We start from the raw sequence: 70,883 nt of genomic DNA on the forward strand, positions 1-70,883 counted from the left end.
AACAAACCATGGAAGGAAGGAAGGACAGCAATCCTATTTCTAGATAAGAAATAGGATTGCTAAAAAAATATTTATTTTTTCAATACCGTGTCTAAATATAATATAGTTCTAAAAAGGTATGAATTATTGCAAGAGTTGGGGAGATACAAATAATTTGAGATCTGGGTTAGGACACAAATCCCAATGTCACCAAAGGTAATTTGTTAAATTGTTCAACAAGCTGAAAGATGAGATGAACATGTATTTCTCTTCAAATCTAAACTATTAAAGAATTTACAGTTCAGATACTTATTCAGACACAGACATTTCTTGTAAGACGAGTAAAAGCCATATCTTTTATGGCCAATATATATTTTATATACATTTCTCCACCTCCACTCATCCATAAATATCCTGCTGCTACCTCATTTGTTCAGATGATTCCTCACTAAACCACAGGAAGCACAGTGTGCCATTAATTATGTGTGTCACATGCTCTCTTCTGTTATTTAGTACAGTTTTATGCTGCTTTCATCACCAGTACGATGTCGCCTGCTGTGCAGATCTGTGCAGCCTCCGAACAAAGTGAAAACAAATTCACAACAATTCTCCAGTTCACTTTCTCCATTGAACCCACTGCAATATTTCCATAAAGAGTAATCGACAATAAAAAGAGTTTGTGGTGTCACACTCTAAAGGGTCCTGATGGGAATTTTATTTTTTAGGAGACTTTAAAGATCCAAGTGGCCTTTAAGCACAAGTACAAGTTGTGTGGGTGGTCAGTAAGATAAGCTATAGTAATTATTATCCTTTAAAAACACACATTTACACAAACAACAAACTGTACGCAGCTGTGGTACAGCAGGTGTCACACTTCAAAGTGTCCTAATGGGAATATGACTTTTCAGGGGAGCTAATGGAGAAAAACTGACTTTAAGCTGCAGTTTATATTAGACAGCAGGAGTAGTAGTGGTGGTGGTGTGTGGTCAGCAGGAAAAAGCTGTCATGGGAAATGATTAAAATGTTCTATTCTTAGTGCACTGATATACTACAGAACATTGCTTGTGCATTTACACTACATGTTTTTGCTTTTACTATACCGGGTGTTTGTGTACACCCACAAATTTCACACATGTGCTGTTGGCACGTTAAGATTGTGTGAGAACATGTTTTTGCACGCAGATGTCTGTATTAAAAGTTATTAGTAACGCCTGTGCTTTTCCTTTAAAGGCAAGACAAAAGCAAGCTCTATACGCCCAAAATCGCAACGCATGCACCTACTGCGGCATCATTTTGAAACACTGTAACCAATTCTCTTAATGCGCCAAGTGTTCATCCTCTCAGGAGCTTGAATGTGCTCTTTACATCACTTGGAAATCTGCACACCCTATTCAGTGTGTTCAAATGATCATTTGACCTGTTATTGGAGTAACATGAAGGGTCAAAAAAGACACCAGATCATGAGAAAACATCTGCTTTGGATCATTGATATTCAACTTAATTTTGCGACAACTTCAACAGTAAAATACTAGCATATGAAAGACCCAACAACTTTCACACAGCATATCATTATTATGAATATATAAGACCCTAAGAGCAGCTCCCTAAGTGGATTAGCTTTCAGTATATGCACACATTGCAAGGCACTAAAGCAAAATCCACCAGTCATTTCACTCTGAAATGCACCAAAAAAAACACAAAACAGCAGAGTCACTGCACAGCAAAAGCTCAAATCAGCTGTATCTCGTACTTACATCCCACCATCATCATGGCCACGGAGAAGATCTTCTCCCCGTCTGTGGTGGGGGCGATGTTTCCGAACCCGATGGTGGTCAGGCTGGTCATGGTGAAGTACAGAGAGGTGATGTACAGAGAGTCTTTGCCCGGGCCGCCCTCCCATTGGCCAGAACCGCTGGCGTTGTAGCGGTAAGGCGATCCGATGCTGAGAGCCAGCTGGTACAGCCAGCTGTCCATCTTGATGGTGTTGGTGGCCTCGTCGATGACCTCGTAGTCTCCGATGCTGTACCTGTTGAGGATAGCATCTACATGTTAGTGTGTTCAGGTATGAAAGCAGAGCAAGCATAACTATCCACCTTAAGACCCGTAAGATCTACCGTCTTTCTTGTCTTACATATTTTTCTTGTGGATGTTGTAAATGGATCTGCTGCGATGCACCTATAACTTTACGAGCATAGTATTGTAACAGCCCAGGAGTAAATAAGAATGTCTCCAATGTTTACCCCCGACTGCGTTGCTCTGTTTAGAAATGCATGTGGAGTTAGAATGACCCTAAATGGAGCAGTAATGGCTACAAAATATTGCTGTTGTGTTTAGTGTTATTGATTTGGAGTATTTGCAATTAAGGAATAATTGAGAAGGGATTTTGTGTTTTAGGGAAGCAGAAATGGTTTGCTATAGGGCACAAATGATTAGCAAATCACCTGATACTGTATGGAGGAAATTAAACAAAGCTTGTAGTCAGCAGAACAGCAGCAGATGCTTTGTGATTTCAGTACAGGTGGGGAGGGCTGCAGAAATGTTTAGCATATATATCCAATTAGGAACAATATAGAAGATGGGTACATTCCCAGCAGCTAGCAGGTGTGTTTAACAGCTCTAAACTGTGAGGAAATATCTAAAAATAGTTTACCAGATGCAGGCGAGCCAGTGAGCCACCAGTCCGAACACACACACCAGCAGCACCAGAACAGCAGCTCCGTACTCCAGGTAGTGGTCCAGTTTCCGAGCAACACGGCCCAGACGCAGCAGGCGGACCACCTTCAGAGAGCTGAACAGACTGCTGATGCCCTGAGGAGGAGGAAGAGGAGGAAGAGGAAGAGAAAGGAAGGAGGAGGAGGAGAGGAGGAGGAGGGGAGAGGAGGAGGAGGAGGAGGGGAATGGTTTTATGATAAGGGAAAAAAGAGAGGTGTAGCGAGGAAAGAAAGAGTGAGAAAAGAGGACACAATTAATAAACAGAACGAGAAATTGGAAAAAGTTTGATTTCTAATGTAAAAAGTCAATTGAAAACAATAGTTTTGCAGAGCCCCACCCTTCTAATGTTGCTTTGCTCTCCATTCAAAATCTGTAAAAATATAGTTAAAATAATATATCATTGGCAGATTTTTCATCAAAATTATAGTTTTTGAATGCAATTGCTCATTGATTTCCAACACATGCTGCCTAGCATTATATCAAATAATACCATCTTTATGTCATTTGGAGAATTTATCACTGTATAGCATTTGTTATAAAACACCTCCTACACATGCAATACTATATGGGTTTTAAAAGCTGTAGGAACGGCAGTTTCAGTAGATTAGAGAGTCAAAAGGTTGTATAAGCGAGGAAAGTAAATTATAGTGTAAAGGAATACAACAACAGTGTGATCAGATGTTTACAGTCTGCCCACAAATAAATAATGCTTAAAAATAGCTTCATATTCATGTTTAAAAATACACAAAGGAGTCTTTCTGCAAAAACACCTACACACAGAGTTAGTGAGAAAGGTGTTAAGATGCTCTATAACAAAAGCTTAACTTAAATCCACTTCACTGCCAGGTTTTTCTCATAATACTAATGTATTTGCTGTGGCCTTTTTGCATTCTGAGCCACACTTAAACATCCATCAAAATTACTTCTAAATTACATTTTGTCAATTGTTATGCAGCTCTAGTTCAAGGGGAAACCAGAAAACTGAGAAGACAAACTGTTATTTTCATACTCAATAGTTTTCTTCCAAAACCAGGAAGTTGACCCATTAAAACCATCAGATGAAACCTTAGATACAGATCACAGATTGTGACATTTTGTTGGCCAGTAAAGTGAAACTCAAAGCAGAGAGGAAAAGATACTTGATAAGAGACATCTTTAATTAAAACAACATTGATTGTTGCTATACTTTTCTGTGGCTATTGTTTCCTGACATCTATAATGTCTAAGAAACTGTACTTTACTGATAGCTCCCCAAGTGGTGCCAAGACTAACTCAATTTTACACCAAACTAACAAGCGTTGTGTGAGGAACTACACCACACACACCATGTGAAAACTATCCTTTGTTTACCTTTGGAGATTGTGCTACAGTATTTGTTTCACTAAAGTACAGTGGGGCAAAAAAGTATTTAGTCAGCCACCAATTGTGCAAGTTCTCCCACTTAAAAAGATGAGAGAGGCCTGTAATTTTCATCCTAGGTACACTTCAACTATGAGAGACAGAATGGGGGGAAAGAATCCAGGAAATCACATTGTAGGATTTTTAATGAATTAATTGGTAAATTCCTCGGTAAAATAAGTATTTGGTCACCTACAAACAAACAAGATTTCTGGCTCTCACAGACCTGTAACTTTCTTTAAGAGCCTCCTCTGTCCTCCACTTAACTGTATTAATGGCACCTGTTTGAACTCGTTATCAGTATAAAAGACACCTGTCCACAACCTCAAACAGTCACACTCCAAACTCCACTATGGCCAAGACCAAAGAGCTGTCAAAGGACACCAGAAACAAAATTGTAGACCTGCACCAGGCTGGGAAGACTGAATCTGCAATAGGTAAGCAGCTTGGTGTGAAGAAATCAACTGTGGGAGCAATTATTAGAAAATGGAAGACATACAAGACCACTGATAATCTCCCTCGATCTGGGGCTCCACGCAAGATCTCACCCCGTGGGGTCAAAATGATCACAAGAACCACACGGGGGGACCTAGTCAATGACCTGCAGAGAGCTGGGACCAAAGTAACAAAGGCTACCATCAGTAACACACTACGCCACCAGGGACTCAAATCCTGCAGTGCCAGACGTGTCCCAAAACATCACTGCTCTATGGAGATCTGCATGGAGGAATGGGCCAAAATACCAGCAACAGTGTGTGAAAACCTTGTGAAGACTTACAGAAAACGTTGGACCTCTGTCATTGCCAACAAAGGGTATATAACAAAGTATTGAGATGAACTTTTGTTATTGACCAAATACTTATTTTCCACCATAATTTGCAAATAAATTCTTTAAAAATCAGACAATGTGATTTTCTGGATTTTTTTTCTCATTCTGTCTCTCATAGTTGAGGTATACCTAGATGAAAATTACAGGCCTCTCTCATCTTTTTAAGTGGGAGAACTTGCACAATTGGTGGCTGACTACATACTTTTTTGCCCCACTGTATCTATCCTTTTAATTCTGAGGTTGTATGAGGCCATTGTAAGCTAACTTTTAACGCTTCACTAAAGCTTCCTGTCCATTGTACGCCTCCAATAAAAACACGACTCAAAGTGCAATTTATGGCCTCTAATAAACCCACCCACATGACAGTGCAGTGTACTAGGTTGTATTGTCCTTTATGAGCAGAGTGAAGGTTAGGGTTTTGTTGTATACATTTGGTGAACAAAACCAATAATCATGAGCGCAGAATCATTTAATCTTTTAATATAGCAAAGCATGCTGCTGTCGAATAAAGTAAGATCACATGAAACGAAATTCAGCAACCATAGCTTACACTTTGACTGTTTAGGGTAATGTTTGTTTCTGGAAACAACACTGAGGACAAGTATCTTTAACTGTGAAATAAACTATAGATGTGATGACTTTAATTCTTAACTCATCTTAAATTGTCGTCTTCCATCATGATACATTGTTATAAGTAACAACATCTCCACCCATTCTTCAAAACTTCAAAATGTTGAGGTTTAGTTGAAACATTTAAAACGGAGGGGTTTTATGTTCATATTAAAATAAAACTCAATATACTGTAATGTATACTTATCTGCACAGTTTCTATCATATTCTGTTTCTATTATTCTATATTGATGTATTCTTATGCTTGTGCTATTTTATCTGTTTTATTGTGTTGCACTGTTGGAAGAGCCTGTGACCTAAGATTTTCATTGTCATAACTGTAGCTATGCACACATGACAACAAAAAGCCTTGAACTTAATGTATTAAATCAAGTCAGGTGAAGGACCAATTTATTTACACTTATTTGTACGTTTCATAATTTCTCCAGAGAATGTCAGGCACTTTAATTCTTCTGTAAATGTCTTACTTCGTACATATCTTGGCCACAGTTCTTTAATAAAAAACAAAAATAACCTTCTCAGTAATCCAGTTTTCGCCAGGCTTTCATTTGAATGCATCACACCACAGGGCCTTGCCACACAGTCCTTCACCCCAAGAGTATTGTTGGTTAATTATTTCCTGCCCTAGTGTAGCTGACCCTGGTTCTTTATATCCTGTTCTATAACACACACTTCCCCAAACACAGCAAGCAGAGGAAAAGGCTTAACATAAACAAGAGTGATTGTTTTCAAGCCCAGAGCCCGAGGCGTCGGCACGCTCTGCACAAACCGTTTAAACACCGTCAACAAAGCCGAGCAGCCGGGGCTGTACAACCTGAAGATAAATATCTACAAACATTTAAAAAAAGAATTACTCTCATTTTGGAGCATGGAGAGAAAAATGTACACAAACAAGCCAGCAGGTTATCTAATAATATAGGATATGATGTTGTGTAATTTGTGGCGAGTTGCTCTCTACAGCCTTTTTTAAACTCCTCGCTCTTCACACCCATCCTGATGTTCCCTTTCTTGCCTTAAACTCTTGATCAGAACAGCATATGTCACCTTTTTTCAACTTGTGACCCCAATCTAACCCCACTAGCAGAGCTATGATTCGCTCTTCTGCCACACGAGACATGATTTGACTATAACATCTGAAAGTGTTCAGTTTTCATGATAGAAGGACTTGTATTCATGTACTTCAGTCAAGAGTCTTTTTGGTACTAGTCATCATCCTTGCACTTTTCTTTTAGTTGAGATTACGCTAAAAGCTGAAACACGTTCCCTGGGTTTGTAAAAAATACATTTCCCTGTACTCCAAAGTAAAACTCTAATATCTCTTAAATTCAAAAGGTATTTAGGGAGCATTCAAATAATAAAGCACCCATAAGGCTGTTAAAGCATACAAATAAATGAAACAGTCCTAGTATCAGCATATAAAGAGAACAATGCTGCAGTTTTTAAAACATTTCAGTTTTCCAACCATCTACTACACTTATAACTTGTTTATTTGATATTCAAGAAAAACCTTTTTAGATAAAAAAGGAGCTATCAGAGCAGCATAAACTGTTATTAGGGTGACTGTCGCTACGAGGGAATGTGGTCGTCTTTCAACCAGAAGGTTGTGGGTTCGATCCAGCCCATGCAGTCAACATGTCGATGTATCCTTGGGTAAGATACTTAACCCTGAGTTGCTCCCGATGGCATGGCCAACGGTGTGTGAATATGTGTGAATGTTAGGTCCTAGAGTAAGGTACACTGCTCTGTATGAATCAGTGTGAGAAAAAGTTTTTAGAGAGTACTTGTCCATGGACAAGTGAGTTTGGCATTGTACTTGTTCCGAATACATTTTTCACTTGTCCAGAATGGACAAAAATTGGGGCCACTGGAATTTTCTTCTTCGCCATCGTATTTTACATTTTCCCACGGTTTTTACGACACCGCTAACGTAAGTGAGCGGTAAGATTTTACTGCATCACACATAGGGTTGGGTATCGTTTGGATTTTAACGATTCCGGTTCTGCTTTTCGATTCCGGTTATTTTCGGTTCTCAATTCCGGTTCTTTGAGAGGGTAATAATAGTCAAACTGGAAGAAAAATATATTTATGAAAACATTAAGTCAAATCTGTATTCCTATTTACAAATCACTTCATACTGTTGAATTTCTTACGGTTATTGAATAAAATGATATCAAAATAATCTCTGCATTGTTTAGTTAGTTCTAAGTGGTGCAGTTTGAGAATGTACAATTGATGTTACACTGCAACCTGTCTGTGAGACAGAGTCCAACCACACATGTCCAACACATAGGACATAACCTAATAATAATAATAATAATACATTATATTTATAGCCTATAGGCCTAGCGCTTTTCTACAACTCAAAGACGCTTGCACGCTTCCACATGTCCTGCAACACATGCTGCAGCTGCTCACTGTTTGTAAAAGTAAATAAATAGTATTTTCATTTCAATAATGTACTTTCTATACCCTGCTTCATAAACAATACTGACATCCCTGTGCTCCTCCGAGTCTGGGGGTCCGGGGATGTGAGGACAGCGCGAGGACAGACAGGGAGGCTGCTTTACTTCATAAAGGAAATGGCGGTCAATATTAACAACACAGGAGCTAAAACGCTTAATAACCTTCATTATGTGTTAGAGAAAGAACATAAGAACGTTTGACAAAGATGAGGCTGTTAAACGGGCAGCGGATCCGCTGTGTGTAGAAAGAGAGAGAGAGAGACGCTGAGCTGCACCATGCAGTGATCAGCTGATACGGAGCGTAGAGAGAGCTGCAGTCCGCGGGGCTCGGCCTCGCCTCCTGTCCTCACAACTCTTATTATCCCGGTACCGGACAATTGTTATTTGTTCCTACTTGGAACCGAGTTTTGCTTCCCGCCCCGCCACTGTGCTACACTTCCCGCCCCGCCCCGCCTAACTGTACAGAAAGCGGCGAGATGCATTTCCTTAGGAATCGACAAGCGGAACCGAAACAAAAATGTCTAAACGAACAATGGCGGACACGTACAATTTGCGAATGACTTCTGCCTTTTGTAAACTGAATGTATCAATAATTTGTCAATAAATCAGGGCGAAAACCGTCACTTGTCCGCCGGACAAGTCAATTGAAAGATCTACTTGTCCGATATTGTAAATAACACGTCCCGGACGGTGGGACGTGTACTTTTTCGCACACTGTGAATGGGTGAACGACATGTAGTATGTAAAGCGCTTTGAGGGGTCTTAAAGACTGGAAAAAGCGCTATATAAGTGCAGTCCATTTACCATTTAATTAGTTTCAGAATTCCTTTGAACAGCTCACAGAATAGCTTTACACTGGAATAAGTAACAGTCGGGTCTGCAAAGAACATTTACTTCAGTATTTCATCGATATTGGCAGCGATCAGAAAAAATCAATAAACTGCTAACTGCTCCTTGGATTCACACGAAGTAGATTGTGGATTGGAGTCTTTCCAATGAGGTTATCGGGTCAAATGGTTTCAATGTGACTGATTAGGAGGAAGTTAATCACAGTGGGATTACTAATCAAGGATAATTAGGTTACTCGGAGATTGCCTGTATCAAAGGGTTTAGAAAACAACCAATTTACATATACTTAACCATTCTACCAGAATGTAGCTAAATGAACTCAGACTCAGACTCAGACCATGAAACAAGTGTGAGTCAGCCTCACAAAGTGGAAGAGGCTTCACGTTTAGATGTGTCACAGAACATGTCTCTAAAGATGGATCGGAATCTGAGCTCCTCCTTAAGAAATATTCTTGACCAGCCTCCACTGGACACTCACGCTTCTAAGCAGTTGACCAATCACAACGAAGCAGGCGAGCTGACCAATCAGAGCAGACTGGGCTCTGGTTTCAACAGAGGGTGAAAAGAGGTGCTGAAACACTAACCCTTAAAGCATGGAGACATGTCACAGGAGAGACACTAAATACAATGGAACCTGAAAATGAGCATATACTGTAGGGCCCCTTTAAAACACATATGGTGATTATCACAATTGCAAGGAAATATTTACTGTCACTTTAGCTTTGCCAATAAAACATCTTAAATCTTGATATGTTTATGGTGACACATGAGGTGTTGGCTGCACCTCCAGCTCTCACTCTTCCTGCAGGTTCTCTCCCCCCCCAGCCATGCCTCTCTGCAGCCACAGCTTCAAAGGCCTCCCATGGGACTCGGACCGATCCCAGCTCATACTGTATGTAAATGCCTCTAAATTAAGAAGCCACAGGAAAGAGCAACACAGATGAAAAGAGCAGGAGTCAAGAGCAATAAGCACCTGTTTATCCCGACAGCGGCCGGCGAAGTGAGACGGAGAATAGACAGAGAGTGTCCACGGGGAAGCTCTTTTCACAGCGGCAGCTCTTTCTCTCATTATTTTCTAAGCAGAAAAAGGCACTGTTGCATGGTCCTGACAGCGCCGGGGGCTTAACGTGTGTTCAGGGCTCAATCCGATGAGCATTAAAAATGTAAAAACGTCTCCACTTTTAGACGAAAGAGCGCCATGCTTCAATTGAGTTTCAATCGTCACCCAACAAGAAGTACATTCCCCAAGCAGGAGAAGCCAAAAAGCACAGGTGCTAATCCCATCACTATTCAACACCAGGATAAACGTCAAACTTTGAGGATTTTTGGCATCATAAAATGCAATTGGTTAAGCTTTTGTTCTTAACGTTGACACATTGAAGACATTAAAGATAAAGTGTGGGGATTAGTAGAGAGAAACAATAACCATCAGACTGTAGTCTCTTTCACACCGTAAACCATCTTTATATTGTGACTAGTTCTTTCTAATCCTCTCACTTCATGTCCCTCTTTAGTGGACCTTGTCCCCACAGGAAAAGCAAAGTTGTAACGAACAACTTTAACAATGACTCTGCAGTTTATTCTGCCAGTAAGTAGTTATAATGGCCGTCAGTAACTCACATCTCCCACTTCTAACAGCAAGCAGCAGGCTGAGTAAATGGCTTTTGCCACTCAGCGAGCAACATGACATGAACGCAGCATTTGTGTGTCAGTTCATCTCTCCGTCTTCAAAGGTGCAGGACTAAATAACATTTGGTGAGTCAGCCTTTTAAGCATTATGCTCTGAGCCAAGGGTAACACACTGCACGAGGATCTGAGAGCTGCTAGAAGTCTGGAAAAGTATCATTCTCATTTAACATGACTTATATAATAATGCTCTGCGGTTGGGGGCATTTTGAGAATATCGATATTGATTTCTCATGAAAACAAACACTTTTAGGCATATAAGAAAGTCCAGAAGTCTATCGTTCTTTTCATACCTCTGCAACTTTGTCTTCTTTCCTTCCACTAAATATTCCCTTGATTTTCACACCCTTCTAATGTAAGCATTCAAGATGGCTTATACATTCTTCTTCTCCTTCGTCTTCCCCTCCCTCTCTGCGTGTTTACATGCAGGGTAAATGCCCCTCGCCCCCTGACTGCACGGTGCACAGCTTCCTCCCGGCTCTCTCAGCCTGCACGCCACGCAGAAAGGTCAGCCTGGATTAGACCTTTCTTCGCCTGCCGGCACCCTCTGCGTCAGCAGGTGGCTTCAGGAGCTGTGGGGGCACTCTTTTCACACCCTTCTCCGCTGCTGCAACGTGACGGAGAACCAGCACAACTCCACTTGCAGATCTTACATCGTGTTTTTGCAGCCAGAGCTCGACTACTTCGGTTGATGTAACGGCTGACCTGTAAGTGTCTGTGTGTAGGTGTTGCTGTATTCAATTCTAACACCTTAAAAGAAAGCTCTGTTTCTGTCTTTTGTATTGGTAATAATAACATTCTACCCACATGCTCCAGAGCCAAACGCATTACATAAACGCCCAACATGAACCCTCTCCTCTTTGAGTTGGAACAGCCCCAAAAAGTTGCAATATCACAATACCTCTAGAGTCTAATACAACCGATGAAATACACACCTACTGAGATGATGTGATTAAACCCGTGAAAACCCTGCCCACATTTTGTTCGAAGAGGACATATTATACTCATTTAACTTTTGACAAAAACGCAAATTATTTGTCATTGTTTAAGCCACATATAAAAGCACTAATGTTAAAGAATTGCTTCATTTTGAGAATTTGATGAAGAAACTTTTTAAACTTTTAGTTTGTTTGGCAAAAAATAATTTGAGGGTGAAGACTTATGACACTTCATAGACTTTAAACTTAATCTGTAAAACAATAATCAACAAATCAAGGCTATACTAATAAGAAGTACTGTCAACGATAGTAATGATGACCTTAAACAACATCCATGGTTACAAATATGCAATAAGAGGTGTTCACCTACTGTATGCAGATTGTTTCCACAAAGTTGGAGAGATGAGGAAACTTCTCTAATAGAAAGGAGATAGTTATAGCCTTGGTAATGAATTGTTATGTCCTCAAAAGTCCTGTTTGTGTGCATGTGTGTGTGTGCACAGTATATACGTGAGTTGGCAGCACCTGCTTGGCATGGCTTGACAGCGTCTTGAAAAAAGACACACCTAAAAATACTTCCTGCCTGCTTCAGCTATCAAGGAAGCAACATGGGGAATTCAGTCTGCAACGAGCCTATCTCTGCCATTTTCTCTCACTCTACATCTTAAGCCGCCCACACTGCGCTCAGTCAGCATCCATCTATTCCTCCAGCCTGCTAATACGAGAAAGCAGCAACACAAATGGCAATTTAGCAAAGAGAGGAACAGTGACTCTGACTGTGCTCTGTTCTTTAGTGGCTGGAAATGTACGTGCCATTGATTTCCTTCCAGTCTGTCTCTACCCCTTGTGACAGTCAGCAGTTTAAAAAGACAGCGAGAGAAAATCTCCGCACAGCGGTAGCTCATCAGATCCATCAGCCATCGGAGAGTTTCAAGGCTGAGAGACACCTGAGCAGAGACGCAGTTAAAGACACGTACTGGAGGATCCACAACTCGATACAGCACTCAGTGTGTGTCTGTGTGCAGGAGAGCACACAGACACACACTGAGACACAAGTGCTCATACTGCCTGTGCTGCAGCACCTCTTTTCACCCCTGTCTGAAACCAGAGCCCAGTCTGCTCTGATTGGTTAGCTGACAAGCTCCGTAGTGATTGGTCAACCGCTTATAAATGTCCCGCCCTTCAGCCTATCACGTACAATGTATTGCTAGCCAATAGAAGCATGAGAGTTACATAGTGATGTCCCTTTTTTCCTTAAGTAAACAAAGGAGTCCAACTGAGGCGTCTCAGGCAGGGGGGGGGGGGCTGTGTGTCGGAGAAAAACCCTCTCTGGAGGAAACACAGGGATGTTAGCCTTTGCAGACCATTCACATGCACAAAAACCTTTACAACAAACTACAGTATAGAGAAAACCCCCAAAAGCATGATAGGGCCCCTATATCAGTATCCCATGGGAATGAACACAGAACAACATGCATGTCCTCACCAAAAGTGCCACAAGGAGAATGAAACGGAGATGTTTGAAAGTGTAACTTTGACATGGCTATAGGTTACTTTGACGATTAATTGTTGAGTTTATGACATTTTATAGTGATACATGTCCATTACAGAACATTTCCCCCAGAGCCCAATGAGAAGTCTTTACATTTATTATTTTGTCCAAAAGACAGCCAAAGCCCAAAACATTGCTAATTTTAGTTTGAACCGGCAAGAGTATGCCAGTTGTCGTCTGTTTGATGCATTAACTTGAGTAATACAGAATGTATTTTCATGTAAAATGCTTATAGGGGTTACTTCACCCACATACATATCCTGTTGTGAAAAGAGAAGGTGGTTTAAGAGCTGCTGAGAACTATTAAAAGTTTTAGGTCTAATGTTATTCAGTACAAATATAAATTGCTGAAGGAGGTGTGAAGTAATGTTTTTAGCATACTAAAATAATAGATGCTCTTAAATTGAGATGCTGGCAGCTTAAACACTGGTATTAATATTATTATTAGTAGTACTGGCGTTTAAAAACTCATGTAATTAAGCCCCCACTTGGCAGACACACAAACACACACCCACAGCATGTGTTCACAACAAATACACACCCGCTTGTGAATACATTTAATGTTCAACCATAAAAAAAAGTGAGAAATGCATGTGTACAACATTTGTTATTTTTCATTTTGCATTCAGTAGATTCCACACAAGCTGTGGTCTAATTAATTCAGAGGGAAATGAAGTGGAACATCCCCTCTAATGGACTCCAGGCCATATTGATACAACTCCTCGATATGTGATGGGTGTAAATGGGAGTTAAATAGCGGGAGCAATCCCTCAAAGAACATCAACAAAAATAACAGGTTAAGGATCTAAAACGTTCATTCCTATAATGTAATTTAACTGATTAAAATGGCACGAGATCAATGTTTCTGTGAAAGCCGGTCAGGAAAAATAAGTATCAATAAATTCAAACCAAGACCAGGAAATCATCTTCAACGCCGGATGAAACTCTCTTTAGCCACAATGGAAAATCGTAACCAAATCACACTTGATCCTAATTTAATTATACATGCTAGCAGATTTAAACACATCAGCATGTCTTTGGCATGAGTATATTGACTTTTAAAGTGTTTCAATAATGAATTTCAAGCTATCACACCACAGCCTGCTGAAGAAGACTTGTGGAAAGTTAGACATTTTCCAATTACTTTCCCATTTTCACAGGCAAACTGCCATCCATTATCTCGGCCAGAACAAAAACAGAGCGCCATCCATTAGTAATCAGTCAACTTAATGAGCTTATTAACTCAAACTGGAACCTGCTGTTTGCCTCACACACGATAAACAGCCACACTTGCAGCTTTATGATGCTCATAATGAAAATAGCTGATGTTTAGAAAGAAAGCTCTTCTATGCTGACCATGTAAGTGTGATAGCATGCTACAGGTTGCTAATTCTACAGTGCTTGATTGTTGCCATCAAATGTGGCATTTTACTAAAAAAAACAACAATATTCATCCTGCTGGGGACCCAAGGTGAAAGTTCAGGGATTCCCCCCCCCCCCCAGAGTCGACAGATTTTGACAAATCATATCCAAAATCTTTCCTCCTCTGTCTGTCCTTTCAGTCAACAAACTCAATCTAAAACCTGCTCACTTTTTCTTCCAAACACACGGTGAGAAGATAAATGTATTCCTGTCTCAGAGAGCATATTTATACTTGGCAATACGATATAAACACATCTGATCGTGAGCCATTGCATTTGAATTTGGTATGTACATGTCTAAGCCTTCTTGTTCTCCCAGTTTTAACATCTTTCGGGCGGATTTCCTTTCTTTAGAAAACTACAGCCGACGAAAGTGGAGTTTTTAAGTAGCAATTCTAAATGTATTTAGTTAGGACTACCACTGGCAACTAGTAATGTACTGTATGTATACTGATGGCTCTGGTGCATACTGTAACAGAAATTACATTGTTCTGAGGTATATGTTATAAGTGAAGGTAATAGAGTGGTGCATACATTTTGTAGACCAACTTCAGTAAGCATCACAAGGGTTTCCTCAACAACAAATATTTTTGGAATATTGCCAAGAAATCAGCTCTGTTGCAAACACACTTATAATGATACTGGCATGTTTTAGTCAGAAGGAAAATATCAAATCACCACTTTTATTATTTTGAAGTGTAAATGCAATCACCAGAAGTCAAAAGTTAACGCTAGAAAGGAGCGGCATCGCTGTTGCATAACCTCGCGTCTCCATCACTAAAGGCAGCTAACATTTGAGCTAGTTTCCATCTCTATTCTTTAGGCTTTTTAGTTACTGCTTTTAAATGTACCTACATGTTGTTCTTTAATGCGTCTCTATTGCACTTTAACTTAATGCTTGTTTTATAAAGCACTTTGAAATGTGCCATATCAATAAACTTGCCTTCCCATGCCAACCTTTCTTCCAGCCAATCAGAGCCCATGAAGCAGATTTAATAAACCCCAACCATACCTCATCCACGTTCTCGAAGGCGTTGATGATGTCGTACGGCAGGCAGGACAGCAGGTCGATGACGAACCAGGTCTTCAGGTAGTTCATGCGGATGAGCTTGGGGTCGGAGATGACCTCGCCGCCCGGCCCCACGAAGGTGGTGTGGAAGTTGAGGACGATGTCCACCAGGAAGATGACGTCCACCACGCTATCCAGCACCAGCCACACGATGTTGTTCTGCTTGGTCTTGAAGGACACGTTGTAGGGCACCATGATGGCCGTGTAGAAGGTGAGGATGAGGATGACCCAGTCCCAGGTGGTCTTGAAGGTGCAGTAGTGGAGGATGATGTGGGGGGGTGTCTTGGGGGCTTCCTGCTTGTACTGCGGGATGTCCGAGTTGAGCTGCAAAACCTGGAGAAAGAGAAGTCAATGTTTACCCATAAATCTTTATTAGGTACATTTCTACCCTGAAACTTCATTTAAAAAGTACCATTTAATTTATACTAATTAAAACAGTACATTCACTTAAGAATTAGGGCTCACTTTAGCTGCTAAGTCAGTTCCATCATTACAATGAATTCCTTAAATTCACTTGAAATAGACTGTGTAACTGTTTAATACTGCCAACTTTTAAATCTAATTCACTCTCTAACTTGCTTTCTTCAAAAACCTTTGTTTAATGTTTGATCTCTTGATTGTGATTTTTTTAGATATAATCTTGCTTTCCTTTTTAAATAAATTCTACACAATCAATTTTTTTTTATAGAAATGTTAACATTTTCTTAACCTTTCTATACATCTTATGACACAAACATAGTAATATTATAATGAATAACTTAATGCTCAGTTGAATGATAATGTATAGGATTAAAGCCAGAAACCTGTGCATTAATTTGATTTAATTGTGTTTTACTTCTGTGTATTATATTTTATTTTAGAATGTATGTGTATATAAAGAATTACTACAACAGTATATATGTATTATATTATTTAAAAAAAATTCTATAACAGGTAAAACAATTAAACTCAAAAAAGGAAGAAAAAAGGAAATTGAAATTACTTTTGAAGACAGAACTTCTCTAGCTACGTCTCACTCCTTCTAGACTTAGGAAATTAAAACGTTATCTATTTGATCTTTTTCATTCATTATTAATTCTGGGCCAGTTTTGAGCGCAAAGCCGTCATTCCTGATTAGTCCACATACACTGAGAAAAGTTGTATTTATTCAAATGTACCTCGGTACTGTTCTGTGTTGCCATGTTTATACACTATCTGATTTGGAAAAGCAACAGAGCACAGATGAAAAAGTGAATATGTGAAGGAAGGAAGTTTTACATTCAATCTTGTGAAATAGATGAAAGAGATTATGAAGGAAAAAGTAAGCCTGTACTTATTAGTTTCAAAGTGTATTCATAATTACCTACTTCTAGGTGAGTAGAGCGAGAAGTGGAAATATTGCAAGAAAATATATTGCATTTGTTTTTCCTCTCCACTTTTCATCAGTATTGATCTCTTTTGTTGCTCCGTAAAGCTCCCTGTGACAAAACTGCATAATGAATAAATGTGGCTTGAAATGAGGCAGAAAAATAAAGAAATTAGATACAGAAAATTAGATGAGAGCAACAGAAGAGTTACCCCAAAAGAAAGAAAGGAAACAGGGCCATTATGTTTCGCAGTGCAGTGATGATGACTCCTGCTGAGCGCGGCCTTTTCTGCATCACACAGACTCGATTAAATCCAACTAACAGCAGCTTGACTTCCTCTGCGAGACACAGAGATCACACATCAACCATTAAAGTCATTTTACACTAAACTGCATATTATTCTGCAGTAGATTCACTCGTATATAGTCTGCATCGCAAAATGTACAAGATCATAAATTAAGTTAATTTCAACACTCCCTGCTATGCAAAAAGGAAAACAAAAACAGCGCTGTATATATTTAAATGATCATCTACATAATACTTACAGCGGTACTTCTTGCAACTTTGACAACATGCTCTAAAAGTTACATTTTTATGAATTGTTACTCTGTAACGTGTCTTTGAGCTTCAATAAATAAATAAATAAAATGCATTAATATTATTATTAATATTGCTGTTTGATAATTACTTCTTATGCAGACAATAATGGTAATAATATTATTTATATATTATATTGTTGATACTACTGCTACTAATTTACTGCTCATACTGCTTTGAATACTAATATTGAAACTACTGCCAATACTATCAATACTACTTCTGCTGCTGTTTCATCTAGTACTAGTGGTAATATTTATATCTCCACTACAGACAATTCTTCTATAAAACATCTTAAATCTATAACTCTTTGCACTTCAAAACTACTCCCAAGAAATTGACAGGAGACTCAAAGAAAGTCACAATCAAAAGACCTTCTGGTACTTCAGCACCACGGACAGCGTCATGGATTTATCAATACAGGTCAGACTGTCTGGTATTTCAGAGCTAGGGTCGGCTTCTCACCTGAACCAACCACAGTCAGATAAGGGATGAATAGTAATGCAGCACTGAAGGTGCATTGGAAATTAGGGCTAGAGAACGGACCGAGCCATTTGCTGAGACACAGAAGGGACACAGCCTCTGCCCAACTAACTTCGGTTGTCTTCCATTGTCCCCGGTATTTAACTTTAGCTTAGAAAATGAATCCACTTCCATGACTTCCCTATGTGCAGGGTGCTTGGCTCCAGAGATGTCTCCTCCTGATGAGATAGTATTCAAAACGTACTGTAGCGTACTTCTACAGTACCCGTTACATCAGTTTCGACTCCTGTCCAATTTATTTAGCCACTTGTTAGCGTCCCCTGTTTTTATGACTTTGGACAATGGGGGGTGTTTACTGACGTCCTTTATGTCGTCGAGCAACATGGGAAAATCTCTTAAGGTTGTTTTATCCACAGACCTTATTTCAGGCGTTTAATCAAAAAACATGCTAACTTAGAGACAAGGTAAGTGGACGTTGTAAATGCTCACTAATTTCTGTGTTTTAAGACTCATTCCGGCACCAATCTATTCGCTTGGGATCTATAGCAGAAGCTAAATAAGATGTTGTTTAATGTTTTACTCTTGACTATTGATCAATTAGTTACACATAAGAAACATGGAAGTACTTCCATCACATTCAAGAGAAGTAGCCTCAGTTAGCCCTCAGTTAGCCCTCCCAGTGGGACTTTAAAGTAATAAGGCAGGCCCGCAGAGCTTTGAATCACTGCAGAAATCATAAACTAAGGAGCTGCATCTCATCTAATCCTCCTCATCAGAGCTGCCAATCAAACGGCCGCTGGTCAAGAGCCGCAGCGCCGCTAAAGAATGACACTGCTAATTAGAAACACAGCAAGCATTGTGAGGGGAGGAAAAAACTCTGCGACACTAGACAGAAGACGCCAGCTGTCCCTTTCAGGCTGCAGAGCAAATTGGATCACCTGCAAAATCTATTTAGTGCAAATAGAGAGTAGTAGCTTGTAACTTACTTTATTCTTCTGGCAACATGACTTCCTTCTTGCCTTTTAACTTTCGCTCTCCCGAGCTTATTATTTCACTTTCCTCTTCCATCCTTCTGTCTTTCTTTACTTGCACAACTTCCTACATGACTTTCTGTTTCCTTTGAAGGGCCAAAATAAAACTGTATATGTAGTGCAGAAGTAAGAAAACAGTAACTCCAAAAATCCAGCGTTGGAAGAAAGACAGTTTTAGTGTATTATAATACTATTAGCTATATAAGTTAGAAACAATGAAATACCGTGCTACTTGTACTTGTATTGCCACTTTGATTTCATTTGCAGTAGTTTTTTATTTGACTGCTATTGTTTTATTGTATAAAAGCTAGTACCCTTGTGATTTAGGATGTCCATCAAGTTGGTGGACTCACAGATAAAAACTATTTTATTTCTAAATGTAAGCACCAGAAGCCAAGAAATCCAGATGTGTAGGCATATTCTAGAATAAAGACCCAAACGTATTTCAGCGCAGACACCACACAAGACACACACGACACGACACACACACCACCTTACATATTTCTGAAATACACACCTGAAACTCATGAATAAACCAGATCGGTGGGCTCCACTAGAGAAAATAAAACATGAGCCATCTTCTCCCCCCACCCTGAAATCCATTTTCTAAATTTCTAGGAGCAGTCACAATCACACAGAGTGCCCTACAGCACCCTGCGTCTGTCTCCCCACCCAGCATGAAATATTAATGACACCCGCTCGCCGTATCAAACCGCTGCAGTTCGGGGGAAGTTAGCGTGTGAGCGAAGAGGAAGGGTGGGGTGGTTGTATTGAGGCCATGGTCATGTGACAACACTTTGCATGCTTGTGCCCGTCTATTAATGCAACGGTGTGTGGCTGCTTTAAGAAAAAAACGCTTTGTTTGCAGTACTTAATGATTTATATGAGGGTTTATTTGTGCAGATATAATATTAAGAGCGGAGTGTGCCACGGCGGCATATATGCAGTTTGTGTTTGCTGAGGTTTGTCCATGGAGCGGCCTGCAGCAGCAACAGCATATAAGTAACACAACAAAGCGCTGTTGGGACTTTTTCATTGAAGAAGCACAAAGTCAAGTTTTCAGTTTAATCCCACAAGTTTAGGATGTTATTTCTCTTAGTTGAAGATTTCTAGAGGCTTCTGATCCTTAAGACTGACTAGCGGATGCTGTAAAACTAGTGAGGCAGAATGATGACATTTTAACACTAGAACCGCCAACGGGTACATTTTACCCACAGCTGTTTCTTGATTGGATGCAACTTTTTTTCAATAAAATATTCTAGTCTCCACAGTCTGTGACTTTTCCTGAAAGTGTGTTATGTAGCACCCTCTGGGGCTAGTGGACTAAACGGCGGATAAAACTGTGGCGCGCTTACTCTTAATTGCGCCGCATAAGCGCATAATAGTGCGCCGCATTTGCGCTTCAGATGAGGAGGTGAGGCCCCCTCATAACTGCATGAACCCGTATGGCACAATACAACTGAGACTGGCTTACCTGTGCGTCAATCAAGTGGCAAATGCCATAGTAAGGATGGATGATAGTCTAACTTGAAACAAATATTTTTCAATGCCATGCGATCTACCCCACACTACCGATCGACGTATTGAGCACACCTGCACTAGAGGAAAGGGAAAACCCCAAAAAGCATGATAGCACCCTTCCAGTCTCACTTGAGAGAGAGAACTGGCAAGTTGGCATGATTATAAAATTGGTTTCTATTGGTTACAGTACATTGATATTTCTTGCAAACTGCTTCAAGACAGCCAAAAACAACAAAACCTTAGTATAGTGTACACTTTGAGGGGTATGGCAGTAAGTAAGTGAGTGCCTCACCTCCGCCAGTCTGGACGGTTTGTGGCTGACTTCATGATGGTCTATGGGCGGAGGCTTCGGCAAGCGTGTTGCGATTGTTGGTGAGCGCCCGAGTCAAGCCGCGGCAAACTTGGTCCATCCTGCAGAGAGGAGACATTAAACACATATTAGATAACATGCATCACAACATAGCTGGCTTTGTAAATGCACACAAACACAATTAGCACTCAGTCAGTGTTGTGATTAAGTTAATGACTCCAATGGGAACTTACTGGAGCTACAAAATATTCCCCAGCTTCCCTTTGTACTTGTTATTCCCAAGTGGGAGTTCAGATCTAACCCGGCGCAATGTGATCGCACCACTAGCCCTGCCTTGGTTTTTTCAGGAATCATCTTCAAATGCATCTGAATGTCCAGCAGCTGCAGGGTTTCTACTCTAGAGCCTTCAGATTTGCTTGACCTTCGCGTGTAGGCGGGAGATGAAGGAGAATTTCCCTTCAGGGATCGATACAACAAGAATTATACATTTAGCATACAAATTAAGCTTAGGGGGGAAACTACTTCCTCAGGGTAAATTTTAAAGTTTAAAAAAGTTATGTTTAGTGGTTGAGTCAGGATGGTCTGGGAGATAATCGCAAGATAAACTTGGACTCATTAGCTCTTTCAAAGGGTTATGAATGTACATGTACATACATGCTTTCAATACTAGAATTGATATTGGACATATTTTAAATATGTCATATCCAAAGTGTGGTCTATAGTGTATTTAGATTTATACTACTGTATAGTGTCTACTGTATATTTCTGCTACTGTACTTCCAAGGTGCATTTAATATTTTATACTAGTGCTAATAGTGATTATACTTAGTTAGAACAGTTTTTACTGTATATAGTTTTCATATCCGTCATATTATACTATACATAGAAATAACACTGTGCTTTAACTGCCCCGTCTTTTGCCCTTTTGGTTAACACTAACTAAATAAGGTTAAATCTAATCATATTGTGAAAATACATCACTTTTTTTGCTTTAACTTAAAATGTCTACTTTGTTATTTTTCAACTAAATGCCAGTTATTAATAAAGTGATTAAACTTCTGTTCTAGTGGTCGATAAGTATTTTATGATACTGTTTTTTAAATGTCCATTCCTGTTTTGGTCCAAACTGTTAGAGCTAGCTTTGATTATGATATTAAAACCTTTACTTCTGAGCATGCACTCTTTCTAAATAATTCAGGCCCGATGCTGAATGAAAGCAAACACAGATTACGGGTGCTCCTGCTGACACGGCTCTAAAATAAAAATGTTTGAAAGGGCAGAGAGCGGCACAGCAGAGGCACAGCGCATACAGTAGTCACTGATACGGGATCGACCTTTGAAGGGGACACATTACAAATAAAAGTGACTTTGAAATAGCTTTTAAAACCCACAGGCCTCCAGCCGTCTGTACACCCCCCCTTCCTCCACTCTTTTATTCATCCGTTCATTCCTCTGTGTGAAAAGAAGCCAAACAACACTGGACTCGTATAGGATTCATACAAAGCGTACTTAATTCACATTTTATTCTGAGTCCTAATCACTTGACTTTCCCTCCAGGGCAACTGCTTTAACTTGCTTTTGTGTAAAAAAAAAACATCTACACTTGAAGTGCGGATTCATTCATGTGATTTTCTATATGCTAATACCTAAACTTGCCTCTGAATCACTGATCATTTTCTTGGGTTGAAATTGGCTGCAGTATAATGCCTGCTCTCATTATATATTGTACAGTTGTATTGTTGGCATTTGAAAGCATTAGCCCCTTTTCACACCAAGTACTTGCCGTACTTAGTTCCCACCTTTAGGTTACCTTTATTAGTCCCCAGAGGGGAAATGTACGTTGTTCCCAGAGAAAGAGCCAAAGACAGCTTAATGTTTCATATGTTACATAATATGTTACATGCATATAAAAAGTATTAAAGTTAAAAAAAAAAAAGTTGTTATATAATAAAATAAACAGTTAAACAATTTACAAAATATACATCCTGTAACAGTTTCTTAGGATTTAGCAGCCAGGTATATATTGCAAGTTATTAACGGCATATGTATATATTGCACAAATAGCACATATTGCACATAGTATGATTGGTATTTAACAGCAAGGGGTGTTATAGTCTGTGTTGTTGTTTTATTTTTACTATTAATACTTTGTATGCATGTAACATTAAAGCTGTCTTTGGCTCTTTCTCTGCTGTAACAACGAAAATGTCCTCTCTGTGGGGACTAATAAAGGTATTCTGATCACTTTATTGGAATCATTGTGAAATTATAAAATCTAAATATGCAAGCTAACGAGAAGAAGGACCAAAAAGTCTCAACTGTTTGGATGACTCACGTTCTACTGTGTCTATCATCATTTTCTAGTTAAGATGATCCAGGAAACATAAGCGCAGCCTAAAAGTCACGTAAAGCAACAACTTATAAAACGACATTACTTATTATTATTATTAGTTATTATTATTATTATTATTATTATTATTATTATTACTACTTATTTTGTGTTTTAATATAGAAATCATGAGTATTTTAATAATGAATATTCATTCAGGAAATAAAAGTGTCAAACTAACTTGTTTAACCGGAAATATTGATCTGGTAAATGCTTAATCAATACAAAAAGAAAAATGAACACTGAAGTAGGTCCAGCATCCGCTAGCTAAAAAGGTACCAAACATTAGCGACTAGTACATTTTTGCTTCTGAAAGGCAACTTTTCATTTGTGTCTATTTTTCATTTTAAAAGTCACACAGGCTGAATGCTAAGAGCTTGTTTGATTTCACTGAAGCAGAAGTGTGACTGCAGGACTTTTTACTTGCAATAGTAGTTTTCCATCACAGTATTAGTCTGTTTACTTAAGCAAAGGTCTTAAGTGTTTTTTCTACAGTATACTGCCCATATAGTAGCAGAGATTGCATCATCCACTGTATTGAGTGCAAGCATTTGAGAGTACCATGCTCTAATGCTCGGAAGCAGACCAGAAACCACTTTCATCATGGAGTAAAATGGAGGAAATTTGTCTTGGTTGAATTCATGTAAATACATAGTGACAGCTTACAGGCTCCGGACCGCACATAAAGCATGAGGGGAAACTGCCGTAAATAAGAGGGGGTTTTACGGTTAATATAAAATGCTGCTGCTTTGGGCTTCCCTCAAAAATGCAACACTGTTTGATTTATCGTCCTGGAACACAATGGAAGTGGAAAAAAAAAAGAAAGCGAATGCCGGGGCTAAAAATAACAGGGGAGCAGAAGTGGTGCACGCACCAACAGAGTGATTTCTAAAATGAGATTTTGATCAGCGGTTCCACACCGAGGATGGCTCGTACTGAATTCACAGCGCGGGTTGTCCTTCAGCAGAAAGATGCTCAGCACACAGGCCCTAAAAACTGTTAATATTCAACATGTAGCAGTGTTGATGCTAAGCTTCTTTCCTTAAGATGCAAGATTCGTCTTCTAAACTCATCCACACTTCTAACTTCTACCGTCTCTTCATAAGCAAAATGGGACTTTCAGCACATGTTGTTGCACACACTTCTGTTGTACAATGTGATTAAATTATTCTTAACATGTTGAGCTGTTCAGGTTTGTAGACAAGTACACTTACAATCAGGTTGGATGTTTTAGGTAAAGGAGGAGAAGAGGTCAGTAAGTCACTGAGGTTAAGAGATGGGCACAGAAGTCCAGATACATTTAGACAAGGTGCTGAAAAGAATACTTTACACAATCGTTATTGAGAGATAAGTGTTGTCCTTTTCAGCAAAACACATTCTCTACCTGAACTAGCTTGCAGGCTTTGCTCCAGTGTTTGCAAAAAGCATTAAAGACCAACTAATAAGGCAATTTTATTTTCCTCTGTAGTCAAACTAACTCACCCTTTCTGTATTTTTTTAATTCTCGATGTAGATAGGGTCTAATATTTACAGAAACATTTTCTAATCCTCAATACAATAGTATAGAACATTAAACAAAGTCCAACTACTATTGTAAATGATAGGATTGATCTGCTAAAGTGTTTTGTCTTGGTGCCTGAAGCACTTGTTTTCCAGCCTACTTATCAGACGTCTACCTGGAATGTCGTCTCGCCCGAGGCAGCTGCCGTCTGTGAAGCTTTAAAAAGGTGCTGACAAAGCAAACAGTGAACACTGCCACTGTTAGAAAACAACACAAAGTTTTGCTCCGCCACATGTTTAGCTCTTCTTTATTTTTCGTTCTGTCTTACTACAGGATGCGAGATGCTGAAAATGTTTAATGTAGCTGCTACTGCCAGGGGCCTAACTTTAACAACAACAACTGGCAATAAATGCAGCAATTATACTGTATTCATTTTTAATTCATAACCAGGAAACAATTGTGTCAAAATATCTAACCTTGTTTCACAAGTCATGGCCACTGACTCCAGTGTTACGTGACAAAGAAAGACAATGTAAAACAACATAGATCTGCTTTGTATGCTCTCCATTCCAGTCACACAGGCTAAATGCTAATGCTTGTTTCATTTCAACTGAGCAGAAGCTTGACTGCTGGACAATTACTTGCGAGGCATAACCATAAAAACAACACTAGTGGCTATGCATGCAGAACATTTATTTTAGCACATACATAATGCATAGAGTAAGACAAGTAAAAGGAGGGGTCAATTACGGCAGAACATCAGCCTTAACACACAGTGCACACACATGTAAATCCATGCAGTCATTTTAGGATGGACATGTGCAGCAGATCTCTTAGATGATGCTGATGTGCTGTGGCGTGCCGAGCCGTCGGAGCAGCCGGAGACGACACTCAGAGCGAGTTTCCGTCTGCAGCTCAAGCTCAGCTGCCCACGCCTGCAGCAGCGAATCTCCCTCCATCACACATGCGACACGCCCCCCCCCCCCCCTCTCTAATCATCTGGTGGGTTCAACTGCAGCCGCTACGCCGCTCTGTGACCAGTGTGTCCTCACTGTGGCCTCAGTATTGCTGTAGTACATGGTAGTATTTACAGTCTGGCAGCAGCATGTCGTTCAAACCCCATCAGCCAAATGCAGCCGACATGATTTTTGTTGGGGAATAAACTAAGTGCTATTACTCAGTATTATTTTTGACATAATTGTAATTTACTTTAATCATTCCTTTTTATGCTACTTTATACTTCTACTCCAGTACATTTCAGTCGCAAAAATGATACTTTCTTTCTGTTAACACTATTATTACACTCTGGAACAGTTTAAATGAGGAGCTCAAGGGATGTCCGAACTTAAAACTGTTTAAAAAAAACACAATGTTAACAAGATACAGAGATGACGGTGTTTAATCATAACTGGGTGTTTGCAGTTTACTTATTTATTTGGTTTGTTATTTTATCTTTTCTTGAATATCATTTAACTCTGTTATGTATTTGTTTGTTTATTTGTTTGTTTATTTATCTGCTTATTTGTTTGTTTATGTATTTGTTGTTTTATGTTTCAATAACAAATATATTTCTTTAAGAAAAGATCAAAATAAAAGAAATACATTATATGTTAGTCATTTAGTTTTTGGGAGAAGGGGGTGGGATTAAATAAATGTAAACTTCTTCCCACCCCTTTTCGGATGTGTAATTAAGTAGATTATTGGTTTCTACATCATTTAGAGACCAGGAGGCGGAGTCGCAGTCTTACACGCTTCTCTGCGCTCTCTCCTAGGCAGTCATCCATAGGAATCCCGAACCCAATAAAATACCCAATATTAGCGTGTGTGTGTCTGCCCAAGGACAAGTTAAGGTAAAACCTAATAGAGGTGTCATACATAATAACCTAATCAAAGTAAATGTAACAACTACTACAGTGCAACAAAACAGGAATATTAAATGTGGTCTCTTAAACATAAGATCTCTAGCATCTAAAGCAATATTGGTAAATGATTTAATATCAGATTATAATATTGATATATGCTGTCTCACTGAAACTTGGTTGAGACATGAAGAATATGTCAGCATAAATGAGGCCACTCCACCCAGCCATATCAATACTCATATTGCCCGAGGCGTGGGCCGAGGAGGTGGAGTTGCAGCAATCTTTGACTCAAGTTTACTTATCAATACTAAACCAAAATTAAATTATACCTCCTTTGAAAGTCTCGTTTTTAGTCTTACGCATCCGACCTGGAAAACTTTGCAGCCAATCTTATTTGTTACAGTGTACCGTGCACCAGGTCCCTATTCAGAATTATTATCTGAATTCTCTGAGTTTTTATCAACTTTGGTTCTTAAAACAGATAAAGTAATTATCGTAGGTGACTTTAATATCATGTTGACGACGATAGAAATAGCCTTACTGTTGCATTTAACTCTATATTAGATTCTGTTGGTTTTTGTCAGAGTGTAAATAAACCAACCCACTGCTATAATCACACTCTCGACCTTGTTCTGACTTATGGTATTGAAATTGAGCAACTATTAGTCGAACCGCATAATCCTGCTTTATCCGACCATTTCTTAGTAACTTTTGAAGTACTGTTACGAGACTACAAAGCATTAGTCAAAAGCTCCTGCAGCAGAAACCTATCTGTTAGTGCTATAGCCAAATTTAAGGAAGAGATTCCACCAATACTTAACTCGATAGCATGTCTGCATGTAAGGGAGGAAACTTATACAAAATGTACACCACCCCAAAATTGATCATGTTGTTGATAGTGCTACAGATGCGCTGCGAATAAAATTAGACTCTGTTGCTCCTTTGAAAAAGAAGAAAAATAAAACAACATAGATTAGCTCCATGGCATAATGCCGAAACCCGCAAAATAAAGCCAAAGTCGAGACAACTTGAAAGGATATGGCGTTCCACTAAACTTGAAGAATCTCGTTTAATTTGGCATATTACTCTCAATGAATATAAGAAAGCACTGCGTAAAGCGAGAGCAGCCTACTACTCTTCATTAATAGATGAGAATAAGAATAATGCAAGATTTATTTTCAGCACTGTAGCCAGGCTGACAGAAAGCCAGCTCGATTGAGCCTTCTATTCCCATAGCACTCAGTAGTAATGATTTTATGTGCTTTTTTAATGATAAAATTGTTACTCTTAGAACAAAATGAATGACCTCTTGCCTTTGACCAGTATAGTGTTATCAACAGCTCCCGGAAACGTAAGTTCTAATATTACACTAGATAGTAAACTAGAATGCTTTTCAGCCATAAACCTTGAACAATTAAATTCAATGATTCTCTCTTCTAAACCATCAACGTGTATGTTAGACCCAATTCCAACTAAGCTGTTGAAGGAAGTTTTTCCATTAATTAGCACTTATTTATTAAATATTATGAATATGTCTTTATTATCAGGCTATGTTTCCACAATCATTCAAAGTAGCAGTGATAAAAACCGCTTCTTAAAAAAGCACAACCTCGATCCAGAGGTTTTAGCCAATTATAGACCTATTTCCAATCTTCCGTTCCTCTCAAAGATTCTTGAGAAAGCGGTCACAAAACAGCTGTGTGATTACTTAAAAAACAATGATTTATTTGAAGATTTTCAGTCTGGCTTTAGAACACATCATAGCACAGAGACAGCTCTGGTTAAAGTCACAAATGACATTCTAATAGCCTCTGACAAGGGACGTGTCTCTATTCTTGTTTTGCTCGATCTCAGTGCTGCATTTGATACTATCGACCATGATATCTTATTGCAAAGACTAGAGCACTTAGTTGGCATACATGGAACTGCTTTAGGTCCTATCTATCTGAACGCTCTCAGTTTGTACGTGTCAATGATGAATCTTCCACGCAAACCAAAGTTAGCCATGGAGTGCCACAGGGCTCAGTGCTCGGACCTATTTTGTTCACATTATATATGCTTCCGTTAGGCAATATTATAAGGATCATTGTGTACATTTTCATTGTTATACGGATGATATCAACTATATTTATCATCAAGCCTGATGAAATTAATCATCTAAATAAAATTCAAGACTGCCTTAAGGACTTAAAAACGTGGATGACCTTAAACTTTTTGATGTTAAACACGACCAAAACTGAAGTTATTGTACTTGGCCCGAAGAATCTACGAAACAAATTATCTAAGGATATACTAACTATGGATGGCATTAATTTGGCCTCCAGTGAGACTGTAAGAATCTTGTGTTACTATTTGATCAGGATTTATCCTGTACGCCCACATAAAATCAATTTCAAGGACCGCCTACTTCCATCTACGTCAACATTGCAAAAATCAGGCAAATCTTGCCTCAAAACGATGCAGAGAAACTAGTCCATGCATTTGTTACTTCAAGGCTGGATTATTGTAACTCTTTATTATCAGGGTGTACCAAGAAGTCAGTCAAGTCGCTTCAGCTGATTCAAAATGCTGCAGCTCGTGTACTAACCAGAGTTAGGAAAAGGGACCACATTACTCCTGTTCTGGCTGCCTTACACTGGCTCCCTATAGAACACAGGATAGAATTTAAAATTCTTCTTCTCGCCTACAAAGCCCTTAATGGGCAGGCGCCATCTTACCTCAAAGAACTCATTATACCCTACTGTCCTACTAGGGCATTGCGTTCCAAGAATGCAGGGTTGTTGGTTGTTCCTAGAGTCTCTAAAAGTACAATGGGAGCCAGAGCCTTTTCTTATCAAGCTCCACATTTGTGGAATCAGCTTCCAGTTTGTGTTCGGGCGGCAGACACCCTATCCGTTTTTAAGAGTGCGCTTAAGACCTTCCTTTTTGATAAAGCTTATAGTTAGGGCTGATTAGATTTAGCCCCTAGTTTTGCTGATATAGGCTTAGTTTGTCGGGGGACATCTTACTTCTTCCTTCTCTCTGTCTATACCTGTGTACTCTCATGTTCCGATTAACCCAGACTTCCCCAAATGTCTTTCTTTTGGTGTCTATACCGCCGGGATCCGGAGTCATGGATGCTCCTGCGCTCGTCTGTCCTGGATCGCGAGCCCTGGATCGTGAGTCGTGGCTGTGGTCCTGGATCATATGGCTCACTGGATGGATATCCTCGTGGATTCATTTTCCTATTATACACACATGCAATTTCCAAACATTTGGACTACCTATGTTGCAAATGTATTATCTTTTCAATTTACACACAGCATCTATTTCACGTCTGTCCGTCCTGGAGAGGTATCCTCCTCTGTTGCTCTCCCTGAGGTTTCTCCCATTTTCCCTTTAAACTGTGGGGTTTTCTTTGAAGTTTTTCCTTGTACGATGTGAGGGTCTAAGGACAGAGGGTGTCGTATTGTCATACTGATATTTTGTACAAACTGTAAGTCCACTGCAGACAAATGTACCATTTCGTGATATTTGGGCTATATAAATAAACATTGATTGATTGATTGATTTAGAATCAGTAATATTTCTTGTATATCAATTTGACACTGATTCATTTGGTATTGTATAATAATTCTCCATGTTACATTTTTGTATTATTGTTTTATTTGTAACCCCTCATAGTTACTTTTTATATATAAAAACAACATGAGCCTAAATGATATGATGCAATACTTATTAAATTGGCTGTCAGGTTAAGAAACTGCAACATTAAATGCTCTTCTGGAAAAAATTCCACTATGCCATAATGAATCTTTGATACTTTAAGTACATTTAGTTTATGACATAACTGTACTTTATTTTATTCCGAAATGACATTTCGAAAGAACATTATTTAACACTGCAGATATTACATCTGAAAAATGAGAGCTTACTCTTTGAAGCTAACCATCAAGTTCATCTTGACGCTAACCCTTTTGTACTTAAGTACTAAATGCTACTCGTGGATCAGACCCGGCGGCCAGAACAATCTAAAGGGAGGCCATATGATTTGCATGGGAGGAGCACAACAAAACTGTCACGTGCTGCGGGCCTGCGGCACAATATATATATCAAACAGCAAGGCCAACAGCCATTGCGTAAAGACGCACACTTATCGCAAATACATACACAATAAAGGGCAACATAGAAACCACTTTGAAACACTTGTGTGCGTGGCAGCACAAACACTGGTAAATCACGCCGCAGTGCATACTGGTTAAGGATGGCAGCTTCCTCATCGTTGCACTCGGAGAGAAATAGACGGAGACGATGAACTGCTGTTAGTTCTATTATGGCATTGTGCATGTCGTGAGAGGTGTAGTTGCTAGTGTGGGGAATGCTTTCCATTATTTTGGTCCCTTTGTGTAATTCAAAACAGAAATGGGAGTCTACAGAATGCACAATAAACAATAAGAAATCCAGAATAGGCGGCAGAGTGTGACGCTGTGATTGGTCTAAATGTGGACGAATCACAAATCACAACAGACACATGAATTTATTTGACGTAGCCTGCGATTTTTTTTAGTTACTATCTGACATCACATACATCGTTTTTAAAAAGTTTTAAATAATAAAAACGTGTTTATTGGGGAGGGCAGGAATATCAAATGGGATGGCTGGCCCTCCTGGCCCTCCCACGGCGCCGGGCATTGCTGTGGATGTGAGGTGGTGCGGTTGTACCTCAATGGGAAGGTTGTGGGTTCGATTTCCAGCCCTTCAAGTTCAACATGTCGTGTATACGAACGATAACAGTGTTTTGAACATTAGCTTATTTGAGCAAATGGCACAGCTCTGTATGATAATGGGCGTGTGATTGGGTGAATTTATGACCTTGTTGAATTTATCAATACAGTCCATGTACCATTTAAGATCAAATCATTTTTACTTTTAATTAATTAAGGATCTAAAAATGTACATCCACCAATGTTTGAAAAGGTCCCTCCCTTGCTGGCTGGTTTGATAGTGCAGATAACCCGTCATTTTCAAAACTTTAATTTAAGAAATGTCTGAAAATCTCACAAGAATTAATCACGAGTCACACTGGGACAGCTATTCTCAATATCTTAACTTTTTAAATGACCACATTATCACCTAACAAGAAGGCTAACTGTACAGTATGTGAGTGAAATGCAAGATAGGTTCTTGGAGAACCTTTTGTCCTGTTCTTTGATTGAACTGTTGCTGAACTCGTGTTTCCTTTTTACAAATCACGAAGGATTAAATATCGAATCTGAAGTTTTGTCACATCATCAGGAAGCAGCAGCTAGCTGGCAGAGACGTCCGAACACTGATGTGACAATATGGACTTTCAGTCAAGCTCTATAATTGCATGTTAAACCCATGTTAATTCACGTGTCACTGAGCAAACATAAGAACGACCAAACAAATCACAAGAGAACTGAAGGCAGGCTCTCTGCAGCACGGTGGTATGCGTGTGCACACACATGTTTGAGTATACACACACAGGTTTGAGTGTACCGTGGCACATGAAAGGGGGGAAGGGTGAGGGATCCTTGTCAAAGGGCAAACACACCCGCTCAGCGGTGCCGAGAACAACTCTTCGGGCAGGAAGCTGACACTTGTGCATCAGTCAAGGCACAGAAGACAACACCACCCACATCTCCCGTGATTCCTGGCAGCATCCCAACCTCCTCAAACAAAAGCTGACAGCTCGAGACGTTCTCGCTTCACAGGGAAACGCGACTCGCTCTTTTTTTTATCAGCCGCAGCTCGCCATGAAATAAAGAGTGTGGAGAAAGAAGACATGCCAGAAAGGGAGAATGTTCTGAGACTTCTCACAGGGAACGCAGAGGGGAAAAGGGCAGGGAGAAGAAGGGGTCATCCGGTTTCGGAAGAAGGAGAAAGAGGAAGAGAAACTAGGAAAGGAAAGAAAGAAATACAAAAACAAGTGTATGAAAAATGCCAGTGAGGAGGAGCTCTCAGTTGTGCTTATAGTATGTTCAAAATGACAATGTTGATGTGTAACAGCTATAACTGTGACCATGTTTAGAGTATAGGCATAAACTAAGCTCAACATGTTTTTCTGGTATTTGAACTGGACAAATAACACTTTGACACAATGGTGGAAGGAGGGATTTACTAGAAATCATCATCATGAAAACGCGATAAAGTTTATTTCAATTTGTTCTACACAAAACTCCATCCAGTATGTTGGTTATTTGGTGTTCAAAAATGCATATACAGGGCTGAAAAATAACATAGGTAGGAGGAGAGAAGAGGACAAAGATCACGATGGCGACTGAGAAGAACATAAGGAAGATGAGAGGGAAGAGAAACAAATCAAATCAAACACGGGAGACACATACACAGAGGAGGAGAAGAAATCCAGAGAATGAAAACATCCAGGGAGGAAGTGACAAGAGATGAAGAACAACAAGCGGAACGGAAGATGATGAAGAAAACCTAGTTAAATGTCCTATCAGAAGCCAACTTCCTTTATACTCTCACATCCAGCCATTTGCTCATAAATGGCACATCATCCCCATAGTGGTCCTTTTCTGCCTGTAACTCTTCACTTGTCTGACAGTCACAGTCAGTGAACAGCTCATCTTGTACTCTGCATCATCAAGTTCTCAAATCTATCAAATACTTCTGTTCTTTATCTCTTTGAAATGATTCTGTGTATCATTCATAATGAAACGCATGTATCAAAAAGAGTCTTTAATGAAACACAGAGAGAGTTTGTCGTTTGTGCAGGGATGCTTTTGGCAGCAGAGAGGCACTCACCTTTAGTGGTTTCGTCTTCAATGGGCTGCTTGGAGAGAGTGATGTCTTTAAAGGTGCAGAGGAACAGAACCACTTTTGTCGTTCTCGTTCCTGATTGGGAGCCCACTTGCATGTAGAACCAAACCGGACTCTCCAGGCAAGACATTAGAACATTTCAACTCCTAATTAGCTCTGAAAATAGTGAAGCCTGCCCATCACAAATTTCCCAGAGCCCAAGATGACATCTTTAAAGGTTTTGTTTTGTCCAACAAAACAGTCTAAAACTTAGTTCACGATGACATGGTAACACAATACTCAAACTCCACATAATTGTAGTATATTACAAGAAATAACATCAGTTTTGAAAACAAACTTAAGGAACATATCATACAACAAACAATGATGGGCCGACATGAATTCACTATGGACCCATCTTTCAAAGTGTACTTTCTTGAGTTAATGTACACAAATTAAGTATCTCTGTTAACATTTGAACATGTTCTTATGATAAACTGCATATTTAATGTCCACACTTACATTCTAAATGTCATTGCGTTTTACTTGCATGTTATGTTGTTCTGAGTTAACAAATAACTTTGACAAATTAAAAACCAGATTTGTTTTATTATTCCCGACAACACAAGGTCCTCCATGTTTGTGCATTGCATCGATTGGCCGAAGTGTAGTGCTGTATCTACAGCAACATTTAAATTAATCATAGTGACATTTTTTTAGATTACTTTTCTTTCAAATTGTTTCCCAGAATAAGCACAACTGCAGACTCAAGTTGTGTTTAAAAGTGATAAGTTATTTGAATTGTGGACACAGCTTCAGTATCCTCACAAATCAACTGTTAAATGACATTTGGGGGACTAATACATTAAATAAGATGATTTTATTCTGTAGAACAAATCCCGCCGTGCTCACAATAAAAGTAAAAGACTTCAGCTAACTGTCACCGATCATTTTTAAGAAGAAACAATGTGATCCTTCGGCTCTCCTTCTGTCCATAGCACATGACGTTGCTTCTAAACTTATTATAACTGATGTGGTTTTAACAACTTAATGCTAAGGTCATCACTTTTAGGGAACTCACCGTTCCTCCTGCTCAAACTAGCCGAGATTTCCGTGACTTTATTGCCTCCCCACACACTTTTAGGAGAGTTCAACAAAGTTTCACACACTTTACTTCATCATTTCTGTGGATACAAGTTATTTCTAGTCAAGATCAATTCATTTATATGCAGCCTCCATAAAAGCACTAGAGTTGTCAGCAAATTGAGCCTTTTTTAAATGGATCTTTTATTTGTACCGTTTCTGCCTCTTCCGCCTCGCATGGTGCACTCGTCGTAGGTGATCGCTCCTAAGAGGCAAAACCTTTGGGAATTTTCATCTGCAAACTTTGTCCACTCTGCTCCTCACTGCTGTATGAGCTCTCTCACACTGACTAAAGATTCTACTGTTTTTATACCTCTTCAAACGAATACCTTCAACAGGTCAAGTTAAAGATATATTTCATATGTTTGACTTAATATACATTTGGATTTATTAAATCATTCATAGTTTTCCTATAAAGATTTTATCGTACATACATCTATCCATTATGCAGCATAGGATATTAGCCGTGTTCCTCGAACACGAAGGGTATGGATAATAAAAAATAATGGAATTTGAACATGGTGCAAAAAGTCCTTTCCAGAGAAAGTTAAATCAAAACAAAAAATATAACTTATTAAAAAAAATCAAATACTTAATTCAAATACTTAATAATTCCTAGTCCTGCTCAATTCAGATAGGACTGTCAACACAACAGAAGCAATTCTGGAAAATGATAATGATGTGATTTCTATTGTCCACAACAACTAAAAAAGCGAAGGATTAATTAGTTGATGAACCCGCTTTAACTGAATGTTTGTCCACTTAAAGCAGCAGACATTACGTCGAGATATCAACACCTATTTGGCAAACTTTTGAGAACATAGTTGTATATTTTCGCTTTGAGCAGTAAGAGAGAACATGATCACCCCTGTAGAGTCACATGATGCATTGAGTCCAATGTACACTTTTGTAAACTTTTAGTTCAATTTTTTATCTCCACCATCTCTTAAGAAACTATCAGACTATTTAGCTGCAAAATTCTCTCTAACTGGTCTCTAACTATCTGTGTCTGTTGTTTGCTGCTGAGTAGATAGTGGGCTTTAAAAATCAAGCTGCCTGCAAATGGGAGAAATGCTGCTGATAAAAGCAGTTAATAAACCAAACACTCAAATGTGGGAAAAAAAACATGTTCTATTTTTCAGAAAAGCAGCTCTGTACAAAATATGTTTGAAAGAAGAGGTGAAAAAAGCCAAGGAAAACAATACCTTGTCACTTCTACTTCTTCAAAATAACTTTGGAGCACCAACAAGCCTCATAGGAGAGTATTGTGTTAAAAAATAAATAACCTGATCAATATTACCACAGTGCTAAGATTGAGAAATAATTCAAAAGTGCTGTTTTGAGCTTCTGAAAAGTGATGTTTTTATGCTTTCCTGTTTCTAAATTATTGGAAGTTCAGTGTATTTCAGTTTTAGACTGTTAATTTGACAAAGCAAAAAAAGAGTAGTATTTTTCAATTTCCTTCGATTTTATAGATCAAATTTACAGCTAAGGTAAGCACTCAGAGTATTTGATAATGAAAACAATGATACATGGCTGAAGTTGTGATGTATTGAGCACTCACTATTCTTTCTGTACAGCAGGATCTCGAAGCAGTTAGACTCATAGTTGTCAAACGTCTGTCGGACTTCGTCGATGGACTTCTTGTCCGTCAGCTCTCCGTACATAAAACTGGAAAGGATTACAGACAAAATGAGACGCAATCAATACTGAGATGACCCTTTAACCTTTGCCCTCTGTGTTACAGTAAACCCAATGTGTTTGTAACTGCATTGTCAATCAGTTATCTTACCATGAAGCGTCCATTAAGTGTTGTGCTTGTTTTATAGAGTCAATTATTTCAGCAGCAGCATGAATCCAGTTCACAGTTAAGGATTGTGGATTGGTGCAGGCTGCATTTCCTGGCTTCGTTGTAATTATTCCTTAAAAAGTGCTGAGACATTTCAATCAGTGCTAATATAATTAGTCTGAGTGATTAGCTTCTTTCCCAACAGCCGCAGTGTCTTCAAGGACACACACACACACACACACACACACACACACACACACACCACACACACACACACACACACACACACACACACACACACACACACACACACACACACACACACACACACACAATTAGTACAAATATTGGGTTCATGTTTACTCCTTGTGGATGTCAAACAAAACATGTTTTAAAGAATATTTTCTAGTGGATTATATATTTTATTTTGTCATTAATAAGGAGATTTTTTCTGTATGTATTAAAGCTTATATGCATGTGTTAAACATGAATGGGGAAATCCAAACATAGCTGCCCATTCTGCAGCCACAAATGCACGACAGAAGACTTATATCAATTGGCCTTTTAATATTTATTGGACCTGTGAATGCTCTGGAAATGTTGTTAGTGAACTCACAAGTTACTCTTTTGTAACAAAAGTGAATTAACAGTCCCGCCACATTGTCTGAATGAGAGGTAGAAGTCTCAAACAAACCACTGCACTTAAAATAAAACATAAATGACACTAATAGAACATAATTAAAATTAAAAAATGTCAATAAAAAGCTTGTGTTTTCTGCCAGCTTTAATTGTGGACGAATGCTGATGATTAGCATTCGACCACAAAGACACTTTGGCATCAACCCTGTTTGTGTTAGTAGATCGATTCATAGCAGCAAAGACTACAATCATAGCAGAGAGAGAATAAATGAGTAAGAAAGTTTAAATATCCCTCAGCTAATTTTCTAATTGATTAAGAGGAAACCCCTGGTGATGATGAAACTAGAATGATATTGACATTTCATTCCACATTAACATTTCAAAATATAAACAATAAAGTTTAATTGAAATTTGGGGAATTTGGGACACAAAGCAAGAAGCTACTCTTTAATAACTATTGGCTACTTCCTGTAGCGTTTAAATAGTTCAATGGTCCCTTGTTCAATTTCAAATGTAGGGGTCAGGTTTCAGGTTTTTCCCTGAAGCACTTGACTTTATAGAGGTCTAAAGAGGTACAACTCTGCAACCCTTGTGACATTATGAATCCTTAATGAGTCTGCACCAGTGTCACAAAGTCATACAATTGTATTGCAGGACAAAAATGACCCCACCCCCCAAAAAAACAATGGCACTAGATCCCATTAAGGAGCCTCCAGCCTGCATCATGTTGGCAGCAGACCGTGAGTTGGAGCCCTTCTGTGACTCTTCAGTGTCTGAGAGCTGTCCAGAGCAGCATGAAGTGGACGGATACATCTCACTGCTCTCACTCGGAGTCTTAAGGAGCCTTTTTAGCCGCTGACTAGTCCAGGCTCTCACCCCAGGTCAGATGTGAGAGACACCGGTGGATGGGAGTCATCCTTTGGAGTCGAATTAAAAAAACGTCCTGACTGACAGGCGAGAACGACACCGTCCTCAAATGGACAGGAAGAAATTGGATTCATTTCTGACACCAACACAGCGGTGTGCCATCTTTTTTTTCATCTCCTCGTCTTTACAGTCTGAGTTTCTGAGCATCACTCGTCTTTGCATGATATAGGAGTATAGGGATCAAGACGTGAAACACTAAATATCCGGTAAACTGCTCTCCAGTGCGATGATTTTAATGATCACGACAGAAGCAGGAAGGTACAAGAGATCGTCACTTTTTGATCTTTTCACTCTCCCTCTCTCACGACACTGCTTGAATAATGGATGAAGACTGAATACAAAATGGACATTTCAGGGGATTCTGCATGATAAATGGAGCACTTTTAAAAAGAACACTTTGTCACAGTGTTGTTTTAACTTAAAGGAAGCTGGTGCTGTAAAGCTTCTTATTAGTTCCACTTTAAATGAAGAATTAATACCATTAAGAAAATAAAACACCCAGGGGTTTACAGGAGACATAGATTCATTAAAAGAGTGAATGCTAATGTTAGTAATGTATACACATGAAAGTGTTTGCATATTTAGTTACGCTGTGAGTGCACTTACAAGAAAGCAACAACACTTATCGCTCCATTAGCACACTAATTTATCATTACTTTGCATAAACAACTAAAGCTATGCATGTTTAGCACTGCTTTAAGGTTCAGTTATAAAACACAACACAACCAGATAAATGGTTTTACCTGCATGTGCTGCTCTTCTGCATGACTTCAGCCCTGTGGAAGCCAGACAGCTTGCAGAATCCGTCATTGCTGTATAACTACGGGCCACTCCACGATCTGCGCGTTGCCCAGGAGGAAGCTGGTCTCTGGAAGACGGGACAGCCAGAGAAACGCGTCAGCATCAAATAGGATAAACAGATAAAAGGCTGCAAAAGCTTCTAAACCTCTTGAGAAGATTGTACATGGATTTGTTATGTCAGATCAAAATATAATATACAATACGATTTGAAATGAAAGAAAAAGGGACAACCAAAGCAACTCACATCTTTGGTTTTAGGCATGTTAACACTCGTTATACTTGTCTCTACTCTAGAGCTATTATGAAACAAAGAGTTATGATCACACCGACCAGAAGTAAGGATGTAATACGGGTTGATTTTACAATCTGTTGCACCGAAACTTAGATTTAAACTTGCTTTATCAAAAAAAACATCTCTTTGAGTCCTGGTTTAGTCCTTGTTTTAAACTTACACCAACTTTAAACCCTGATCAATATAAACTCTCTATTGATGTGGTTGTTAAAGTTGCTAATAATTCGTCCTATAGAGCATTTTTTAAGTAATATTCAAATACAACTTGTGCACAGATTTAAGTTTGGCATCACAGATTTAAATCTAATCTGCAAATGTCAGCCATGTTTGTTACAGGCTGGTTTAAAGCCCCTGCCTTCTTAAAGCAAAAGCCCTCTGTCCTCTTTTTCTTGCTACTCTACCTTCTCATAGGTTTATTTGATCTTCTATGAAAACTAAAGGAATATTCAGAAAAGTATCAGAAAGTATTTTGAAGTAAACAACCTCACTTTAAAATTATGCTTTATTCTTATTATCTCACTGAGAGACACAATTTCTGTCTCAAAGTCAAGTCAACTTTAATGTCAATCTTACTCAAGTTTGTGTTTACAGACAGAGAGAGATCGAAATGACGTTTTCAAACAATCCCGGATGTAAAATTATATACAGTAGACAGATATATACACAATCAACAGGACACATTTTGCACACATTAAGATTACAAAAACACAACAATCAATATATACAAATAAACAGATGAATTGACTGATGACCGTTATAATGTAAAGAAATAGTTCAAAAAATGTGCCTTAGTAAGATGTGGTAGTGGTGTTTGTCAGGGTTTTTTTGTCAATTTGAATTGTGAAATCACCATTAGGTGGATCAAAATGTCCAAAAATGTGGTCAAAATCATACTAACCTGATCTTATACTTGTATTTATTGACCAAGAATTAGCATAGTTCAAGCAGCAAAAAACAATCTTCAGGCTGAAGCTGAAATACTGTATAAACTGTGAGGACGGAAATTATATTAGGCATCTCCTATAGCCTATGCAAAGATATTCACCAACATTAACATAAATCTGCCACGCCTCTTGCCTGACGGTGGCTACAGTGAAGAACATCTGCAGTGGAAAAATAACCACCAGCTCATTTATAATCACATGGATATTAATTATAAATGTGATGTTCTTATATGTTGTATGTCAGGGACTACGGATGGAAATGAGACTCAAAGCTCAAATCCGGCATATTTACACTTGAAGCATTATTTGTCTAAAGTGTTCATTAATGTGCATTGTCCCCATGCAAATACACGATTAAATGAAATGAAATGAAATTATATATTCTGCATGGCGGGTAGCTTGGTCACCAGGGAGGACAATACAGGTGGGTGTAACTGTTTAACATTTCACTTTACATTCATAAGCTATAGGCTACGTTGCAGTGTTGTAAAGTAATGCAATATGACTTCAGATGGCTGAAAATCAATCTACAGAGACTTAGATTTTGTTTGCATGAGTTTGGTAATCTATCACAGCGACCCCCTGGGTCATCTTCTTATTGCTTTCGAGATGAAAATATAAGTGAACACACTAGTTTCACAGGAAAACTAGATTCACACGTCTGCAATAACTGTGATGGATGTTTCCAACCAAAAATAAGGGAAATAATGTAACTATTTTGTCTTTGTGGGCTTGTATAAAAAAAAAATGTAAGTGATTTCAGCGATTAACCTAGGGTATAACAATGCTACAGCAAATGTATGAAAAAACAAGTAATGTTTTTTAATTCCCCAGAGCAGAATCACTACGACCATTTACATTATTTAATTACTCTACATTTTCTGTGAAAAATATCTCCTTATAAGATGGTGTAAAATAGGCTTTAAAAAAGGTATTTTGTTTAAAAAAAGACCAGCTAAATCTAACATGCAGGTTAACTCTTCTTCATGTCCGTAAACCCCCAAATTACCAGTTATGATACTTACAAAAGCACTTTAATGGGAGATACAGCCCTGAGTACAATGTTATGACGATGGCCCAAGCATACCAAAATAGGATCCAGGCTGTTATAAACCAAAATACGAAGCTTTTTCGTAGTGTGACTATACACTTGCAATTACTCTCCTTTCGGTGCGTTTAAGGACACTCCACATTCAAGTTGAGACTCAGCTGCTGTGTAATCAAACCCCAGGAGACTTTAGCAACAGACTATGAAGTGTCACTTGTTGTCCTTGAATGAGCAACAAGTAGACCCAAAGGAAAACAATACAACAAACATGGTGACAACAATTATATGAATTTCCAAGTTTTGTTCCAGAAATGATCTGCAGGTAAGAGTTTCTCCCCAAAAACATATAAGACTTTTAAAATCACTTCCTGTTCCAGCTACATCACTGCACATTGATAACACGTCAATAAACCATAAAGAAACTCCTGTAAGTATTTGAGCCTCTAATAGGCCAAATAAGGTGCTACAGAATTGGTTTCCAATAAGCCAAAACTGTGTAAGTGCCCACAGGAGTATATAACAAAGGTATGCCAGTGTGTCATTAATGAACTAAGACTGCAGATATTATTCTTTAACACGAGCCAAATCTGCTGTACTGTTAACTTTGGCAGGTAATCATTCACTACTAAGAGTCTCCTCTTTCCAAAAACCGGTTGGCTGAGTTCATTTTGGGATGAAGAAAATGGGATGAAACTGCTCTTTAAATGTGTGCATGCCCAGAAACATTACAAGCATGCCGTGTTTCCCACAATATGTGTTAAAGCAGGGATGAAAAACCTGTGAAACAGCATTTGAACTCAGAAACTACACTAAAATTCCTGCAGAGAAACACAGACGCAGGAATGACGATGTGTCAGCAGCTCCGTCAGGCAGGGTTACAGACCGAAGAGTAAAACTCTCCAACAGCATCTGATTGATTTTACTAGGCAGTGATCTGAGGCTATAAAAATATAATAACTCCAATGAAAATGTTCAAACCTCACAGTTATGATTCCTAATAAAGTAACCAATTGGTTCTATATATCCGTCATACCTCCCCCAATCATCATGTGACATAACGGGAAAACTAACATGGTATTTTAGAGCAAGTAAGCGGTGACCTTTTATAAAGTTAATTAACCGCATGAAGGTGTAAGAAGAGGATGACAGGATCACACTGAAAAACTGCAGAAGAAGAGACTGGTTTACTTTATTGTCTGGATTTTTCTTTTTTTAAATCAGTATTTGAAACAAACTTCTCCTGGTTTTAATGTCTCCATGCATTCACAAGTTTTTGTCTGTCCTGTCACTAGGAAACTTTGTTTACTGCAGTTAAAGGGGGCCCAACCAATTAGTTGATGTACAGAAAACGAATCAGCAAATAGTTTCATTATCAGTTCATGTTTGGAGAAATGGTAAAGCAAAAATGTCAAATTAAAGAGGAATAACGTCTCAGTTGTAACAGCTTTTGCACCATTTCTTTGACAAAGTAAGTGGTTGTAACTCCTAGAACAGTTTTTTCCACTATTCTCTGACCAATTGATTGATTGCCAATTACTTGAGACAATTCTCTGGAGATTAACCAAAATTGAAAGCAAACAGCCCTGAGTACACTTCAGTGAATCAAACAAAGTCTGCCTTAGTCTGATTAAAGTTGAGCAGGCCCTGGCAGTGTGTTCAAAATGTCCTAAATTGGCCACCGTACACAGGATAAACCCTTTAGACTTAGATTACAATATGGTCTCTTGTTTCACCCACAGGGCCGACTTTACCTTCCTAGTATTTAATTCCTCTTTTTATGTTGAAAACCTGATTACTCTATCTTGATGTGAAATATTGCTTTCTGATTCAGACAAGTGCACTGCATTGTGGGTAAGACGTGAGAGGGTCACACCTTTTTAAGCAGAACCATCCAGAACAAAAGCAGCTTCATCTGTTCTCCACCTCTCTTTCCAAACAATTACTTATGTGATATTTCAGAACAAAAAGGAACTATTGTTTCTTAAATGTATTACTGTCTTGTTTTAAGTGTAAAAAGCTGCCGACCGCAGCTTCTCGTTTGCCCTTTGGTATTAAAGAGCTGACTAAGACTTACATAAACTGAATTTTCTTGACCTTTTCCTGCTCTCCTCTTTTATCACAACCAATTTCTTAGCTGAGCCGAAGTGCGACCAATCCGGCTGCCTGGAGAAAAGTGAAGAAGCTTCTGGAACAATGTTCAAAAACATCAGGAGACTTAAACTATCCATACTGAAAAGGGAGCGTTTAGTGTTCATTACACCATTATGGGTTAATCTGGACCAGCCTGCAACTATGACATTATGTTTTACTTGCTTCCATGTTCAAAGCAACTATTTAAATCAAATATTTGTGCATCTTAAAAGACTGTTTATTTGGAAATATACTGTAGATACTTTTGTACTCTCTATTTGTGTCTTTACTTGTTTTGATGTTTATTAACAAGCATCTTTTTCCTGCATACTTGGTATAAATTTGATTTAGAAATAACCAATAACACTTTGTTGCAGCCCTGTAGTTTATATACAGCAACAGGCAAAGAAACGTCAACCCTATAGCATAAACTCCATGTGGTCCATGTTACATAATAGGTCCCAAGAATCCCAAACTCGAAAAGCTGCAGCATCTGATCCGAGAGAACTGAAAAGTCTAATAAAGATCTCACACCTTTCCATGGTATTGCTTGAGTGACTTAATAAAAAAGAAACCAACTGCTGCTGAAACTCCCAATAGATCCAGATAACATCCGGAAGCACAGACAATAACAGAAACACTTCCCTCCATCTACAACCCGGAGTTTCATTCCAGTCAATTACGCTGCTGACTTTTCTGGGAAGATAAAGAAGAAATCAATCTAATCAGAGGAGAACCTATTTCTCAGACCGGTGCCAAGTCCTACATGCGCACTTAATAGCGCAGATGGAGACATACACAAACATTCTGTGCTCTCATAAAACAAAAATGGACCTGAGTAATACTGAACACATTAAGATAATGAATCAAATTAACCGCTATTTCATTATTTACCCATTTACCTCACTTTGTTCACGTAAACACAATGCAGCTGTATTACATAATGACGGAGCTCACATTAAGGAGGTTTATTATCAAAACGTGACTCCCTTCTGGAGACACCTTGTAATAAATAACAAATATAAGAGAGCCTGAACGATTTGATTGTTCATTTATAATCAGATGGTTCCAACGTATTGTCTGAGAACCTGTCAATATGTATTATGACATATGAGCAAGTTAATGGGGAAAATAAACTTTTAATCTTCTTAAAAATCCTAACCCTTTTTTTTCAACTCACTTGATCTGAAGACATAATTGGATCTCGTAAAGACTAACAAAATGATGAGGTGGGAAATACAACGGTGCGTAAACTGTGACTCCCAGTGAGCATTTTGCGGTTATGAATAATAATGTTATCCAATTTTCCTCAAGACTGCAACACACGGTGGTCCCAGTGGAAAATAAATCCATCAACATGTAACTTAGACGAGTTTAAAGTAACTTATGATGATGTATAACACCATCACGAAGCCTTACCAAGGGGGTAAACTCCATCACAACAGAATAAATGCGGGTATAAAGTGAGATTTTGAGGGGGTTTTCCTCCACCAAAGCTCCTGGTATAAAAACACTGTATTCCAGCAGAGTACGGGTCCAAACCGGATGGAAATCAACCCCAAACAAGCCTCACTCCAGCGCGCAGACTCACCACTTGATCGCCGGACGATGTTCTCCAGGAAAGTGTTCTGCGGTGCCACCAGCCCTCTCTTTCCCCCGGGCATCCTGCTGCGGGCGGACCTGGAGTGGCTCAGGGTGTGTGTCGCTGTATGTGCTGCTCGGAGGTCGGTACTGTCGCTGGCACTGTGTCGGACCGATGGAGAAGCTCATTGTAACCGCGCGCTCTAGCTGCTCGAGGCGCACTGAGAGCGAGGAGGCTGATCCCCGCTGCCTGACCGGAGCGCGAGGACGCATGCGTGACTGCTGCTGCTCGGGGCTCAAAACAATTATGATATGTAGGCTACAGTATAATGTTTGTGTAATGAATCACATGTGGATGAAATATAGCACGTATCGAGTTAAGACATTAGTCCGCATGTTCCGTTTTTATTGTAGGCTACATTTGAAAGCTTATATCTTTTTTTCTTCTGTATCTTTGTTATAAAGCAGATCTTGCAAAATAGTTGATAAGAGTGCATTTTGGAATTAAAGAAGGGATGCAACAGCTCAGACACTTCACAGATATGCATTGTTTTTCATGGTGAGTTAAAAAGGGAGAGAAACAGCATCTTCAGTCTGAGTTAAGACATTAGTCAGCATGTTTTAAAAAGACGAATATATAGTTATAAGATTTGTATCATCATTTTTGCTCACTTATTCAATGTTTTTACTTTTTCTATTTGTTTTAATAACGAGTTTAACATGTACAACTTTCTTAATAATATCGATAATGCATTAGCATACAAGTCTCCCTTTGTAAAAAGTAAATACACCAAATCAGGCTTAGCACCCTGAAAGTATTTTTTTCCCATTAGGAAAGGCACCATCGTCACAGAAAACAAGGCAGATTGAGCAACCATGAAGTGACTAATAACAATGTGTTGTGTTACAGTGAACAGTGTGTCCCTCAGCAGGACTCCCTTTGGATGCTCATTATCTTTTATAAAAGGTTAACAGGGCCCCGAGGAGCCATAAGGCCCCGACCGGAGCGACTGAGAGCAGAACATCATGTCTGCTCTGTCTGTCTGTCAACCCAACGCCATCACTGTACTGCAGCCTACTTATCAGAAAACAAAGCTGCACTGAGGATGCCTCAGTATTGACTGGGGGAATATAAAGGCTCATAGCTTTAAATAGTATCATATGGATTTAAGTATCATTTCCTTTTTATCATGTCCTGTTATGAGTCGAGCTCAGGTTTCAATAATAAATGATATGTCATGCAAACATCCCATAAATAAAATGTCTGTTGCTATAACTTGAAGGATTGTAAGTGTGAAAATAATTAAGTATTTCAATAAAAATATAGAATAATCTGGGACAATAGATTTACAATTAGTGACATATTTATTTATTATTTCCTATCACTTCAATAATCTGGTGACTCTCCGAGGGCTCCCAACCCCTAGTCAATACAAACTGAGAATATGAATCACTTAAGAAGCACTAAGAAAATATAAAAAGGTGGTTAAAACACCATGACGTTCAACATCAATAACCTAAAGAGGCCCTGCTATTTCTCTTTCCTGTAGTGTGCTCTATAGGTTGTTGTGCATGTGAAATGGTCTGCAAAGGCTGAAATCCCAAAGTTCCCTCCAGAGGGAGTTTATTTCCAATATTTCATATAATTGAACCAGAACATTCTAGTTTAACCCAATGAGACATGCATTAATATTATGAATCCTGCAGCAGTTAGTTGTTGGACTGTATCTCAAAGGTTAATCTCTCATCTACACTTCTGCACCTGCTGACTCCCATCTGACACTGTCAAGCAATCTGTCTAAATCCCCTCCGAGGAAACATTAACAGCATTGTGTGTTTAGCAAACCTACACGTCTGAAAACCCTCCCTTGGGACCCCCTAATTGGCCCACTTGCATCATGGGGTATCAAACATATGTGACAGCACAGGTTAGACAGCTGCCATTTGATGGAACAGCATCAGCTCTGCAGACGAGCCTCTTCCTCACACACCTGCAAACACACATTTAGTGCACGTGTATTGCTGTCTCAAGTCTTGCATGTATGGAGGTTCACTGATGACAAAACTGATGTTAGAGAGGACTTGATACTGCATTAGTTGTCTTTAAAGTGATTGCATAAAACGAGGATATCATTTGGCTTATAAGAGTGGGTATTACTTCCAGCTATGAGACATAAATAACTAATATAATTCTCAAACCACAATATATCTATAAGAGCCACTTAGACACATAGTTTTGGCAAGACAGATTGCATATTCATTTGAAACCATCATTTTTGTATAGTTTCTTATTGTTATTGGATTTAGTTTATGTTGCGTTGTTGTTTACAACAGGTGATAGTGCTTTAACGCAGCTTTTCGTGTGCATGTCCAACAGTTTAAAACTGCGTTACCCCAGTAAGATGGTGCAGCCAAATAATATCATTGAAGTATCACTCTCAACTTTAAGGCCTCACACAGGTGTCTAAAAGGCTTGTGATCAGTTTGGACTCCAGCAGTCATAAACAGCACCTGCTTTGTTGTTAGCTAATTGAATGCGTCACATGAGACCTCATCATCCTCAAATAAATGGGTAAAAGAGACATGCTATAAGATTCTCCTGACAAGCAGACTGCTTTAATGATATGCATAGTTTTCTCATTGATCCATAAAGAGTGTTTGGATTGATGTCTGTGAATGAAAATTAAGAGTCCGAGTTGGTGTGTGTGCTGATGTTTGTGTGTGACTTTGTACTATCGGCAACCTGGATCTTTTATTACATGTCATTTGTTAGACGCTTTTATCCAAAGCGACTTACATACTCAATACTGTGGACAATCCCCACAGGAGCAATTTGGGGTGAAGTGTCTCAGGGACACAACGACATGCTGACTGCAGTGGGGTTTAAACCTGTGACCCCCTGATCCGAACACCAACGCTCAACCCACTGCACCACACGCCTCCTTATCTTGCTCATTTAAAACGGCTGAATATGTGTCAATCTATAAATCTAATGTTTTTCTTGAATGTCAATCTTTCATGCAAGGTACTATTGTGGTGTTGTCTCTGCACTTCCATCAATCAATGTTGTATTGTTTGTCACATTAATGTCAATCGATAAATGTCCAAATATGGAGGCTTCTCGTCTCCAAGCAGATTCAATTCAGTTTGATAGAGCCATGGTGTTTTTACTTTGATTTACATCCCTTTTCAACCCCCAGACATACAAACACTTAATATTACAGACAACACAGGTTGAGTATCACTACATTATCAGTAAGGACATTATTTAAAAAGTGAAGACATTTTTTGTAAAGTCAAACTAGTTCAAAAGTTAAAAAGGTGTTTGCAAAAGGGGTTAATACTACTTTAGCACGACATATATGTTAGTCATCATTAGATTTAGGTTATGAATGCATTACCAATTATTTTCCCTTGTGTCCTGAGAGCAAAATACTAGCAAGGATTTCCCAGATGTAGAGATACTGTCCGCGTGTTAGTGTTGTATAGGAAAGGGTTTTCAACCGATACAACCAGAAAACGAGCCTCATCACTTGAGGACAGTGTCATGTGTTCAGGTCCATTACACAGGATGTGCAGAGGCTGTGTTTGCTTTTTAAATTAAAGAATGTGGTTGCAAGGCAAAACAACATCACAGACTAGAGAGAATGTTATTTTATTGTAAGTCTTCCTGGAAAAACTATAGTAAAAATCGTTGTGTTAATGATCCCGTTAGTGTAAACACAGATTTGTGCATTTCTCTCTAAACAGGCTGCATGTGTCGGAGTGGCTGCGTTGGACAGGAAGGAGACTCTCCACGGGAATCTGATGACTGTAATCACTGTAATTCCACCGCATCACTAACCCCTAATTATGCCCAATCAGCATTTAGCAGGCGGGCTGGCATTGTTCATGTGGAACAGGAGCTCATGACCACCAGCCTCTGAGCGAGCCGCAGGCCAGCCGACCAGTCCGACAAATGTGTTCGTAGATGCAACGACTCCAAAGAGACACAACATTCAGCGCCTAACGAGCACAGAGACAACAGTTTGAATAGAGGAATTTCTGTTTAATCAGCTTGGTATAGTTTTTTTTACAAATGCACGTCACCTAGTGGGGATCAAAGGCAGAACATGAATGCCTCTTTTGGGGAGGGCAAGTGGGAAGAGGAAGGGATGGAGGTATCACGTTGATCAATGAACCGCCTGCACATCTGGAGCGAGTTATAGCTGCATCCCTGTATTGATCTCAGGATCAATTAGTCCAGCTTCAACCGGTGCTTCCTGTCTTTTTAGCGGCCTTAAAAAAAAAGAAGGAGATCCAATACCAAAGTGCTATCCCCCGATACCGACCGTCAACCTGGAGTGAGGCTCGAGCAAAGCAGATTGACTTGATGGTAAATTAGGTTTGTCTACAATGGACGTGTCTCAGTTGTACCACCATTCTGCTGTGTCAGGGGACCAGCTTAATTGCTGCATTGGTCAATAGAAACAGCTCCAATACACAAATTGAGTTCATCATAACTGTGTTTTATAGGTTGCATCCGACATATTTCCATTACGGTTCTAGATCTGCAGTCACAAGGGAGGTTTGTCAATTCAAAGAGGACAAGAGGAGGGAGCTACAACTGAACAGCAGACAAGACATTGTTCTCCCATTTTTTCCCCTTAAACTGTGGGTTTTCTCTGGAAGTTTTTCCTTGTACGATGTGGGGGTCTAAGGATAGAGGGTGTCGTTTTTCTCATACTGATATTCTGAACAATCTGTGCTGTTGTATTTGCTGTAAAGTGTCTCTACTGTAGGCTATTTTTATTATATGTACAGCACTTTGGCTCGACCAAAAATCGTTTATAAATGTGCTATATAAATAAAACTTGATTTGATTTGAAGTTATCCAAATGGTACAGATACTTTGAATGAAATGAAATCCCACTGTGAAAGGCTTAAACTTTAACACCCAAACCAAAGAGGCAGTGCTAGCGTAATGTCAATCACAAGATAGCCACGCCCTAAACCAGATGATTAACTGGGTTATCGTCTATTTTACTTCTAAATGGGACAATAATTCATTAAATTCCCATCATGCTGTAGTAAAAAAAAGACTACTAGTCTCTTGAGACAAGGGAAGTAACATTTTGCTGTGATAAGAAATCAAGTTGGAAGTAGGGTCATTTTCTCATAGACTTCTATAAAATCGGACTTATTTTTGCCACCAGAGGATTCGCCCATTGCTGGACATTAGAGAGAGGTTTAAGACACTTCCTCATCGCCACGCTACTAACATGCGATAGTCATGGAATGCAAACCCTAGTCTCTGCACTGCGTATGATGACATTTCAGACTACTTCCTACAACAAGAATATAGCCATATGTTTACTGGGAGGGAAAAAAAACTCCTCATAATCCATACATTTTCCACAAATGTTGCAAAACATCAACAAAACAGGATTTCTAGGAATATGGCTCTCATAGAAAAACTAATGGCTCCACGGTGGCGTCCCTTTAAAGCTATATGAACACCTCTTTAAGACCCGGACTACAGTCTGCCATTGTATAAATTATCTTCAGTGATGAACATTTCCAGACAAATGTGCTAATAGACTAAGCCTGAACCTATAGCCATGTGGAGTAACCTGGTGGGCGCATTAACAATTTGTGCCATCTAGCTCCTCCGCTGCACTTTAATTGCAGACTTCTTTCGGAACCAAAAATAAATAAATGTTTATTATCTTGCAGGCGGACAGAGTGGAAGCGTTGGGAGGAGGTGCCCGAGGTAAACCTGCCTGTGACCACTTTGTCTCGCTGTTGTTGCTAATTAACGCCGTGATGCTCCTTCTGCAGCTCGTGTCTCTCTCTGAATCCCTTTTCCTCCGTCTGAATGGGCTTATTTTAGAGCAGTGACTCTGTAGTTAAGTAAATCATTCCCTTCTTTATCTTGGGTATGCAGTCAGTTGCAGTGGCATAAATACACACAGGATACAATTAAATATCGGCCTCGGGAGCAGGAAGAAGAAGCCCGACTCTACTCCCTCATGCTCAAAATATGGCACCAAATGTAATATGTGAAAAACCCATCGTGCTTACTAAACCAGAAACAAGCCATATCATTTCTAGTGTGCTTAGAACCCGGCTTTTTTATATTTGTACTAAAACAGGCTCAGCAACCATTGAACATGCACCCACCACAATAATGATGGAACGCTGAAACAAAAAAACGAAATCCTCGAGGCTAAAAATCGGTCCATCTGTCTCCAAGTTATTAAACTCAGAAAAAAAAGATTTCTTAACCACTAACTTAATTGTATTAAAATGACTTCTAAAACAGGACAGATGCTTACTTTTAGGTTCATATTTGTATTTTCTACTGTGACATGTCTCCATGCTCTTTATTTTTCTCATACTGTGCTGCAGCACCTCTTTTCACCCTCTGTCTGAAACCAGAGCCCAGTCTGCTCTGATTGGTCAGCTGGCCGGCTCTGTTGTGATTGGTCAGCCGCTTAGAGATGTTCCGCCCCTTAGCCTATCACGTAAAATGTGTTGAAGTGCAAGCCAATAATAGCGCAAGCGTTACATAGTGATGTCACTGTGTTATAGCAGGAAACAAAAGAGTCCCATGAAGGAGTTTCAGGAAGGGAGGGGGGAGTTTTCGGAGGGAACTTTGAACGGAAAACCCCAAAAAGTATAATGGGGCCCTTAAAAATAGAATTCCGGCCACATCTAACACAAGTGCACCTGTAAAGCAGAATCAAAACGTACTCATAGCACAAAAGTAAAACATTATTCTTCACCAGCAGACAGAAAAGCTCAGACAACCACAACAATTACAATAACAACACTATGAAAAACCGAATTGACGTGTTCAGAGGCATGCACCTGTCCATGTGCATAAATACACCATGTATGGGTCAAGAGGTTTGTGTTGGTGTTATTCCAATTACAAATGGTGAGAAGAAATCCAACTATTTTTGGAAACTATTGAAACCTTCTGGCCTGCATTGGTAGTCAGGGAGATGGAGCGTCTGTACGAGGTTTTCTTACATGATCTGACAGACTGTTTCGCAGCGTAAGTCCTGTTAAATATTTAGCTGTGCTGCCTTGAAACAGGCAAATTGAATGTTTGGAGTCCTTTGTGGATTTCCCACGTCTTGTAGCCTCAAAGCTTTTCCTCCCTAATAAACTAGCCAAGCTCTGTCAGAGCATCTGCTACGTTTACTGGGATTAATTAACTCCGCAGAAGCATCCACAATGAAAATGTATACATAAATGTTCCCAATTAAACATTTAGGAGGATGCAAAGATGCAGGAAGGGTGATTTAAGTGGTATTTAGTAATAGGAAATGTGATGAACCAAAGAAAGAGAGAAATCTTCATATATAATAATGATCCCAGACCAGATTGTCACAATTACATTAAATTAGTCAGTAGGGTGGCCTAGTTTGCCAAAATATACTCCTGCTTCATCAGCGCAAAGAAGAAACACTCCAAATAATTGATTCATAATACAAATTGTAACCCACAGGCAAACTTTGATATTGTTTCGCTATATTATTTTAAAAATCCATATGAATTCTCACTGAAGTGCTGGAAATTATGATTGCTCTTCGGATGAAACATTAATGATTGTTAATATTTGTAGTGCACATTCGACTGTGTGTAAATGTCTTTTGGTCTCCTAACGTCTGTGCACTGCTCACACATTAGTAGTCAAATATCTGTGGAGTCTCAGCTTTAATCGGATATATTGTATGTGCCAGCGACGTGCAGTCAGGGGAGGCAGAGCCTCATCTGTCATACTCATAGACTGGCCATACTACAATGTAACGGAAAAACAACTAAAGAAAAACTAAATAGTAATAATAATAAAATGTCTCCACTGATCTGTGTTGTAAGTGTGATTTATGTATGATTCCAATCGCTTTTTATAGTCAAAATCAGCAAATTTGCCGAGCTCCGCTACAACTACATGGGAGCGATGAGGAGTGAGGCAGGGACGAGCTCTGCCTCTCGTAAGCCCACAGTAACTTGCTGGAGCGCGGGCACTAATTTAGCGCGGGCACTTATTTTGTGAGCGCGCTCAAGTGCTCTTGTAAGGTGAGGCCAAGCGGCAAACTGTGGGGTAGAGCCGGTGTTGTGTCACATTATGCCTCCCCGTCATGAAATGCCCCCCTTGTCACGGGAACGCGCATTTCTAAATGACACGTTTCACCTCTAAATGACACGTTAACACCATAGGTTTACACCTTAAAACGATGTTTAAAACGAAAAGTAAACGTTCAGGGTTTTTATTAATGGTAATTTTCAGACTGTGAGTTGTTTAGTGGTAGCTCATAGTCTTGATTCTTCTGGTTTAACTTTTCGCTCCGTATTTGAGGTGTCGAAATTCGTTCGTCACTTCCTTTTCAGTTTGTTTTTTTAAATGTTTTTTTTTATCATTATTGTTACGTCCTGTCTGTATAAACGTGCTTTAAAATGTATTGTTTAATTTTACATAGTTGTCATCTAATAATCAAAATATGTTTACAAATGTTACATAGTCTTTGTCAGCATATATGCTATGCGTACAAAATAAAAGTGTGACATTCATGAAACTTGCTCCATTTATTGGTACCAGTCCTAGAACCATACCCTGAAAAATGCTTGAGGGTGGGATTCATAGAAACCTCTTTTGGTGGGGGGGGGGGCATTATATGACAGGCCTGGCCATCACAATATGCCCCCCCTTGCTATCTTACAAAATAAAAGTGTCACATTCATGAAACTTGCTCCATTTATTGGTACCAGTCCTAGAACCATACCCTGAAAAATGCTTGAGGGTGGGATTCATAGAAACCTCTTTTGGTGGGGGGGGGGAATTATATGACAGGCCTGGCCATCACAATATGCCCCCCCTTGCTATCTTACAAAATAAAAGTGTCACATTCATGAAACTTGCTCCATTTATTGGTACCAGTCCTAGAACCATACCCTGAAAAATGCTTGAGGGTGGGATTCACAGAAACCTCTTTTGGTGGGGGGGGGCATTTTATGACAGGCCTGGCCATCACAATATGCCCCCCCCTTGCTATCTTACAAAAATAAAAGTGTCACATTCATGAAACTTGCTCCATTTATTGGTACTAGTCCTAGAACCATACCCTGAAAAATGCTTGAGGGTGGGATTCATAGAAACCTCTTTTGGTGGGGGGGCATTTTATGACAGGCCTGGCCATCACAATATGCCCCCCCTTGCTATCTTACAAAAATAAAAGTGTCACATTCATGAAACTTGCTCCATTTATTGGTACTAGTCCTAGAACCATACCCTGAAAAATGCTTGAGGGTGGGATTCATAGAAGCCTCTTTTGGTGGGGGGGGCATTTTATGACAGGCCTGGCCATCACAATATGCCCCCCCTTGCTATCTTACAACATAAAAGTGTCACATTCATGAAACTTGCTCCATTTATTGGTACCAGTCCTAGAACCATACCCTGAAAAATGCTTGACGGTGGGATTCATAGAAACCTCTTTTGGTGGGGGGGCATTTTATGACAGGCCTGGCCATCACAATATGCCCCCCCTTGCTATCTTACAAAAATAAAAGTGTCACATTCATGAAACTTGCTCCATTTATTGGTACTAGTCCTAGAACCATACCCTGAAAAATGCTTGAGGGTGGGATTCATAGAAACCTCTTTTGGTGGGGGGGCATTTTATGACAGGCCTGGCCATCACAATATGCCCCCCCTTGCTATCTTACAAAAATAAAAGTGTCACATTCATGAAACTTGCTCCATTTATTGGTACTAGTCCTAGAACCATACCCTGAAAAATGCTTGAGGGTGGGATTCATAGAAGCCTCTTTTGGTGGGGGGGGCATTTTATGACAGGCCTGGCCATCACAATATGCCCCCCCTTGCTATCTTACAACATAAAAGTGTCACATTCATGAAACTTGCTCCATTTATTGGTACCAGTCCTAGAACCATACCCTGAAAAATGCTTGACGGTGGGATTCATAGAAACCTCTTTTGGTGGGGGGGCATTTTATGACAGGCCTGGCCATCACAATATGCCCCCCCTTGCTATCTTACAAAAATAAAAGTGTCACATTCATGAAACTTGCTCCATTTATTGGTACTAGTCCTAGAACCATACCCTGAAAAATGCTTGAGGGTGGGATTCATAGAAACCTCTTTTGGTGGGGGGGCATTTTATGACAGGCCTGGCCATCACAATATGCCCCCCCTTGCTATCTTACAACATAAAAGTGTCACATTCATGAAACTTGCTCCATTTATTGGTACCAGTCCTAGAACCATACCCTGAAAAATGCTTGAGGGTGGGATTCATAGAAACCTCTTTTGGTGGGGGGGGGAATTATATGACAGGCCTGGCCATCACAATATGCCCCCCCTTGCTATCTTACAAAATAAAAGTGTCACATTCATGAAACTTGCTCCATTTATTGGTACCAGTCCTAGAACCATACCCTGAAAAATGCTTGAGGGTGGGATTCACAGAAACCTCTTTTGGTGGGGGGGGGCATTTTATGACAGGCCTGGCCATCACAATATGCCCCCCCTTGCTATCTTACAAAAATAAAAGTGTCACATTCATGAAACTTGCTCCATTTATTGGTACTAGTCCTAGAACCATACCCTGAAAAATGCTTGAGGGTGGGATTCATAGAAACCTCTTTTGGTGGGGGGGCATTTTATGACAGGCCTGGCCATCACAATATGCCCCCCCTTGCTATCTTACAAAAATAAAAGTGTCACATTCATGAAACTTGCTCCATTTATTGGTACTAGTCCTAGAACCATACCCTGAAAAATGCTTGAGGGTGGGATTCATAGAAGCCTCTTTTGGTGGGGGGGCATTTTATGACAGGCCTGGCCATCACAATATGCCCCCCCTTGCTATCTTACAACATAAAAGTGTCACATTCATGAAACTTGCTCCATTTATTGGTACCAGTCCTAGAACCATACCCTGAAAAATGCTTGACGGTGGGATTCATAGAAACCTCTTTTGGTGGGGGGGCATTTTATGACAGGCCTGGCCATCACAATATGCCCCCCCTTGCTATCTTACAACATAAAAGTGTCACATTCATGAAACTTGCTCCATTTATTGGTACCAGTCCTAGAACCATACCCTGAAAAATGCTTGAGGGTGGGATTCATAGAAACCTCTTTTGGTGGGGGGGAATTTTATGACAGGCCTGGCCATCACAATATGCCCCCCCTTGCTATCTTACAACATAAAAGTGTCACATTCATGAAACTTGCTCCATTTATTGGTACCAGTCCTAGAACCATACCCTGAAAAATGCTTGACGGTGGGATTCATAGAAACCTCTTTTAGGGTGGGGTGCATTTTATGACAGGCCAAACAATAGTTGCATTGGTTGAAATGACAGTGGACAGTTAATGATGGTTCCTTCGGGGCATTATGTGCATCCAGGGCACAAGTACGGTTGATCAACTGGCGGCCTTTGTACACATTGGTGGTGGTACCACTGCTGACAAATGTCACAGCAAATCTGAGAAAACAATAAATACTTGTTATGTAAGGTATGCATTATGGGATTTTGTTATGATAATAGAATATCTCTAATGTATTTCCCACTAACATTCTAACCATTCCTTCAATAATCGAAATCTTTCAAAAACATAAATGTTGTGTTATGAGAAAGAAATACATTTTCAACAAAAATGTATGGAAAAACAAGCAAAACATTAATCCTTTATCAGTTAATGCTGAAGATGCCAAATATAGTAGCAATTACCAACGCAAATGTTATGTTGATAAAGTCTGGAAACATATTTCTGCTAATTTTCTTTATTTGTAATGTGCAATAGGAAATTACCCAATGTTCTTCATCCTGCTCCTCCATCCCGCAGTAAAAGCAAAGCCTGCTTAGATCATCTGTTGAGACAAAACGTAATCAATATCTTCAGATAAACCACATTACAGATTTGGGGTCAAGGTGACCCATTCCAATTTTTGACTAAAAGGTCAATTATATAAGGACACATTTGTTGTGGTCTTTTATTATTTTGTGTGAAGAAAAGGCAAAACACACACAAACACATAGATTTTCTAAATGATTAAATCTGAGCACAGAGGAGCCATCTGCTCCTTCTTTCACTCTCTCCTTACCCTCTTTAGAATGGGAACCTGCACAATGTCATTACAAAACATCCAAAAACTTCTTTCGCACTGTACGCATCAATTTAAGTTTGGTTCTCATGGTTCTTTTGTTGTTCATCACATTAGCTTTACAGCTTAGATTATAATAAATTCAAGGTAAAAATTAACTGAGGATATCAGTTAAAAGTAATACACACCAATGAGCACATTGAAAGGAGGAAGATGGGGAAATCTCACATCTTAAATAAACCGCAGAATTGAAAGGGTGTGTTAGAGTGTGACGTGTGTAGCCTATATGAAATTGCAGTTGAAGATGCCTGCCTGCGATGCTTCATATGTTATCTGTTTGGAGTTGAGATACACAATATACTGTATGTAGTGACTATTTACCCTAATCTATACTTAAGCCACTGTGTTGCTTTTAAAACCCTGATAATGTCCCTGGTCAACAGTACCAATGGTCCAAGCAGTGATACAATACAACAATTTGCATGGCACATTATTAATATACTAGGTTATTGATGCATACTTATGAGATACAATTAATAAAAGTAACTACATGAAGTCATTGACAATGTTGAGAAAAGGTAACAAACCAGATTCTCTGAGGAGAGAAGTAGCAATGTCCAGCCTCAGCTCGTGCACTGCCTTCTGTGAGCTTTCAAACTCAATTGACTCCCCCAGTAAAATCTTCTCTGCAAACTGAAGAGAACCTTGATTAGTATATGGACTGCATGGTCTATGATTTTACCCTCAAATGGAATACAGACAAATTACCCAACAGATTTAAAGAATGACATGTGAATGACAATTCAATACATCTTTGATCAAGATGTATAAAAGCAAGTCAAGATATTCAGTCTAATTGCTACTGAATTTGAGTTTGAGAGTAATGTTTAGCTAAATGCATTTCACACTCACTTTTAAGGCCAGGACACCACAGGATGTGCTGTCTTGTTGGCGATTATGGGGGAGGGTGCTGCATGTCCATCTTGACACCTTGCAGCCTTTCATCCTCATAAAGGCTCTACAGTATGTATATAGTACATGTGTCAAGATGCAGCACATCATTGTCAAAATACTCATAAAACACCGGAACTAGTACACTGTATTAAATGTACCTTGTAGACTGCAGGCACACCTTCGTTTTGCCTTTCCCTTCTCCAAGTGGATCCAAGAAGAGGGTTTTCTTCTCATGGGGGTACATTACCTTGTATTATTCACATGGAAACACAACATGCATTAGGCAGGAACCATACATTACGCAGGTACGATGTAGGGTATTGTTTAGATTTGATCAATAATAAGTGACAGCATGTATGTGTGGCCCGGTTATCTTGCAAATCACTAATTATATATGGTGTATACAGCACTATAGATACAGATTGGAGCTTAAAATATGCTCCTATTCTCACCACCAACATCCAATGATGGTTCTCGTTCACAATTCCCACGATGACTGTGTGCCATTGGATCAACCTGAGAGTAGTTGCACAAGTATTACATTCCTGTTGAAAAATGCACATTTGCAACATTTACAAAAGCAAAGTTATTCCAATCATGTACATACCCGGATTCTTCCAAATGTGTGTTTCCAGATGGCGGTCATAGCGTAGCTGTCAATAACAGCTGCTTGACCGTCATTGCGCTGGTTGATTTTTCTGGGTATGGTTCTAGGACTGGTACCAATAAATGGAGCAAGTTTCATGAATGTGACACTTTTATTTTGTAAGATAGCAAGGGGGGGCATATTGTGATGGCCAGGCCTGTCATATAATGCCCCCCCCACCAAAAGAGGTTTCTATGAATCCCACCCTCAAGCATTTTTCAGGGTATGGTTCTAGGACTGGTACCAATAAATGGAGCAAGTTTCATGAATGTGACACTTTTATTTTGTAAGATAGCAAGGGGGGGCATATTGTGATGGCCAGGCCTGTCATATAATGCCCCCCCCACCAAAAGAGGTTTATATGAATCCCACCCTCAAGCATTTTTCAGGGTATGGTTCTAGGACTAGTACCAATAAATGGAGCAAGTTTCATGAATGTGACACTTTTATTTTGTAAGATAGCAAGGGGGGGCATATTGTGATGGCCAGGCCTGTCATATAATGCCCCCCCCACCAAAAGAGGTTTCTATGAATCCCACCCTCAAGCATTTTTCAGGGTATGGTTCTAGGACTGATACCAATAAATGGAGCAAGTTTCATGAATGTCACACTTTTATTTTGTACGCATAGCATATATGCTGACAAAGACTATGTAACATTTGTAAACATATTTAGATTATTAGATGACAACTATGTAAAATTAAACAATACATTTTAAAGCACGTTTATACAGACATCCATCCATCCATCTTCTCCCGCTTATCCGTGGTCGGGTCGCGGGTCGGGTCGTTTATACAGACAGGACGTAACAATAATGATAAAAAAAACCATTTAAAAAAACAAACTGAAAAGGAAGTGACGAACGAATTTCGACACCTCAAATACGGAGCGAAAAGTTAAACCAGAAGAATCAAGACTATGAGCTACCACTAAACAACTCACAGTCTGAAAATTACCATTAATAAAAACCCTGAACGTTTACTTTTCGTTTTAAACATCGTTTTAAGGTGTAAACCTATGGTGTTAACGTGTCATTTAGAGGTGTAAACGTGTCATTTAGAAACGTGTCATTTAGAGGTGTAAACGTGTCATTTAGAAATGCGCGTTCCCGTGACAAGGGGGGCATTTCATGACGGGGAGGCATAATGTGACACAACACCGGGAAGCCAATACGGAAGTGCCACACACTGCAGTTCATATATTGGCCGATAGGCGATGGCTGCAGAAAGGAGCAATTTCCATAGACCCCCATGTTAAAATGCCCAACTTTACAGCAGAAAAAAACATGTTTCTACCCCTGGCTCCATACATTTTATTATCGATATAGTTAGATTCCCCCTTCATGATTATGGATCTGTGAGTGAATTGTTTTCTAACGCGACCCTTTTATTTATATTAGGTCTGAAAGTGTGTGCATAAATTAGGGCGTGGTCACATTGAGTGACGGCTCTGTCAAGTGCCTGCCGCTGTTAGCTTCTTGTCTCTCTGCTAGCTGCTCCGTGAAGCTAGCTACAGGGACTCTGCCTGCTCAGCTCATCCAGGAAACACAACTTATAGCCGGCCGTGGTTGTTTGTTCTTCATGCTTATATCGGACTATTGTGACTCGCTCTGCGGTTAAAACAGACGGTGCATGAATGCAGTTTTGCGGTAAGTGAAATTCTAGTGCTTTATTTATGTGTTAATGATTTTAATCAGCCATGTAATGAATGGTAAGGCTTGGGTTAGCATGTAGTGGTAGCTACATCGGTGCTAACGATTGTAATCGTAGCCTCCAAGTTAAAATCATAGACTGTATATTGTAGTGCCGAGAGACGGGAGTCGGAGGCGGGGTATCAAAGTTACAAGCTCTACTTTTATTTAGCATCTGAACACACATGTAAACAACCTCATGCCCGGGAAGCGAAGACCGGCGGAAACAGGAAGTCCGGCTCACTCAAATGTCCGTGCGGAACAATACCCCAACCCATAGATCCGTGGGTGAATAATGTCAATCACCACACAAGTCCCCCCAGTATTCACCCATAGTCAAAATCCTCGTGCCTGGGAGGAAGTACCACCCGACCCCGGCGCGTACGGACCACAGGGGCCGAGGAGGGCGGGGCCGCAGGCGAGGGCAGGGGCGCCAATGAGGGCATCCCCACAGGGGGCGGGGGGCGGGCCATGGGAGGGCGGCCCGAGGTGGGGGCAGAGCCAACTCCAACGGCCTGGAAATGTCCACGTGAGCAGGCTTAATCCGATCAACGGACACAGTCTCAGGCCTGCCACCAACGTCCACCACCAGGCTCTTGTCCCCGTGACGTATGACCCTGAACGGACCGTCGTAAGGGGGCCGCAGAGGACCGCGGTGGGCGTCGTGGCAAATAAAAACGAAATCTGCCGACCGTAATCCGGGGGACACCCGGAAAGCTGGGTTGCTGTGCTGCGATGTGGGGACGGGCGTGAATGTCCCGGCGGTCTCCAGCAGGGAGGAGCGCTGCCCGGCTGCAGACCAGGGCACAGTGGCGGTGGGAATGAATTCCCCAGGGACCCGTAGCGTCTGACCATAGACGAGCTCCGCCGACGAGGACTGCAGGTCTTCTTTGGGGGCACACCTGAGGCCGAGCATAACCCACGGGAGCTTATCCACCCAGTTGCCGTCTATCAAGCCGGCACGCAGTGACGCCTTCATGGACCGGTGAAACCGCTCACACAATCCGTTAGCCTGGGGGTGATATGCAGTGGTGCGGTGCAGCTTGACCCCCAAACCCACAGCAACAGCGTTCCACAGCTCCGAGGTGAACTGAGAACCGCGGTCAGAGGAGAGGTCAGACGGGGTCCCGAATCGCGCCACCCACGTGCTAATGAAAGCGCGGGCGACGTCGGAAGCTGATGTCGAGGCGAGGGGAACGGCCTCGGGCCAGCGGGTCGTCCTGTCCACCATCGTAAACAGGTAAGTGAAACCGTGAGAGGGGGGAAGCGGACCTACGAGGTCGACATTGACATGGTCAAACCTCCTCTCAGGAACCGCAAAAAGTTCAAAAGGGGCCCTAGTATGGCGGTGGACTTTGGCCCGTTGACAGGCCACGCACGAGTCGACCCAGGACCTCACGTCCTTCTTAAGCCCCTGCCACACGAACTTCTGTGACAACAACTTCACGGACGGCTTCCTACCGGGGTGAGAAAGATTGTGAACCGCCTCAAAAACGGGTCGACGTCAGTCCGCAGGGACCAGCGGTCGAGGCTGGCCCGTGGAGACGTCACACCACAGCTTTGCGCCAGAGTCACCGACCGTGACCTCCTCCAGGCATAATCCCGTGACCGAGGCCTTGAGGGTCTGGACCCCGTGGTCAGAGGCCTGGTCAGCGCCCATGCGGAGGTAATCGAGGCCCAGCTGCACAGCTCCGATGACCGCTCTGGAGAGGCAGTCCGCGATCACGTTAGCCTTGCCAGCGATGTGTCGTATGTCCGTGGTGTACTCGGAGATGTACGAAAGCTGGCGTTGCTGTCGGGCGGACCACGGCTCGGCCACCTTGGACATGCAGAAGGTCAGTGGCTTGTGATCCACGAAAGCCGCAAACTCCCGGCCTTCCAGCAGGAAACGGAAGTGGCGAACCGCCAAATAGAGACCAAGGAGTTCTCTGTCGAAAGCGCTGTACTTGCGCTCCCTGGGAGTCAACTGGCGACTGAAAAAGGCGAGCGGTTGCCAGGCGCCGTCGACCCATTGTTCATGCACTGCGTAGTCAGAAGCGTCGGTGGTGATAGCGATAGGGGCCCTGTGTGACGGGTGAGCCAACATGGCGGCTTCGCTCAGGGCGGCTTTGGTGGCGTTGAAAGCGACCTCCCTTTTAGCCGTCCAGTCTATGGCCTGGCCGGGGGATTTGTCCCTGAGGGCCTCGTACAGCGGGCGCATGGTGTGGGCCGCCTGGCGGATGAACCGGTGATAAAACGTCACCATCCCGAGGAACTCTCGGAGCGCCCGAGCTGTAGGCGGTCGTGGAAAGGCAGACACGGCCTCCACTTTCGACGGGAGGGGGGCGGCCCCGTCCTTGCTGATGAGGTGCCCGAGGAAATGGATGGAGGACAACCCGAACTGACACTTCGCCGGGTTGATAATCAGGCCGTGTTGGTTGAGCCTCGCGAAAAGGACCCGGAGATGTGCCTGGTGCTCTTCGGAGGAGGAGCTGGCGACCAGGATGTCGTCTAAATAGACGAAGATGAATGGCATATCTCTGAGCGCTGAATCCATCAGCCGCTGAAAGGACTGAGCTGCGTTCTTAAGTCCAAACGGCATACGCAGGAACTCGAAAAGCCCAAACGGCGTAATTACTGCAGTTTTGGGGACGTCCGAGGGGTGCACCGGAACCTGGTGGTAGCCCCGCACCAGATCCACCTTGGAGAAAACCAGCTTGCCCGCCAGGTGTGCAGAGAAGTCCTGGATGTGAGGGACTGGGTGTAGTGGCGTCGTTAAGGCGGCGGTAGTCACCACACGGTCGCAGACACCGGCTGATTTAGGGACCATGTGAAGCGGCGAAGCCCAAGGGCTGTCTGAGCGGCGGATGATGCCCAGACGCTCCATGTTGACGAACTCTGACTTGGCGACTGCCAGCATGTCAGGGTTGAGCCGCCGGGCCCTAGCGTAGACAGGGGGGCCGTCAGTGTCAATGTGGTGCTCTACCCCATGTTTGGTAGTGGCAGCGGAAAAGGTGGGCTGCGTCAAGTCGGGAAACTCACTGAGAAGGTGCTGGAACTTGTCGCCCTGTGAGAGTGAGCTGGAGAGCCCGCTGAATGACGCCTCGCCGCGGGTACACGTGAACGAGGCAAACGTCAGTGCGTCCACCAGGCGGCTGTTCTTGACGTCCACCAGCAGTCCATGAGCGCACAGGAAGTCTGTGCCGAGGAGAGCGAAGGAGATGTCAGCCGTGACGAAATCCCACATAAACCGCTGACCCTCGAAGCACAGGTCCACTGTCTTTGTGCCATAGGTGCGAATAGGGGTGTCGTTAGCGGACGTTAAAGGTGGGCCGTTTCCCGTTACCTTGTAGGTGCAGGGAGGACGGCACATCTTCGCTTTCGCCCCATAGCGTGCATGGTAATAGCACAGGCCAGGGCTGGAGTTGCTGACGTCGGCCCCGGAGCTTCTGCTAGGTGGCATGCCTGTAACAGGGAAGGTGCCGCTGCGTGTCGGGGCCAGCACCTCCGGGGCAAAACGCTGGGTTGCCAGGAAGAACCGGTCAGCTTCTTCGGCCAAAGCGCGGGGCTCAGTAATAGCCGTGTTAGCGAGCGCTGTCTGTACATGCAGCGGCATGTGCCGAAGAAACAGTTCTATGAACAAAAAATTAGGTTCTTCCGTACCCAGCAGGCTGAGCATCATCTCCATGTGGTCAGAAGGCTTGTTGTCCCCCAGGCTATGAATAGCGAGCAGGCGTCGGGCCCGTTCCGACCGTGACAGCTCGAAAGTCTTTAGCAGGAAAGCCTTGAACGGCCTTTCCCAGCGCCGAAACGACGTGAAAATAGCGTGCTGCGTCGTCAGTCACTCCGCGGAGGGCGAACTGAGCCTCCGCCTGAGCGAACCATGCAGCTGCAGATGTCTCCCAAAACTCCGGCAGTTTGAAAAAAACGGCGTTACTTGCCATGCTCGGTTCAGTCTCGGATCCTTCAACAAGACTTATGTCGGGGTCACCAATGTAGTGCCGAGAAACGGGAGTCGGAGGCGGGGTATCAAAGTTACAAGCTCTACTTTTATTTAGCATCTGAACACACATGTAAACAACCTCATGCCCGGGAAGCGAAGACCGGCGGAAACAGGAAGTCCGGCTCACTCAAATGTCCGTGCGGAACAAGATGATTACTTAGATATTACAATATGGTTGGTTGAGCTGGAGTTCATTATTGAGCTTACACGTTAACGTCACCGTCATCTGAAGAACAAACCCAAACCTTGTTGTTTTTATTAATTGTATTACCAAATGGGTATCAAATAAACAGTAAGCATTGGTAACACAACTTCCAAAGTTACAGTAAAATAAAAAGGACCCTGACTCGGACAATACACAATCCAACATGTTCGACAGAAGAGAATCAGTTATATTGTTTGTACACATGGTACTTTACATATATATATATATCTGTTTGTTTAAGGTGTCCAGGTGATGCAGACAGGCTGGACCAGAGAGTGAGAGACAGAACTGTACTCCTCACAGCAGTGAACTTCAGCTCAGGTACAAAGACTCTTTTTTCATACTGTACAAAGAATCAAGAAAGATATTGGTTTAAATAAATGAAGTATTGACTTGAATACACTGATATACATTCCATTAAACAATAATAAATACTAGATCACCTACACATCAGTTAAGTTGAGGGGTTTTTCCATGCAAAAAGTTACATTTAGATATTTAGCAATATGACTTTGTCAGCTTTCTAATTTAATGTATTGAAGGCAAATATATTTAACACATAGTGAGAACTGCTACTATTTATCTCTCAATATTGTCTGTAAAAAACGTGGTAAAAGTTATTATTTCAGTGAGACAACAGAGCAAGCTTCTACAGTTGCACTACGTTTTGATAACAGTTCAATATTATTTTGATAATAACATATATTTCAATGTTGATGAACTTCATACTGTTCATTCATAATCTGATTGTCTTTGTAGCTCACTGTTGAAATAAAATAAAAACATTACAATTACAAAATAATTATATCTACAGCCCCTAAACACACAAACACACCGCTTTCATAAATAACACACTTGTTCTGCAATAATATGTTTTATGTTTCCTGTCATTTTTGTTAGGAAAGGACATGCCTGAAAGACACGACATTTTCTCCTGCTCTGAGGGTCAAGAAGAACATCCAAGAGGAACATTAAAAGCTGATGTTATGAGATTTTAAGACCAGTACAGGACATTCACTAAGAAACCACTTTTACCATATCATCACCTTATCATACTGAATACATATTTACTGTGAATGTGTGCAAAAATGTATGGCATATAGCTGTCTAACAGAAGTTAAATCCAATTCTCACTTATTCTGACAATGTACTTAACCCCAAATAAAAGAACCCAATAACAAGAGTTGTTAAATAATAGTGAAGTCACGTTGTAATAACAATAACTCATCTCTCTCGAGTTTTATTTTTGAGCTTTGCCAAAAGCCACTGTGTCAAGTGTCCATCGTGGGTTGCCGTCCGGAGTTGTCCAATGTGGCGGACCATCTCGCACATGCGCACTGCAGATCGGGCAGAGCTGCAGATCGGGTAGTGACAGTGGCTGCTTCTCAGGTCGACTATTTTCATTTCCTCGCTCCTCGGTCCTCGGTCTCACCGGAAGTTGATTTGCCATCTTGAGTACCGTCCCATGGCTCTTATTTCTGCCGGAGGACCGAGGAGCGAGGAGCGATCATGGAGGAGCGATAACCGAGGAACCACCAGACCATCCTCCGATGAAATCCTCAGATACTCACCCCGCCCCCTTACTGTGTATCGCTCACTGATTGGACGAGGCAGTGCATGCACTGATCTGATGCTTCTTGACATGAGAGCAGAGTGAAGAAAATACATGAACCTCACAGGAGTCACTCCTCAGTTTATACCGTGTTTTGTTTCAATTCATGTATCATTTAGTTACAAATATGTGATATATCTGAACAACAAAGTGGTCAAAAATCATTTAATTCATTTTTTGGAAACATTTTCATGATCGCTTTTTTCGTTTTACATTTTCGTTTATTGTCATTTCCATTCAGTCAGTCATTAAGTGCTATTAAAATGTTAATGTGCTACATATCCAAACAAACAAACAAAGTGTGCAATCCAATGAATGTTAATCTAACTGGGTTTTGATAGATAACATATCTCTTTTTCTTCTCTCAATTATTTTATTTCTATTGTGCACTCTAATCAATATTAATCAAACTATTGTTCGTTTATACATTTTAAGAATGGCGTTTATCTTTTTTGAGAATGAGTTATTATTATTTTATTTTATTTATTTGGGTCTACAACAGATGATACAAATGTTTGTGTCAGTAAATGTGTACTAACAGAGGCGGGGGTGTGTGGAAATAACGGGGACAGAGCTGCTGTCAGACGATCAGCTGTGCAGCGTCATCACAAACGGACGTCGCTTCACGTGACGCTCCGGAGGAAAGGACGTCCCATTGCTCTTAAAACTCATTTCCCTGCTTCTCGTGGTTTTCTTGCGTCCCTCCATGCTTCCCTGGTGGGAGGGACTAAACGCAGGGAAACGACGCAAGTGAGGGAAGCAAGGATTTAATTTAATCGACCTGAGAAGCAGCCAGTGACAACGGCAACTCTGCAGAATCCTATGGGTGACGTCACGGACCCTACGTAAATTTATATATACAGTCTATGGGTGAGGCACAGAGCTCTGCCTCACCTCAGAATACGTCACCTCACAGAAACTGGCTGGAAAGCGAGCCCTAAGCGCATGCCTGCACCATCTCACTGTAGGTCACCAATGTAATGTTTGTAGATCCCTTTATTACATTTATCCTCGCCATCCATAGTCTCTAAATAACTTATTTCACGTATATATGATATTTAGGCTCGCCGTACAACGGCAATGAAAAAAGCACCAGGGGAGGCAGCCATAACCTCTGCCGCACTGAAGGGGGCGCACGTGAGCCCACAGGTCCTTGTTGCTACTGTTATTCTACGCAGAGACGGCATCGACGCGAACAACAAACTAGACTTTTGAAACTAGAGGAAGATAAGGAGGACTTTTACAAAAAAGTAATAGAGATTGTTGTCCAGAAGGATAGCATGGACCCCCCCATCTATGTATATACTCGCATTTTAGACTCTGTTACTAACTGTATATCTGTAGACTTGGTATGTCTTAAATGTCCGGTTAGGATGTATTAGAACGAAACCTAAAATGAAAATTGTAAACAAGCAATCTGTATGTAAAAAAAAAAACCACCTGTATGTAAATTGTAAATAAGCCATCTGTATGTCAAATATGTCTTATATGTCTTAAATGACATGATGAATTGGAAATGGAGGACCCTGATGTAAACAAGACGAAAGTCTTTCTCTGGTCTGCATTCCCTTAACAATTGTATGTTTTGAGCTGTACTGTACTGTACCCAATATACAAGCTGTTAATAAACTTTTCAATCAATCAATCAAAACTTCATCTTCAAGTCAAGGTAAGACCACATTGGTAATGACAATTGGTTCTTACTAAGAAAGAACAATCCAATATTTAGATTGTGGCTATCATTTTGTTGAATGGTCTGTTTAAAATGAATTGAAGCATCAGACCAAAAAAGCTTTTGAAAATAACAGAATATTTCGATTAAGGTCAGAATATAATATTTGTAAATCTGACTCTGAAAGAGCCAGTGCCTCACCAGCCATGAACCTCACCGCACGTCACTGGTATGTGCAGTTTCGATAAGTAATAAGGGTATCTTTATTTTGAATTCTGTGCTAAAGAGCGTTAGCATTTATTTATTTTTAAATGAATAAAACCGCACGTCCCTGCGGTGTGAATATCGCGCATGCGTATATCGCGGTTATCGCCATGACACGGTATATCGTTCAGCCCTAATACCCATATCCGATGTTAAACACAACACAACCATGTTTTTAAATCCATAGTCTAGTTTTTTATATATGTTGTACAAAAGTACTTTAATGCACATCTTGGATATAACGATGATGTTGTTATGCTCCACAAAGCTTTACAAATTAAATCTCTAAGAAAAAAAAGGGACAGGACCTTTTTAGTCGCATTTTCTATATACGACCAGCTTCACAGTCTCCTCCTCTGAGGTTTAAAAAAAAAAAGGGTACAGTCATTTGTAAGGAAATCCTTTTAATTAATGATATGTTTGGCTCTTAAGTGAACAGAACCTGTTGCTCACTTGCATGTCTGCTCTCCGTCGGTGCTTCATTATATAAAATCTTTCATATTTTAGTTGTAACATTGACTTCATAATCCTAATGAGCTTGCCGTTTGCAATTTTTAAACCACTCTGGCATCTGATAAGGCTTCCAACATCTGGATATAAAACTCAAACTGACCTTTTTGAATCTTACATCATCATCATCATCATCTCACAGATACTTTATAAAGCACGCCACCAACAGAGTGAACTGTAGTCTGTTGCCTAAATCTAACAGAGTAAAGGGGCTTTTATTCAGAGGGATTTCTCTTTAGTCCAATTATGAAACCCTTGAAGCAAAACGTACTTCCGCTGATTCAAAGAAATGTGCTCAATAAAGCAGATTACATAGACAGCAACAAGACACGTTTCACAGGGCAAGTCAGGTCAGTGTGTTGCGCATGTGTGAGTGTGTGTGTGTGACACAGAGGTTGTTGGGTCACAGTCACACATTAACGCAGCCCTGTTGTACAGTGTATCACAGATTGATAAAGCTGTGTGTGGGCTTGTTGCTCCTGCAGCAGCATTATGTTACGGCAGGACAGTGGGAGGCTTTATACGTCCTTTTTCATTGACTATAGAAATCTGATTCATGTTATTATGAAACAAACGTGACTTTTTGGGTTGCTGATTAACATTACTAAAAGGTATACTCAGTGCGCTAGTTGGGAAATCCCTACAGGAGTTGCATTTCCACATCACAGAGTGCTAATGTGAATGTATCTTCACCTCTTGTTTTTATAAAGAGAATTACAAAAGGGCAAAGATTAGCCTGAGGCAATATGGGATTAAGAGGCATATATTAATATACATACTTTTATTTCTGTATGGGGATTAAGTGGGGAAGGCTGGGAGGCAACAGAGGAAAGAAAACAGATGATAGGGTAACGATTTTGGGCAAGAGAGAGAAACAAAAAGGAGCCCAGGAGATGGGTGGAGGAGCAGCAAAATTGAGGAGGAGAACAAAAACGAGAAGACGAGGAATCAAGCATTAGAAGATTTAAACATGGAGGAGGAAACAAGGAGATGAAAGGGATGAAAGAACAAGAATACTAAGGACAAGGGGAAAGAAGGAGAAAACAACTATTAGAGTAGAAATACAGACGGGGTAAACAAGGAGGGAGGAGAGGGCAAAAGAAAGAGGAAAGGAAATGGGAAAAGGAAACAATGAAAAAAGTAAGGAAATAAGGAGAAGAGAATACAATTAGAGGTAAAGAGGAAACAAGGAAAGGAATCAATGTTACCACAGAGGAGATGGGCAGAGAAGGAAAAAAAGGACAATAATTAAAGGAAACAAGATAAGGAAATGAGGAAGGGAGGAGAAGAAAAGATAACGAGGAAAAAGAAGAAAATAGGAGATTATGACACAGGCAAGGGACTATAAGAGGTACAGCAATGAGAGGAGAGAAGTAGAAAACAGAGAAGAGGAGGAAAGAGAAGAGATGAAGGAAATGAGATGCTAAAGACAGGAAGATAAAAGAGGAGAGGTAGGAGAGAAGCAGAAAAGGATGAAAGAATGTAGAAATTAGTGGTGCACGATAATTATCGGTCCGATATTAGGAATTATGACGTCATCCCGATAAACCCGATACCAGTATTAATAACCCCGATAATATACAATATATTTTTTGGGTAAAAAAAAGAAAAAAATACTGCGGTGTGGGTGGATTGGGATGGGGGGCGCTTGTTTTTCACTCGGCTCCTCCCGTTTTGCCAGTAGGCCTACTGTGGTATTAGTGGTTTAGGAAGAGGGGAGTTTTTCACAAATCCAGCGCTCCCTAACTCGTGCCTGGCTGTGACGTAAATGGTGTGCGGCCGTGAAGCCAGGACAGTAAACAAACATGTCGCCGGTAGTATGGGACTATTTCAAAGTTTCAGAGTTAGATAGTTCGCTTGCTATTTGTATTAACAAATGCAATGCAGAAGTTCCACGAGGAGGGAAAAAGGCAACGAGCTATAATACTTCCAACCTGATTAGTCACCTTAAACATCGCCATTGCTACGATGGTGTGTTAAAAGCGTACGAAGACGCCTGCGCTGCTAAACTAGCGGCGAATCCAAAGCCAGCTGCAAAGGCACCGGGGCTTTTACCTATCGACGAGGCTTTTGAAAAAGACAAGAAGTTTGCCAGAGACGACCCCAGGGCTAAAACGATCTCTAACTTCATCATAGAAATGATGGTGCTTGACGAGAGTCAAAACTGTTCTTGGCTTTGTTTTGTTCATAGTAGTAATGCTCATGTCATTTGCTCACTACTAGTCTTTTTTTTACCACCAGGTGTACAAAAACTACAGGTACATTTAATATATATTATATTATTGAGAAGCAGGAAGTTATCGGTATCGGTTTCAAAAAACCAATATCGTGCATCCCTAGTAGAAATAAATAAGGTTGCTCAAAAGAGAGGAGACATGGAGGCTTGAAGAGAAGAAACTGAAAAAAATGAAATGAAAAGATGCAGAGGAAGAGAGTGAAACAATCATTCAAAGAGGAGGGGGGAGGAGGAGGAAGATCTGTGCCATGATTTAGCAGACACAGAGGAAGAGGAGAAGAGATGCAGAGGGAGGAGGAGGAGGATTTTCTTTTTTCTGCTCGTTTTAGAAACAGGAGGGAAACTCCAAAATAAATGCGTGAAGAT

At 40.5% G+C, this 70,883-nt stretch overlaps 2 protein-coding genes across 3 annotated transcripts; both read right to left on the reverse strand.

Annotated features, from left to right (window-relative positions):
- Positions 1 to 1,733: 1,733 nt before the first annotated feature.
- Positions 1,734 to 44,803, reverse strand: kcnh5b (potassium voltage-gated channel, subfamily H (eag-related), member 5b; the record flags this gene model as incomplete). Its single annotated transcript, XM_034207269.1, is given in 11 exon segments — positions 1,734 to 2,005; positions 2,630 to 2,787; positions 15,469 to 15,858; positions 20,796 to 20,843; positions 20,845 to 20,892; positions 20,895 to 20,914; positions 33,334 to 33,461; positions 36,031 to 36,141; positions 38,569 to 38,642; positions 38,644 to 38,693; positions 44,632 to 44,803. Coding segments are annotated over 11 exon segments (1,372 nt in total), but the record flags the coding sequence as incomplete, so codon positions are not given.
- An 11,150-nt stretch (positions 44,804 to 55,953) lies between these two features.
- On the reverse strand, positions 55,954 to 58,459 carry LOC117540533 (PHD finger protein Alfin1-like). 2 transcript variants are annotated; one of them, XM_034207268.1, is made up of 7 exons: positions 58,308 to 58,457; positions 58,153 to 58,216; positions 57,859 to 57,947; positions 57,659 to 57,764; positions 57,334 to 57,439; positions 56,454 to 56,512; positions 55,954 to 56,126 (listed from the first exon to the last, which is right to left on the reverse strand). In XM_034207268.1, the coding sequence occupies exons 2-7, from the start codon at positions 58,159 to 58,161 to the stop codon at positions 56,034 to 56,036; spliced, it is 462 nt and encodes a 153-aa protein (XP_034063159.1). In that variant the 5' UTR covers positions 58,162 to 58,216; positions 58,308 to 58,457; the 3' UTR covers positions 55,954 to 56,033. The 2 variants fall into 2 exon arrangements, with proteins under 2 accessions (XP_034063159.1, XP_034063158.1); XM_034207267.1 differs by having other exon boundaries at positions 58,153 to 58,459.
- Between the last annotated feature and the right edge of the window lie 12,424 nt (positions 58,460 to 70,883).

Source organism: Gymnodraco acuticeps, unplaced genomic scaffold (assembly GCF_902827175.1).
Source record: "Gymnodraco acuticeps unplaced genomic scaffold, fGymAcu1.1, whole genome shotgun sequence".
Taxonomy (NCBI): domain Eukaryota; kingdom Metazoa; phylum Chordata; class Actinopteri; order Perciformes; family Bathydraconidae; genus Gymnodraco; species Gymnodraco acuticeps.

Bases quoted from the DNA above. Each gene is read 5' to 3' on its own strand.
- LOC117540533 (XM_034207267.1), bottom strand. From the start codon at position 58,272: ATGTTGCAAATGTGCATTTTTCAACAGGAATGTAATACTTGTGCAACT. The intron at 57,440-57,658 runs GTGAGTGTGAAA...GGTTCTCTTCAG, and splicing joins GTGGTGTCCTGGCCTTAAAA to TTTGCAGAGAAGATTTTACT. The intron at 56,513-57,333 runs GTTTGTTACCTT...TTGTCTCAACAG, and splicing joins TTCTCTCCTCAGAGAATCTG to ATGATCTAAGCAGGCTTTGC.